At 37.5% G+C, this 72,089-nt stretch overlaps 2 protein-coding genes across 3 annotated transcripts; both read right to left on the bottom strand.

Annotated features, from left to right (window-relative positions):
- Positions 1–10,332: 10,332 nt before the first annotated feature.
- LOC145769383 (uncharacterized) lies at positions 10,333–18,690 on the bottom strand. Its single transcript, XM_082581000.1, has 13 exons — positions 18,532–18,690; positions 18,248–18,370; positions 17,582–17,722; positions 17,012–17,146; positions 16,580–16,684; positions 16,030–16,143; positions 15,507–15,626; positions 14,955–15,071; positions 14,217–14,351; positions 13,646–13,786; positions 12,347–12,460; positions 11,281–11,400; positions 10,333–10,548 (listed from the first exon to the last, which is right to left on the bottom strand). Exons 1-13 carry the CDS (start codon positions 18,605–18,607, stop codon positions 10,541–10,543), a joined length of 1,449 nt encoding a protein of 482 aa, XP_082437126.1. The 5' UTR covers positions 18,608–18,690; the 3' UTR covers positions 10,333–10,540.
- A 24,366-nt stretch (positions 18,691–43,056) lies between these two features.
- Positions 43,057–50,309, bottom strand: LOC145769568 (caspase-6-like). Of its 2 annotated transcripts, none has more exons than XM_082581223.1 (6): positions 50,076–50,309; positions 49,538–49,653; positions 48,710–48,898; positions 47,359–47,527; positions 46,973–47,059; positions 43,057–46,128 (listed from the first exon to the last, which is right to left on the bottom strand). In XM_082581223.1, the coding sequence occupies exons 1-6, from the start codon at positions 50,287–50,289 to the stop codon at positions 45,962–45,964; spliced, it is 942 nt and encodes a 313-aa protein (XP_082437349.1). In that variant the 5' UTR covers positions 50,290–50,309; the 3' UTR covers positions 43,057–45,961. The 2 variants fall into 2 exon arrangements, with proteins under 2 accessions (XP_082437349.1, XP_082437348.1); XM_082581222.1 differs by having other exon boundaries at positions 43,057–46,131.
- Positions 50,310–72,089: the final 21,780 nt, after the last annotated feature.

The raw sequence follows: 72,089 nt of genomic DNA on the forward strand, positions 1-72,089 counted from the left end.
TATAGTGAGTAGTCAGGTAGTGCTGACGCCAGGAAGATCGCTCCTTTTCAACAACAATAATATCTATCATTTTGAAGCTTCAAGATTTTGACCAATGTCTCTTTAGAATTAGAAATTCATGAAACTTCTATTTAAAAAAAAAAAGAATAATAATAATAATCTACAAGGCAATGTAGTAACTCAACAAATAGGCCTACATTGCCTGTTAGAACAAGCGGCATCTTAAAAAAAAATCGAAAAATATTCAAAAACCATTTTCTACTTTAAGCCGTATGCTGGATGGAAAGCACGCAATGACATTGCAGTGCTAAGAACGTGAAACAAAAGAGGGATTATTTTTTATTCAACCAAACTAAATTTTATACCTAGAATAGCAGCTAGAATATTTTGAATTCTAATAAACATGATATATACTGACATAGTCATACTTGTGTGTCAAAACCTTTACAATAGATTTTAATTTATCCATTTAGTGATTTAGTGTTGTACTTTCTCTTTCTTGGATTGCTATTTATCATAGTGCTTCGGATCATTGTTAAATTTAAGGAACGATATTTGATGAAAAGTCGTGATAAAGTGTCATTTTGGAATCTAACCCTGAGTATTTCTATCGTCACTAATGTCTAACAATAAGCAAAAATAAACGTACAGTCACAGTAAGCCTAATTCTGATAGTTAGAAAGAAAGCTATAGAGACCTATGAATCAGAATTCTTGTGATACAATGACAAAAACAGTGTACAAATTGAAAAAATTATGCAGACTAAAATCAAGTAGCCTACAACTCAAACTACCCAGACAGCAAATCGGTCGCTTTGATTCAACGTCTGCAGACAAAGAATCAATGTAAAGAACGACTGATTTGCTGTCTAGGCATGTTCTGTTTGCCCTTCTCTTCGCTCTAGATATTCTTCCGCCATTAGGCTATTAAACTTTTGTGGCAACCCATGAGCGATCCCAGGAAATGCAGTCACACAAAGTTGTATATTTCTGTGGCGAATTTCCGGTAGAGGCGTTGCTCGTACCAATATCAAAACAAACTGATAGCACGAACTTCAACGCACAAGTACCGTTCAACATAACAATTGCATGACAGAAAGTATGTTAGTGTATTGGCATAAAACCAAATAATTAATCATACCTTAATTAGAGGATAAAAATTGCTTTCTACCAACACACATTATGTGACTAGAAAGCGCTTTGCGCAGGCTGCAAAACAAGTTTTTCTAGATTCAGATCACGAGTTTTGACAATGGAACCTGCTTGCCAAAAGACATTGTCAAATTTCTGCAGAACATGTCAAGCGACACCGCAAGCAATAGTTTTACATTTCGTTCGTCTACCTGCAAACCTCAATGGGGTTTGCATGCCCAGTTGTGACCATTCTAACTTGAACTTCAAAAACTATATATATTTTTTTTTATCTATGGTGGGACCGACGATTACTTAAAGTGTCGACCCGATAGCGGAGTGGCAGCTGCAGGGGTGTGGGATCAAAAAAAGTTTTTTTTTTTCGTTTTTCATCCTCACGTTTTCTGCAATTTCTTTTTCCGATAAAATTTTACATTCTATCTAAAAATATTGTTTTATCAACATGTTTTGTAACTTTTGTATGCACTAGCCAGACAGAACGACTTATTAGCCTACTATATAAAGTTATAAAGTAACTTGGCATGTTTTTAAAATAAACTTTAACGGAAATACTGTAGTTTTTAATCTACAATTTATTGTAATTCTGCCACTCGTTACTGTGTTGTTTCTGGCTATCAGTATAATCTAAAAAATACTGACATGTAAACGACCATATTTTGCTCAAAAACTGTACCTTTTTTGGGTTAGTTTGAGCTCTTTTGTTACTTGTTGATTTATTTGTATTCAAAGTGCTTCTGCACATTACACAATCTCTTCTACCAGTTAGCGCTTTGGTTTTCGAAGCACAATAGCATGATGTACACATTGTGTCTTTGTTTCTAATTATGTCTTCAAAGTTTTACTAATTAGTATTTGCTCAGACTAGATTACGCAAAAGCCAAGCATTGAATTTCTATGACTGAACTGCAGTGAAAGTACAGTAATCATCGAAATGCAAACATAAAATCTTGCCGTCTTTTAGAGTTCGTCAACGGTCCGGGCAGCTGGCGCCTTGGTACAAAACAAAATGAAAAGCGTATTGCATAGTCGAGTGATGAGAGCCTCGGAACGCACTCGAAAGGGCGCCGGTATGTGTTGGTATGTGTTGACTCTTTATGGATTTAAAAAATCTACAGCATTTATTTCAATATGTCGATTTAACTAAAAAAATATTTTTATGTTTAGATCTGTTTTATAAACCCATTTCGCAATAGCTTCCGCTAGAATGGCTAGATAATTCAGAATTAAGTCTTAAGTTCTAACTTCTTACACCAGACGCGCAGACGGTACGTAATCTTTAGAAAAATACTGCTGTTAAATTTAGCCTATAGTTCGAGTCAATAACAAATGCAGATATCACAAAATTTGCAGATGGAAGATAGCCTAAAATAAAAGATGGTAGAAATTTTAACATTAAATAGAAAAAATCTGATAACGGAATTTGGAAAAAACATATTTCATTTCATCATATGCTCGAAAGACGGGATTCCTGATTTATCATTCCACAGAGAAAACGACAATCCTCTTGCAAAAAACGTGTCCTTAACTTGCTGGTTTTCGCTTGGCAACCAACAACTGGAAAAAATATGCTTTACCGCGATTAGGTGCTCCTGTCCTTCACTTGCTTAGCTTCATATATTGGCTCAACTTTTTACAAAGTGCAATCACCCCTATGCACTATTGAGTTTTACACTTGAAGTCCATTGAAAGCCTTTGTTTTTGTATCTGCAGAACCATTTCAAGGATTTATTTTCTTTTATTGAATTTTAAGTAGCCTATGTGCCAACCATAACATATGACATCGTTCACTTAGCGGTATGAGTGCATTACCAAAATAACCTAATTAAAATAGTAAATTGATTTGTAGTTGAGTAATGAATTCTTTCCCTTGGAAAATCACATTAGTTTATTTTTGAAGACACATAGGCAGCTTCCTTACTTATAAAATTCATTTTCAATATGAGACACAAGTTCCCTTATTTGTTAACGTCGCGATAGGTTAATTTAAAGTAGGCTATTTGATATTCGAAGCGAAAGCGAATTTTTAACTTTAATAGAAAAGCTGTATTTTCTTTTTCAGTCTTGCTTTAGAACAGGACCAAATGTGCCATCTATATTCGTTTCTGCTAGACGTCCAGTCCAAATCGAAACTCTAGCCTAACCATAATAGAACACAAAACATGAGACAAACAGATCAAGATTTCATACTGATCGTGTCTTCTGTAGAAACTCATTTACTTTTTCCCTCCTTAGTAATAATTTCTCTTCTACACCTCCGCCTGGTGGTTGAAAAACGTTGTTATCGTGAAGCTATGACTTGACAGAGTTTTAATCATCATGATTTCTTTGAATTGCAATTTGTATCGAAAAAACAGCAGATATTGTTTTCGGCTAATTTTTGTCAAAGGATGAACAACACAAAACACGATGGCCCACGAAATAAAATTAATCATATCATTTAAACTCAGTTTAAGTCAATTTCATGTCACGTCAACAGAGTCAATAACAATTAGTCAAACCTTGCAAATATTTTTGGCCTAATTTCGTGGATCAAAAAAAACTTTATGTCCCATCCGGAATCCAGAGCTTCAGAACTTTTTGTTTTTTGTTTTGTTTTGCACGCACAGATACACACGATTTACCTAAATGCTTATTCATATAAAAAATCTATCCAGTCTGGCGTTAATTTAATTTTGAACATTTCTATTTATAAAGTCATAAGCATTGATATTACTGTGCATGCGTTAAAGATATCCAGCAACCTTGTAAAAAGGATTCTATGTGTTTTGTTTCTGTTGTATACAAAGGCCTCGTATTTGGAAGAAGTTTTCAGTTAAAATCGCCTAAAATTAAAAATCTAAATTAACGCTAACACGTATAATGTTTTTTGTGCATACGCTGTTGGAGGTGGGCTGTTTCACTTGACGTAGACAAACCTCTGCTTTATGAAATTTAGGCCAACCGCTTTGCTATACTGTAAATATTCTCCTTACAATGATTACTTACATTGCCGGAATACATTTGCGTATTTGCATTAGAACCATATAAAGTTACGGAATGCAGGTTGGACAATTAACTTGATAGCTGAGGAGGAAGCACTACGAGCGACGTCGTTTTGACAAGAGCCAATCAGCTTTGTCCTTCAGATTTTCGCAATGGGTCTTTCTACTCTATCAGGTTAATAAATTAATTTAAGCCGTTTGGTGCAAGTACGCTTTGAATAAAAAATCCGTTTTTTTTTCTGGTTGATGTGACAATTCTAATGACTTCAGAGCTCAAATCGGACAGCATCCCGAAAATTTAAAAAGAAAATAATGTCATAACACGTTGCAGGGGCTGCTTTGTATAAGAACCCATCCGTAGTTGTGCGTTCAAATTCGTATTGAAAGCCCATGTCCAGAGAGCCAAAGATGTTTTAACATGCTTACCTTATGTGTATGAACGTTTTGGTCTTTGTAGCCTTCTTTGACTTACTTTATAACTTGAAAGAAGTAACAATGAATTCGCAGAAAAAGTTTCGTTCGATTGCGGGCTGATTAACAATGACCAACAGTCACGAAAAACACATGACCTCAAAAATCAAGCAATGTGGCAATGTCATGATAAAGAATTGCTTTTGGCTTGCACCCAACGTTAGCCGATATCAATTACTCTGTGCCAATTGTTTTCATCAACGGAATTTCCCAGTCATGAATTATGGAAAACCGGGTACTAAGAACTTGATATGAGTTAGGAAATAAAATAAGTTGATGTTTTTAATTTTTGTTCTGGTTTCCCGGTGTCAATGGGAAATAATAATAAATAGCTCAAAAGGTTTCATGAATGTAAGATGCAGTAAGGGTATATGAGATATCAAGTAAATAATTACAGCTGAGTCGAGTAACTTAGCCTGTACTTTTTATATTAATTTTAAGCTTCGGACCCATATAGGGACTTCAGAGTGTTCAAAGAAACACGATTTTTCAAGTATGAATCTGTTTTTTATTTTAGCGCTTTTACCAAGCTTGAATTCTTCAAGCTACCTGATGACATTTCTCAGCCATTTTCTTTGAGAGCCATTTCTCAGCCATTATGGTGTGCAGGGCAAAAAAAGCATTAGAAGACAATACCGGTTTGTGTTCTGAAGTAGCCTATGAGTAAAAACATAAAAACGTATAAGCAGAAACTAGTAGTCGAAATTCTAGATTGAATAACTTAGTCTAGACATCGACAGAGGTTGTGGGTTTAGTTTTAAATCTTTATCCTCCGATAGGTGACTTGTTGCAATTTCGCATACTTTTAGAGGCTTTGAACCACTAACGCAAGGCCGGTTACAGAGATTGACACAGTCAGTGAAGTTTTCGATAGTTGTTGAAGTGTTGTTCCCGTGGAATTATTCTATCTACCAGATGCTGCTGAATGGAGAACAGTCCTGAGCCCCTCAAGCGCACTCCCCCAGAGGCGAACCAGCGCTGTTGGATCTTGAGTTGGGCGCTTACCTACTGAGCTAACGGGTCTGATAAGGTATGTCGAGATTCTAGCTAGACTTCAGAAACTTATGCATTGCTAGGTTAAAACAAAGCATTTTTTTGCTGAGTGAGTCATATTCTATTCGTTTGAAGTCAGTAAGTCAGTAGCCTAATCTAAAACAAAAATTTGTTTTCACCAAATAAAAATGTAACTTTATATTTTTGCAAATCGCTTCAGGACAGACTTGCAGAACTCAATTGACTTTTTGACGTTCTGTCACTGTCAGACAATTGCATAATCTTTTTTTTTTAATGAATGAAACAACTCCGTGACAATTAAACTTGTCAAGAAGCCAAGTACAATGCATCAGTGTCCGTAGCATATCAAGTTGCTCTTAAATCAAGATGCTGATGGGATTATTATATAACACGGTACTGCAGCTATACGTCAAGGATTAAAAGACAAATAAACTTGCTAATCTGCAATCACAACCATGAGTCGCCTGCAGCCACATAAGAAAACATGCGCATTGCACAAGTTACTATTATAAGTTGTATCTAAAGTTTGTGCAATACGTCAGAACGTCAATGCGCTATGCTGATAATTTGGCATTACTGCACTTTAATAAGTAAGTTACTGGCATGGAAGTACTTGCAGCCAACATGACCCGAATTAGAAAATGTTTAAAGTTGTAGAACGTAGAGGCTGAAATTGAGCTTGACCAAGACTACTTGTCTTAACTCTTCATCATCGAAGCAAGGAATCCAAACGCCAACTGTCAGTATTCGTCAATGGAACCCATCTCTCACCCAACCCATGTCCCATCTATTAAAGAGTGAACCTCGATCGGCAATGAAAATACAAACATTACGTTGAAACCTTCCACACTAAGCTATTTGTACGTCACAACGTTCTAAGACGCCTGGCTGGAACGTCCTAGCACCTCTACTCCCGTGCTAGTGCTCTTGCATTTAACAACAACTGCTTGGTGTCGAACCGTGCACATATCTAAAGTTAGACCTACCATACGTCCCGGTTTGGTCGGGACAGTCCCCGTTTAAACGTCTGTCCCGGTGTCCCGTCCCGGTTAGCAAAATGTCCCGAAATTTTACTTTAGTGAAATTTTCAAAATTAACTCCAACCTGATGCAAAATTATGAAATAATTCCGTCCCAAAAGGCTTAACTTTGCTTTAACTCGAGGCTTATTTTAATATCTTAATTTTTTTAGCTTATTAGGTTGAGTAAAATATCGCGCATAGCTTGAGAAATCCTTTAGTAAGGGAATAATGAGTGACGTTTATTGCGTCATTATTCTATTGACTTCAATGAAACGATGAAGCCAATGGTTTCTGAATGCATCCCCCTATAAATGTTTGATTTGTGAGTTAGTGCAGTAGTTCTCAAACTGTGCGTCGCGACGCCCTGTTGCGTCGTTTCAGTTTTCCAAGGGCGTCGCAGAAGAGTTTCGTTTCGTAGCTGAATTCAGTTTATCTTATAAAGATGAGGTTAATCCTTTGATTAGCAGTTTCAGTTGTTATCAAAGTTATTAACTTTATTAAAACACGCCCATTGAAGTCAAGAGTTTTCAAAAAACTTTGTGGAGAAATGAATGCAGCGCATCGGAGTTTGCTCTTTTAATTTTCATCCAAGTAGCTTTCACTTAGAAAATTCTTTGAACGCTTCTACGAACTGGTGGATAAACTTCAAGCTTTTTTGCAGCAAGAAAATAATCCACTTGCAGATTGTTTAGCTCAGAACAATTTCTTATTGAAATTGGCTTACTTTACTTGCGTGATATCTTCGCCAAACTGAACATTTCTATGCAAGGGCCGAATAAAAATGACATTTCAGATAAAATTGCAGCATTCGTTAAAAAGCTACTATTGTGGAAGGAAGATAATTATAGCAAACCTGTCTGGAAGCTCTCGATATTTCACTTTCTTGTCCAATTTGCTTGAAAAGAAAAGTATGACGCTGCCTTCAAATTTGTGAAGCATATTTGGGCAACATTTGTCCACGCTCGAGTCGAAATTTGCAAAATACGTCCCGAAAAATTTATCAAACTACGAATGGATTCGTGATCCTTTCGTCCAACCTACTCCACTGTCTTTTACTGCACAAGAAAAAGAAGCCTACATTGACCTTTCTTGTGACAATTCCCTGAAAAGGATGTTTAATTCAGGAAATCCGGAAAATTTCTGGATTTCAATGAATGGCGATTATCCAGCTTTGGTGAAGAAAGCACTACGAATTATTATCCCATATGTCACGTCATATTTATGTGAAGCAGGATTTTCTGCCTTAGCGGTGATAAAAAGCAAATTTCGATCACCAATAAACACTGAAAGAAAAATGCGGATGGCAATTTCAAAAATTTTCCCAAGATTTAATGAACTTTGTAAAAACAAACAAGCCCACACGTCACATTGAATAATATGCATTGCTTTTTGTTGTTGTATCAACAAACAAAACTTTAATAATAAGTTTCCTCATTAAATTTTATTACTGGTGCGTCGCAAGTCCAGAAAACTTTTCCAGAGGCGTCGCAACAAAAAAAAGGTTTGAGAACCACTGAGTTAGTGTTATTTCTTTGTTCTCAGTGTTTGTTCTTTTTTTTTCTTATAAATGTCTGATTTGTGACTTAGTGTTGCTTAAATTAACATGTATTTTCCTTTAAATAAAGTAATAAAATTTTTTATTCAATCTAAGTAGAATACTTTATTATGCAATATTAAAGCTTATAAATATAAACATCGAATAAAAATTTGCCAAGCTCAGGCCTTTGGCCTTTCGTCCAGTTATTTCATTCATAGTTTTGAGTTTGTCCCGGATTATGCCCAAGAAATTATGATAAGTCTATCTAAAGTTGACATTGCCCTGAACAACACCATGAAGATAGTCACCCGTTTGCCCATGACCAACTCTCACTTACATTTTGCAAGTACTATCTAGAAGTGCTCTAGTTAGATTGCATGAGGAAAACCATGTGTGAGGTCGCATTTTACAAACTATTGTAGACCTACATGAAAGGATGACCACCTCCGTTAATTCAGTGTCAGCCCCGTTATCTCAGTGATAACGCGCCGGCTCAAGATCACACGACGCTGGTTCGACTCTCGGGGTGTGCGCTCGAGCAACGCATTTCAGGACTGCTCTTCATTCAGCGGCACCTAGTGAATGGAATAATTCCTCGGCAACAAGACTTCAACAATCGGAAAACTTCACTCTGTCAATTTTGGTAACCGGCCCTGCTTCAAGAGCCTCTACAAGTATGCGAAACTACCAGGAATAACCTACCAAGGCCCTGTCAGTCCGAGGATAAGATTCAAAAACCAACCAACTCCTCAACCAGATGGCTCTTCAAACTTGCAATTCCAAGGACCATAACGTTTAAGTCCTTTCTCCGCCATGCTGCAGCTATCTCCAACTTCAATACATTTGTTTGTTTGTTTGTTTATCTTTATCCTGCATTGCGGGAAAGCGGACTTGAGCGCTATGCATCGGTGTACGCCTTCCGACATACACCTGACCCACGCTGCAGCCGACGGCAATGTCTGTTTCCGGTTGTCTACTTTACTTGTGACTTAAATTTGGTACTACCCATAACTCAAAATCGATCACTAGGTAGAGGCAATTATCGTTAAGTTTCTTGCCCAGAGAAACAACAGCAAGTGCGGGTGGCTGGAGTCGAACATGCAGGCTCTCGACTGCGAGCCCAACGCGCTAACCACTCGGCCACGGCTGCCGGGTGGTTTGCACCCAACGTTTAAATTTTGGAACAGTAAATGGAAAGAAGTGCGAAGCCAAATCAATTCGCAGTTCTTCCTAGTCCAGAAGCTCTATCGGGAGCAAAGCTACCTCGAAAGAAATGGGTTAAGTTCACTCGCTTATAAATTTGGGTAGGGACGTTTCAATAGCAATATGTTCCAACGTAATCTCGTCTACTTACCATCCTTCAAATAAAAGCAAAACTGTGGCCAGATAACACATTTATGCTATTTTTGCTTCTCTGGCTCAAACGTTTGGCTATGGCACTGCACGTATATAGTCTACTGTAAACATTAAAGATGAGTTCCAGATTGGAGTTCAAGTATAGTAGGGTGTGAGAAGGGTACTCACTTTACTAAGTTTTTGGCTCTAAAGCTAGAGTAGGTACACCATGTTTTCTAGACCGCCTTTTCAAAAAGTAGGCCTATGCCCATGGCCCACACAATTCATTCCACCTTGGGTAAAGATTAGGGTGCATCGTTTGCACCCAACGTTCAGCAATAAACCCTACCTTTTTTATTTTGGTTGTAGCTTAACCTACACGTGACAACGGTTGTTCAAAACAATATTTTTGGTTGAAATGAAAACAAACGAAAACCTCATGTTTAATTTGAAGAAAAAATATAGTAGGCTAAATGATTACAGAAAATAACAAAAGCATTTGACCCAGGGATACCTAAACTATTCGATTTGACCGTATGCATATCAACTTTTCCACGTGTGTGATATTTAGCGAGTTGATTTATAAGCCATTCATTGAGGCGGCTTAAAAAATCCCGTCTCGTGCTTTTCCAGGGTCAGTGGAACGAATGCCAGATGGGGTTAACCTAAAAAGAGTGAGTTTGCCGGGCTGTCAAAAGATGTACGTGCACTCCCTATTAAACCTACTGTATAGGTCACAGCGACCAAACAACCGTTCTTGAAAAATTTTGTCAGTCCACTTTGCTTTATCTTTTTCTGTTTGCTTGAAATCGAAAGCAGCAATTGCGATAAGTCGATTTTAATCTTTAAGCATGCTCGGCAGTCGGCACACGATAACGACAAAAACAATACGAATAAAAAAATGTAAACAATAGCTAATCTCTTAAAAGTAAACAGCAATGATTCACGAGAAAACCATCGAATCAAAAGTTTGAAAGTTGCAAAACAAGTCCACCGGGTGACGTTTTGATGATGGCCCGTATCATTGTGCTTAGAAACCTGAAAAAGAAATAGAATCTTGAGGAATTGCTACATTACAAAATCTGTATACAACGGCAAGTTGTAGGTCTAAATTTATCCTAATTTTAACGAAGGACTTTAAACTTTTTGTAATTATGCCAACTTGCATGTTCGCCTTTAAATACCTTGATTGTCTTTCTATAATACGTTATTAATGAAACCGCTTCTTCATTGGCAGATTATATTGGAAACTTTATCATTGGTCTTACAAAGCCTCTTTGGAAGCTTAATTCTGACGGTTTGGCATACGGTACTTGTTCTGTAAAGGCTTTGATGTGCTGATGCATACCCGGTCACAAAGATTGACAAAGTGAAGTTTCCGCTTGTTAAAAGTGTAGTTGTGTTTGAATTAATCCACCAGCCAGATAGAATAATTCACACACAGAAATTCATAGGGTTGTGGTTCATCTTTTTAATTGAAGCTTTATAATAATCAAGTTGCTAAATGGACTTTAAGCATAATTACAGTAAAGCAAGACAATTTTTGGTACGAATAAGTTTTTTCAAGGCGTGGTAGCCTATTAGGCTACTGGTGTAATTCGTTTAACAACATACACAAAACTGTTTTAACTTGCACGTATCTTTCAACTGCTAGCAAACAAACTCAAATCGTAACCTTAAATTTTCTCAATCGGTTTCCTGATTGCTACACGTTTGTTTGAATAGGCCACAAGTGAATGATAAAATTGTTGGTGCGCTGTTTCAACTTACAATATCGGGAGTAGTCACGACAACAGTTTCCATCTCTCTGGCAGGTGGAGTGGCAATTGCAAGGGAAGGTTAAGGGTACCAAAAAGTAACGTCCACAACGATTCTGACAGGAATTACGTCCTGAGAAAGAAAAATGAAACACGTGATGCAGCAGTGACTTTTATGAACGATTCGCGCGTAAATTTAATGAAACAACGGTTAAAGGTCAACGATAAAACGTTGGCTTGCTTTGATCATGTTTTTATTTTGTGGTTTTTACACGCGTTATTATAATGATGCATCTTCTCCACACAAGCTTTTTAATTTACAACCAGTCAAGTTGTACTATCAGTTAGTTATCTTCATCTACATCACTTACTGCAACATTACTGTTGCATCTCTTACTGTAACATGTACTGTATCAACGTAGAATTGAGTGGTATACTGTAGGAATTTAAATCGACTTTATCTGAAAAGAATATTTTGTTTACTGTTCATATTAACTTCTTGGACTTTTCACAAAACACATTATTCGCCAAATAGCAATCGCTTGGTTGTTTCTGGGCTTTTCCCAGCCCAAACCTGTTCGAAATTACTTGACTGAAAGCGGGGATATAGTGAGCTCAAACTGAAAGTTATAAAGTGACTGCTTTAAAGAGTGGTTTATAACTTATCTCCTTTCCAATGCAAACGGAGCATTAGAATGCGTTATGGTAATGTACTACAAAACAGACTTGTACTCGTGCTCCACTTAGCGGAAACCAGGGTCATAAATTAGGTCAAATTAATTAGGTCAAATTAGGTCAAAACGAGTTAAGTTTAAATGTTTAGCTAGATTTCTGCATTTTATTTATGTTTTGAATACTTATGACATCAATGTGAAATAAAAAAGTATTCACTCTGTGAATCGATTCAACAAACTGTTTGTTGTGTTTTCATGCTTTAAAACAAACCCTTATTTTTTTCCATTGAGCAACTCCGTAAAATAAAAAGTTTAGGGCAGCTAACTCAACATACTATTGTTATGTTTGTTTTTTTTTTCAGTAAAAAAATTTGCTGTGAAAGGTTTTGAGCCTTGAAAACTTACTGTAACATCGAGAACCGTTTCTGTAGAATCCACGGTTGCACCTGCAACGTACTCCAAGCAAGGTTTTCACGCAAGAAGCATTTGGTGGACATCTACGTGCAGAGCAAACATTTTCTGTAAGAGAAATTAGCTGATGAGAATTTGCGGTTTGAATTCATTGAAACAGTATGTGACTTAAATTGTAGTTACATGGTAAAATAAATTAAAATCTCATAAAGCTCACCTCAGCAGTTAGCATGCAACAAAGTTGTCAAAAGAATTAAATACAACACAATTGCAAAAAAAACACTTTAGCTTGTAAACTGTATGACCTTAAATCAGAGGTGACGAACCTGCGGCCCGCGGGCCGCATGCGGCCCGTCAAAGAATTTTGTGCGGCCCACAAAACAATTTGACAATCGCTCATGCATTAAAGACAAAAGACATCTCAAAGCTGTTTTATGCCTTCACTGGTGCACCTTTCCTTTGATACAGGTTGTTACAGGTCGAGACTGACAGATCAAAATCTTAGTGTGCAGTTGAAAGTTGCCACATCGTCTGTTCGACCTAATATTAAACGCTTAATCAGGCAAAATACTTTCCAAAAATCCCACTAAGCAAAAAAATTCAATGCTGCAATGTTATTTTTTAATATTTTTGCTTCAATGCTACATTAGCTGTATGATTCGCATGGGCTTTGTTTGTTGTTTGAAAAAGAAATTTCATTAACTGATTTGTTGTTTCGGAGCATAATGGTCGAAACATTTCGTCAACTTGAGGAAAAAGGATAGAGCCAAAAAAAAGGAGAAATCATACTCATATGAAAGCAAACGCTTAAACTGGAAAATTAAACTTAGAAAATCAAACTGTCTTCAGTGCAAGTAGGGGCCTACTGTTGCTCTATCCTTTTTGCTCAAGTTGATTTGTTTTTATTTTTACTGTTGTATGTTTCGATTCTGCGTAAGATAATTTCAACTGTGTGGGTTTTATTACTTTCATCTGTCGTTTGTTACTTTTCATGAACAATATCTTGAGTCGCTTCAAAAAGATTTCATAGTAGGTTACGATTAAAAATTTGTGTGGCCCGATAACTCATGCGTAATTGACAAAGTGGCCCGCGACCGCAAAAAGGTTCGTCACCCCTGCCTTAAATGATGATTTATAAAATTTAGTAACTTTTCCAAAGTCTGAATATGTCTGTAGGCTACTTCCATTTTTTAGCAAAATATAAGCTTACACTTTACGTCTCTTTTTTACGACAACAAACTACTTATGCTAAGCCTTGTATGTTACTTGGTCATGCAACACTTTGCAACTTACTTGAGCAAGAGTAGAAGCCATCTCCGCGGTATCCTGAGCCGCAAGTGCACCTTACAGCATTATTGACGCTGCTGCAGGTGGCATACCGAGCACACGGAGAAGGATTGCATGGATCAGCCGGAGGAGGAGGAGGGTCGTTACCTGGAAGAACCTTTCATTTAATTATGTTTTTATTTGGGTGTGCAGATTTAATACTTTTTAGTTTGTCAAGTGTTTGTAACTGTATTGTGATAAAAAAGAAAAAAACTTGACCTAAAAAGTCGCTTTTGTGTGAGAAAATATGGTTTACTTTACGTAGGCGTCTGTCGGTGGAATTATCTGCTCGGACACAACAGTTCAACAAATGCTTCATAATTAAAATCTTCATAACCTAGTTAAAGGTTTTTTTCTATGTAACTTTCCGAAATGAGTTTATTGTGACTACTTTTTATTTAAGAAAAAATTGAAAAAATGTTAATGCATTTGCTTCTTAAGGCTAATTATTATTCTACTCGTATTATTATTTTTATTATTGAAATACTAAAATTAACACAACTTTTTTAAAATTAGGCTTACAATCAGACAAACTTACTGGTACACGGCGATCCGCTGAATCCATCTGCGCAGGTACACACTGCTCTGTAATGCCTTGCAGTACATCTTGTATTGGGACCGCATGGGTTTGGAAAGCATGGATCTGATGGCGGTTGCGGATCTCTTTGTATCTCTGTGACGTAGTGTCATTAATGACGTCTTTAAAATGATGACAGCAAACAACAGTGCAACCATGCCACCAATTGCACTAAAGAAGCCCTCTTTTGAAATTATATTTTATATTTTATAACGTATTCAAAGCAATGTTTGACATGATGTGAGTTAATGATTTCTTTCAAAAAATCTAATCTTTATGTAATGCATCAATGCATTGTAAAAGCTACATTTTAACATAAATATGAAGGCTAGGAATTTTGTTTCATTTCTGTCAAAAAATAACACAGTAATCTCGTAGCACCGCTTTCTACAGAAATGAGCTCAGTCCAAAAACCGAAAACTAACTATGAAAATAAATGACTCAGTAAATTGATGAGTGAATATACAATTACTGGTGTTAAAAAGTTTAAGTGGCTCCAAATGTCTTGCTCAAACAAAAGTAGTATATAATTCCAACAGAAATTGCATGAAATTTCCCAGCTTACCATTCATGAACCCAGGGTCACTGAAGCATTATGTTGTTGTTGTACAATGGAGATTGGGTTTTACAGTATATTGATTAAGTGATTGTAAAGCAATTTTTAGCATCAAGTTTGGACTTTCAATGCTTCCGACTTACCTGTACACGTGGTTCCATCTCCTTCATACCCAGGAAGACATGCACACGAAAACGATCCCTGGAAGGGAGTGCATCTTGCAAACTGGTGGCATGGTCTGGAGCTGCAGGGGTTGCGAGCTGAAACCAAAGTGTTTTGTTTATAAATGTAGGCTATTCAACATGAAAGTAATATAACCCTTTTTTGACAAATTTGTTGAATCAAAAACTTCAGCCAATACAGTAGTGTATTTCATATTAAAATAAAGAAAGGTCAAGCCGCTGCAAATAAACTAAATTGTGAGGATGCTTTGGTTGTGCCACACTTGACGTGTTGTAAAAAAATATTTGTAATTGAGGGATGAGATCCGTTAGATTAGAGGTAATTTTTGCACAGACATTCTTCTGTAGCCAACTGTGTAGGCTAACGTCATTATCCTTGTTATTTATTTTATGACTAGTCTATATATAAACCGTCTGCACCACAGTTTCCTGTTACGTCTAGAGTGCTTTACTATGAAAAAAAAATCACTTGGAATACTGTACTTGTAATCTACAAAACATTGCAATTTTCACCTCTGCAGTTGAAGCCATTGCCCACATAGCCTTGATTACATCTACAGCTGTAGCTTCCTACTCTTGATGAGGAGCAAGTGGCAAGTCGACTGCATCTGTTGTTGTGGCATGGATTGACGTCTGCAAGGTGCAGTAAGAAATTATTGCACCAGTTATAAAGCTTCATTTTGTAATTTTCTTCTGTCCATCCTCACAAGTTAGTTGGAAGTTAGAAAAAAGTTGGAAACGCCAGAGCGAGATTATTAAGATGCTTATCAATTTTGGTGTGGTATGAGCAGTTGTATTTTATCAACGTAGATTTGAGGTCGTTTTCTTTCGAGCGGTTGTGTCTCTCTCTCCTGATAGAAATTGGGCTGTGCATCAGCCACCACTAATCCAGGCGACAGAAAGACACCGTTGCTATTTTTCAGTGGGCTTTTGTGTTGTGTCATTGTAGGAAATGAGTTTATATCACTCGCATTTGTGCATTTAGTACAAACTCATCAAGACACAAATCGTTTGAAATATATAACATATTACTTACAGCACATTCTTCCGTCTCCAACATAGCCCTCATTGCATGAACATGCGTAGCTTGGACCAACCCTAGTGCATTGTGCATTGGTATGGCAATTGTTGTTTTGACATGGGTCATTGGCTGTAAAATATAGAGAAAAGTGATGCGATATCTTTTTTGATTTGTGATTATTTTGATCCGTATAGGCTATGTCAACAAACTCTTACTGCATGGAGTCATACTTTTTACGACGTTTATGGCTACCACTGATTGTAAAAGAATTAAATCCTGTAATCAGCTTGTCATTAAAAGTTAACTGGCGTTTTTAAACAACTGAAGATTTGTTTAATTAAACGTTATGCTAATGTGGGCTACTGTATCTTTGGTGCGTTGGCAACAAATTTGGATTCTGCCAAAAATAACTTAGTCCTAAGTAAACGACCTTATCTGAAATACCCCATAAGTTGAAACAAACATATTAAAACTAAAGAGCTTTATTTTAACTATCAGGGACATAAGTACTGTAATGTCAAACAAATTTTAAAAAAAAGTATGACAGCTGGAAATTACAACTCACGTCTGCAAGAGCCTCCTCTGAGGACGTATCCAGAGCGGCAAACACATGATCCTGCGACGCATCTAGTGTAGCGATTGCACACTACTCCAGCACAAGGGTCAATTGCTAAAAAATATTTTTGAATTAGTTGAACTGCGACTCCTTTCGGCGAAAGATATTTTCAAGTTATTTTGAAGAAACGTTTTTATGGCCGTTAAAAGGCGCTAGTGAGTTAACAATAAGGGTCCCGTGAATTGTGTGTCTGATTGGCAACATATTAATAGAAATTTGCGCATCAAATTTTGTCTTAATTTGTTGATCGATTCAGTGAGTTTTTTCCATTAATTCTTCGTCAACCACCCGTGGCAACGCATTTCAAGAGTAAGAACATAATTTCAACGCTTACTTATCTTGATGAGGAAAGTTATTCTAAGGAAGGTTTTAGGAACTTACGCGTGCACGAAGAAACCCCGTTTCCTTGCAAGCCATCATTGCAATCGCATCTGGCAACATTGTTGACGTTAGAGCAGACTGCAAGTCGGTGGCAAGGAAAAGGATCACAGGGATCTCTTGGAGGAGGATCGTCTTCTGCAGAAACATAATTTAATTTCATGAAGAAAAAAAATTTTCAATGGAATGTTTTTTAGGTTGTGACATTTGTATATTAGCTTATTTCGGAAAAAATTCTCTCAAGCATTGTAAATATGTTTTACTTTGTTTAATTAACGTTTGGATGAAAACCATGACGTAGGCTACGACTTCCGTGCTGCAAGAAGAGTTTCTACGATGAATCAAAACTGTTCAAATTATACCGCAACAAACTATTTCAAGATTTTAGATTTTTTCGATAAACATGCAGAGTTCATTTTATCAAGACAGAAGTCATACGTGAAATACTTGAGTTTAAAAAAATCAAGAACTAGGTGGCTTGAAAATACGGGGACATGTAGCCAAACAAAAGCTTTGATACCGTTTTAGTTTCAAATAAATAAATTTTGGAAATCAACAGTAAGGATCACATACGAGTGCAGCTCTTTCCATCGCCAGAATATCCATCGTTGCAAAAGCACACACCCCGGTAGTGAACAACTCTGCATGTGGCATCTTCACTACAGGTGGTATAGCTACATGGATTCGCAGGAGGAATTGGATCATCCTGCTCTTCTGCAAATTGTCACAGTGGATTAGTGCTTTTTTGTATGCTGAAGATTCGGTATTCTGTACTTTATTTCGTAGTGTTATATTTTTGTTTAGAGATGTTGTAAGCAAAAGCTAGTGTTATTTAACATAAAAATGATATGTCTTTTCTGAAAAGTTATGATGTTTCTTTTTTAGATCAAATGTTGTAGCTAGTTCGAGGCAGCAAACGAGGCAAACATAAAACCCGAGTGCGTTCATAATTACCTTACCTAAGTTTGGGGTTCTACGATTGTTACAATTCACGTGAAATAAGGTTTGGCAAAGTACAACAATAATAAGCTAAAAATCAAGAACTTGTTCTGCTACAAAATTTACGAAGGACAAACTTTATGTGACAGAAATGCAACAGTGCGTGTTGAGTCATCCGAATCTTAAGACTTGACAAAGATGTCTCGGTTCATGCCTAAAAGTTAAGAGAAGAGTGTCTCATTTTTCACAGCTAGTAGATAGGCCATTTAAACGTAACACAGCAGAAGTATTCCTTTTTACCTTGACAGTTGAACCCATTACCAACGAAACCAACTTTGCAAGTACATGTGTAATCAGTTCCATCATGAGCGCAGATAGCATCCCTATGGCAAGGAAATGGAGATCTCAGACATCTGTTGGTTTCTACAAATAAGAAAAAACTTTGTAAATGATTAGTACTGATACACGTAGGCTACCACAAGCGATTATAAAATAAAATAATACTGTGTATGTAACGATGTAAAATTTGATGAAAATTATTTTGCGGATTGAACAATCATTTATTTTGACGAAAGCTTTCTTACCAGGAGTACTAGCAAAAGAAAGATGCAAGCTGCACATGAGACCGATAGCAGCAAGACTTAGCTTCAAAGAAAGCATTGTTACTTTGCTTAATATCTTCAACGTATCGCTGTAAAATTCTAGACCTCTGGTATGGTGCCAGTTGATCAAGTGATGGCTTGTGTCTGTGTTCCGTTATTTATACCCTCCAGGACCCATGTCTTGTGTCACGTGATCTGCAAGCCGTGTGCAATTACTTCTTGCAAAATATCTTGATCGTTAACTATAATAATTATCAGAATGTGATCGAAACAGTGAAGTACCCTACTTGAAAAGCTTTGCTGTTTTGGTAAAATTATGCACGTTCGGAAACGTTTGATTTACGTAGATATGAAATGCAATTAGGTCAACTGGTGATGACTGTTTTTAGTCATGCAGGGTTTTTCTGATTCATTGTCTACGCGGAGTCGCATATTTTTTTTTACTGCCGATTGCAACCGTAAATTCTACCAAAAGCCAACCAAAAATATTTAACCACAACAACCAGGACCAAAATAGCAGACAAAGCTCATACCAATGTGAGATTCTTCACGATTATTCTGGGTACGTTAAAAATATCTTTAAAAAGATTTTTCCAATAATAGTTATCACATAACTTTCAGATCATGAGCGGAAAAGCCCGTTTGGTTATTGCGATGATGCTGGACATGTTTGCAAAGTCTTTTTTGCAGTTTGTTTTTAACGAAATTCTGCAATTGATATTGCTTGAGCATTGCAGTTCAAACAGTCCCTTTTGTTATTTCAATTTCTATCTCTTTTTAATGAATCCGGTCTGTAGAGTCTGAATCGTGGAGGATTTTGGCTTGTCCGGAGTCGGAGTCGTTGAAAAAAAGACCCACTTCGACTTGGGCTTAATACAAAACGATGAACCATAAAAGTCTGTGTATGAAATCTTTTCTTTTAAATATTGTTTCTTGTTCTCCGTATTGCGCTCTAAACCTTTTCCAGAAAATAGAAGTATTTTCTCTTGTCAATGTTTATAAAAGTCGCGGTTTAAATTGCGATTATAACTTAAGTGAAATTAAATTTTATAAAAATCAAAAAGAGCAAAAATTAAAAAGTCTGGCAACTCTCTAAAATTCGGCAAGACTGAAGCCGCAGTCGGAGTCAGCCAGTTATGAATCGAGAAGTTGGAGTAGTTGTACATCTTTTGCCCGACTCCACAGTATTGTATGCATCATAGTTTAGAAGCATAAGTTATATAATAATTCATTGTTTTTTTTTTTATTGCAATCATAGTTTTCTGAGATTCTCGTGTTACCGAGTATTAATAGACTTATGCATTGGCATTTTCACGATCGAAAATATTCTGCAAATGTTTTTGAAATATCAATTAATTATTCTAAATTAATATACAGATATAAGAGCATTAGCGTTAATGGTAGGCTAACACCATCAAAGTTTTTACTTTTAAAGTTATGATTGTGCAAGTTATGAACAAAAATTTTAAAAATGTTGGATTTAAAATAATCAATTCGATTAAAAGGCAATTCTCCAAAATGTATCCCATTAAGCTTAGTATGGTTATTTTTGGCTTGTAACTTTAGTGTTCGAATCATTATCTTAACTTGTTTTGCTTCAAAATTGTTATAAATATGATGTCATTAATCGTGAATGACTTGCAATTAATTTAGCATCTCGAAGTTTGCTGTAACGATGCTTAGTTAACATAATACTTAGTTTTAGAAACTTAAGCTATGGAATCTACTTTAATTTTTTTATTATTTTCAACTGAAAAACAAGCTGTACTTAAAATTTTTATTTAAAGGTATGCAACGAAAACTGCCTTGAGCATCAGCTTTTTTTATGAGGAACACCTTTCAGATAAACAAATGTAATTATTGTTAAAAACATAAATTTGGAAACTTTTTTTATTTTAATATTAAAACGTATACATTTATACAACCCACGTATCTATGGGAACAACAAGTTAAAATATAATTTTCCAAGTTAAAATTTGGCAACATCATCATTATAATTATGTTCCTTCCTCGTATTGAAGGATGGATACAATGCTCCATTGTTCTCGATCATGAGCATTTGTCCAGTGCATAATAATTGATCCACAAAGTTAAACTGCATAAAAATAACCTATTGATCGCTTTTTAGATTTTTTGACAATTTAAGACTAACAATGCAATCCTGCAGTATGCTTTGCAAATTTTTGGAACCGACAAAAGCTGAAAGAAAACTTGCTACGGAACATAAGCCCTTAGAAAAAGTTACATCAATCAAATCATTCATTTCATCTGATGTTAACTTACCCAGTGGGTAGATTTTTCAACTTGTGTTTGGGTTCACAGACGTTTCCATGACTATGGGTTATTTAATTTTGATTAAGTAATATTGCTAAACAATAGGATCTAGGCATAAAGCCAATGAGTCACTAAATGTAAAAAATTTGTAACAATTTTGGTAATCGATGGTTAAACTGTAAAGAAAAGGTTTTAAAATGAACGAGCTTGCTTTGTAGGACGATCGGAAGTTTTTAGCATTTTGTTCGTATCGAAGTCGCAAACAAATTCAAGTGATGAATATTAAAAGAAATACTTTTCATACCTCTAATTTATTTTAAAATGAATACAAATTATTACAAATCAACACGATGCTTGTTGCATAACGTTTGAACACTTATGACGGTAATTTGGGGGTGCTGAGTAAAGTTAGAATCTGAGCTTAGATATATTTTATTAGGTCAGATTTTTAAGATAGGCTAAGTGTTTGAGATAGGCCATCTCATTTTAACAGAAATTGTTCTTCATGTTTAAAAGTTATAGCCAGTGGCGCCGCCAGACCTTCAACAACGGGGGGGGCAAAATATTGACAGTGCAAGACAGTAGCGTAGTCAAAAAGTTTGAAAGGGGGGGTTGTTTACAGCCGGCGGGCGAAGCCCGATGGCGTGTTCGCCGAAGGCGACACTTAGCGAAGGGGGGTTTGGGGGGCCTCCCCCAGAAAACTTTGAAAAATTACTTTCAGTTTGGTGCATTCTGAGAGCATTTTCAACAAAATTGTGGGTATGAATATTTCTGTAAAATGATGCTGTCCAGTAGCATAGCAAAATGATAAGATCATGTTTTCTTGGCATTTTTCGGAAATAAAGCTAAGTCTCTGTTTTCTTGCTGCTAATTCCAGACCGAGATATTTGAATGTTTGGTATTGGCAAAACTCGCTCTTTTAATGCAGTTTGGTTTAAAATTAGGCAAACTTTGTGTTAGAGACATAGGTTAATTGCTTTTTTTTTGCGAGATTATTACAGTTTTATTATATATCAATTTTCTCCTTGGTTGATACAAAAAGCGATCTTATTCCGGTAAGTCACTAACTTTTATATCTTGATGAGTGTCAAACAAAAAGCTTTACCAAAAAATAATGTGTAAACTCACGCTACAAATTAACTCAAAAGTGACCTCAACATGTCAACGTATATGAGCAATTCTAAAATTCACATAGTTTTAATTTTCGGATATGCTCAGCGTGAATAATTTTACAAAGTGAATCCCAAATTTTGAAACCGTGCCAAAATAACAGATATCACTCTTAAAGCATAAGAAAAATCGACAGCCCCTCCCCCCTCAAACTGAGCAAGACTCCAGGAGCCCAACCTTCTAAGGGTTAAAAGACATGTCGACTTATTCTTGATGCCCCCCTTATCGAAAGTTGTTCTTTGTAGTACCGCTTTGAAGGTGAATTACGACTATGAACAAAAGAATAAGTTTTAAACTTCAATTTGTATTGAAAATACATGACGTAATGTCTTCCAACCTTATCACATTTTTTTCATTACGTAATATTTACCACCACCAAACCACTTTTGACGATCGAATTTGTTAATTTATTATTCGGTAAAATGTTTAGACGATGACACGTCATTACGCCGATTAGACATATAATTTCATTCATCACGTCGTATGGATGAAAAATTTTTACAAGTTTTATACTCCGCTGAGATAAAAGAAGAAACATAAATGATAAATATTGGAGAAATTGAGTCTCCTTTACAACTTAAGAATCGAACAACTCAAAACTGCTGAAACAAAACGTTTTGTTTAAGTGATAGAATCACTGCAAGCAACCAATGCCAAAATGCGCGCGTTTATCTACTGTACAATTTAGTCATCAAGGTTTTCCATACTTTTTTTAAAGAGAGAGCTTTTAACCCCCCCCCCCCTCCCCCCCTTGCAACTTGAGTTGGCTTACTTGAGGTTGGGATCCAAATATTAATATGTATTAATAAAAAAAAATTAAAAAGATGATGCCCAAAACATTTTGGGGGCAGCTGCCCAGCCTGCCCCCCCCCACGCCGGCGCCACTGGTTATAGCCTACAATTGGTGATGCGTTTATTGGATGGCCTAAAATTACTTTAAAGCAGAACTTAAAGTCCAAACAACATACTTTTTGTTTTGGTAACCTTTGCTATTGATTCCAACAGAACTTTCACTAACGCATCGAATGTAAATGTTAAGTAATGAAAAGCAACCTCGTACCGATAAACCTTCCCGTTATGGAAAGTACACCTATTGGTTTAATTAGATGGTTTGGCAAAAGTAACACGTTAATCGGAGTGTTGTGTTAGTTTGGCTGTATGCTAAAACTATTGTAAAATTATCTGCAAGAAAATTTGTGTTTTGACCTCAGAAGCATGTTATTGTTTAGAGTAAACTAATTTAAACAACGTTGCTGCCACTCGCTTAAGATTTCTTGCAGGATGCAGTCTAAATTAGGATTGTCGTGCAATTATATCAATATCTTTGACTTGTTTTCCATGGAAGAACTGTGGTTAGTTACTAAATTTATATTTATAAAAACTAAGACTGTTTTTTTTTTCGAGCCATTGGAGGGCATGTCGATTTAATAATTAATTGCGTGATGGTTTCTGACTAAATTTGTTTATAAGTGTGATAATTATCGTTGATTCTCGACATCTAAGCAAGATTGGTAATTCTTCTAATACGCTTTATATGCGCATATGTCCAAAATCATCGTTTCATTGAACTGGGAGCCCTGTGCAATACACAAGCAAATAGGGACCCAATCTGTTTTGAACATAGGCCTACATATCCGGGGTTCTGTGAAAGCAACACTGTAATTGGTTAAATCGTGATTTTCATTGTGTATTCTCGTCATAACTTTTCTGCTTTGAGCTGACAGCACCAATCTCACGTACGCTCGGTATATGTTAGCACTATTGATAGCGTTAATAACGTAATATTATTATTGGTTGCGCGCAACTTGTTTTCAGCGCTATAGCTGTTTCGTTTCATGCTGAATAAGGTCATAAAATGCAAGAGATCGTTTTTTCTGGTCACTTCAAAAAAGGACTTTTGTTACTGTTCATTATGAAATAACTTAGCAACAATATTTACGAAGCTCTTTTCTTTGCCATGTCATCACTGGATGGACACAATTACTGTACGGCCACTATCTTTCAGATTAAGTTGAGACCACACTAATGAGATGGGATTTTAGCAAGTAGGCTACTGCGGCTATTCGAAACAGCCTGTTTGTTTTGTGTTTTATATTTTTTTGTAAAAACAAAACGAAACCTATCACAAAAAGTATTTTGAAATGTAAACTAAATCAAGACAAAAAGCTTTTGTAAAAAAAAAAATATTTCTATCCGTTTGGATTTCGAAATATTTTGTAGTCTACCAGACATTCGTAAGACTGAATAATTTACAATTCATGTAGTTTCAAATTTACAACAAAACGAAAATTACTTTTCAGTTAAAATAAAACCCAGAAAAAGAATTCTGTGTCGAAGCGAAATATATTCGATATGTTTTGGTTTTGAACAGCCCCAGCAGAAACACCATTACATCAGGGTCTGAGCGATCATTAATGAAACCGAGTTGGATATTTACTTAAGTCCGTATTTAAATGACAAAAATGGATTCCTTCCGTATTTAAAGATTTCTTTCAGAGGTGATCTTTGGGTACAGCTAATAGTGGAATAACAACTTTTTGTACGAAATGGCTCTACAGTAGGCTATGTGGTCCGAAATTCGTTCAAAACTCTTTGTGCTTTGCTTCTATGCTTTTAAACTTACAGAATTTAAGCATCAAAATCCTGAAAGCTTTTAAAGCTTTTTTGAATTTCAATTTTTTTTTCATAAAACATTGGCAGCTAAATTTTTGACGCTTTGGTTGTGATCGTAGTTATGATTTTTTTGCATTGCTGACATAATGGACAACGTGACACTTGTTAAGGTTTGATGAAAACGTCATAGGCCTACAAAATAAATCGAAAAATTCTTGCCCAGTAATGTGTTTGCCATTTCTAGTGCATGCAATCCTTCACGTAGGCTTTGCAGCTTGCAGAAATGCAAGCAAAGTTTTACGTCATAAAAACCAAAGATAGAAGCTTTTTCACTGCATGCCTTGACATGTAATTGTGATATTGTGAGCGTTTAGCCTACAGTATTGTAATTTGCCAAACCAACTTTCAAACAATTTGTTTCTTGAGATTGTCTTGGTAAAGCAGCATGTAACAAAACGAGAAGTTGTTTGTGTGCCTACATAATGTTGAACAAAACTTAAAATCAGGTGTTTACTGATTAATTCTCCAATATCGGCACTGAGCAGAATCCAACACCGGGTTTAGATTTGTTTGTATTTGGACGTTTGCTATGTAAACAAATGTCGAGAAACGGCTGAGCGTAGAATAAAACAAACAATTACAATTATTATTTGTTCATTTCGTTTCCTAACCCATGGACTTCTAAATAGTAGAATCTGGACTGGAAACGCAGTGGACAACAGTAAGCCAAACAGTTGGTACAACAGTTGGCCAACAGTGGGTCAACAGGGTTAGTTACTTGGCTGTTGGCCCACTGTTGGCCAACTGTTGCACCAACTGTTTGGCCTACTGTTGTCCACTGAGTTTCCAGTCCAGATTCTACTATTTAGAAGTCCATGCCTAACCGTAGCACCGATTCACCTCTTATTTTTTATTGAACACACCGCTTGTAGCAGAACCCAAAACATGAAAGGCCGCTTGCATGCTGAGACAAAGCACGTATTCCAATATCCTTTCCTGTTGGTATTAGCTCGTTGATTAAATTAAATGTTGTTAAAAATAAAAAAGGTTAATTGAAGTATAATTTAATTTTACCAACTTGCGTGGTACAAACATTGCTCTAGGCTCTTGCAGAGAATGGAAAAAGCAGTTTGGTCGTAGAACCGTATTGAAAAATAGGGAAAAGTTTAAATTGTTGTAATTCGCAATTTTGTCAACAAAAAATATTCACATACTAAAACTCCGATTTCTCATAAAACTCACAACACAAGGCAAAAAAGTACGAAATGCTACAATTTTGACCAAAAGTTTTATTTTTAATCGTTGAAGTAAGATTAGTAACCATTAAACAAAAACTTATGACTCCAGTTTCCGATTATGGTCAACTTTTTTTTTTGGAAAAGTGTGATCAGTCAGTAGCGAATTCACAGAGTGAGACTTGGTTACGTTTCCCTTTCCCCAAAAACAAAAAAAGGAAAACATAGAATTTTTTCTGTGCAAAATTACTCGTTTTGGTTGCTCGCTGAAATTTTGCTAATTTGGCCAGCGGCATTTGGCATGAGTATTTGCAACAGTGGATTTAATTTTAGATTCAAGTAGATTAAAAACTGATTAATTTAAAACAATTTTGTATGTATTATGTGCACCGGTGACTTAAAACATAATGTTGAAAAAACTTAAAATCAGGTGTTTAGCCTAGCCTACTGTTTTTAACCAACTGGTGACCAATTTTCCAATGTAGGCACTGAGCAGAATCCAACACCGGTTAGATTTGTTTGTGTTTGGACGTTTGCTATGTAAACAAAAGCCAAGAAATGGCTGAGCGTAGAATAAAACACAAATAATTATACTTAGGCTGTTATTTATTCATTCTGTTTCCTACCGGTAGCACCGATTCATCTCTTACTTTGTTTTGAACACACCGATTGTAGCAGAACCCAAACATGAAAGGCCGCCTGCATGCTGAGACAAAGCACGTATTCCAATATCCTTTCCTGTTGGTATTAGCTCGTTGATCAAATTAGATGTTAAAAATAAAAAAGGTTAATTGAAGTATATATAATTTAATTTCATCAACTTGCGTGGGAGAAACATTGCTGTAGGCTCTTGCAGAGAATGGAAAAAGCAGTTTAGTCATTGAACCGTATTGTAAAATATTAAAAAGTTTAAATTGTTATAATTCTCAATTTTGTCAACAAAAAATATTCACATACTAAAACTCCGATTTCTCATAAAACTCACATCACAAGGCAAAAAAGTACGAAATGCTACAATTTTGACCAAACATTTCATTTTCAGCCGTTAAAGTAGGCTAATAACCAATAAATAAAAACTTATGACTCCAGTTTCCGATTACGGTCAACTTTTTTTGGAAAAGTATGATCAGTCAGTAGCGAGTTCACAGAGTGGGACTTGGTTACGTTTCCCTTCCGCAAAAACAAAACAAGAGAAAACATAAGTTATCATTTTTTATGAGCAAAATTTCTCGCTCGTTTTGGTTGCTCGCTGAAATTTTGCTAAATTAGCCAGCGGCATTTGGCATGAGTATTTGCAACAGTGGATTTAATTTTAGACTCAAGCAGATTAAAAACTGATTAATTTAAATTAATTTTGTATGTACACTGTACAGTGCACCCGTGACTCACAGGAATTTTATTTGTATAGGTCTTTGTGCCTCCAAAAATTAGGAAAATTATGCAGCATTTTTAAGCAAACCCATTGCTCACTCAAGTAGTTAACAATTAAATTAACTACGATAAATTAACCTATTTCAAGAGTCAGTAAAAGTATGACGTGAAATGTGTCTTGTAGACTATGTTATCAGAAAAGGTGGAAACGTTTCAATCAGATTTTGGAAAATTGACTGAGTGCCAGTGGTCATATAAAGTAGTTTACAATCCTATACAAGACGACTTTCATCAAATAAATTATATTGAAATCTTCTGCGTGGTCGTTAAAAAAATACTTCAAACTTGACAAGAACTTGAAACCAATTTCAACTACTACAGGAATTCAGTTTTAGTTTGTTAAATTTGATTAAATACAAAATGTGCGTGTCAAAAAAACTTTTTTGGCCCCAAGTGCAAGAGAAATTACCTAAACAAGGTAAATTTTATTGATTTTTTAGGGGCAATCTCACAGGCCTCATGCCAAACTAACTGCTTTTTTAAACCTTAATTTTTACATTTTTTATTTTCTCTTGAATTTTTACTTCGTTGAAACTTTGATGTTTCCGGACAACAACACTTCAACTATTGGAAAACTTCTCTCTGTCAATTTCGGTAACCGGCCCTGCATTATCGGTTCAAAGCCTCTACAAGTATTCAAAATTACCAGGAATAATCTATCAGAGGCTTTGTCAGTTCGAGGATAGATTCAAAATTAACTAGCCATGTCTCCCGAGTTGTTTTTTTTTTAGATCCACTACTGTGCGCAGTAGCCTACTTTGGTCCAAGTCCAGTTAGTTCAACTCCGTCCATGAACCATGAACTGCAACTTTCGTTTATTCATTATCAATAGATTTTCCCTTAACGTGACCAAAAAGAGTTAAGTGTGAACATATCATGCAAAATTAATAACAGATATAATTTAATAACGATTGAATTTCAATAACTGCATTGCGGTATTTTTTAGCTTTTGCCGGAAACCTATATTTAGAATTCTCGAAAGAATCATTGCATCAATATTGAAGCAAAGTGATCACATCATAAGTTTGTGCTAAAACAACTCCCGAAAGAAGTCATCAACGTGTAGAATTTCATGCCAGGTTCTATTCTAATCCCGCAGTGATAAGAAATTCCCGAGTTATTTTTGAATTTGCTAGTGCAATTCATTGCAGCTATCCACCCAAAATTAAAAACGCTTTATTTGAATTCTACTTGAAAGATGACAAGGCAGATGAAACAGCAATCGGAAAATCTTGATTTTATAAATAGGCTGTAGCAAAAAAGCGAACATGCAGCCCTCTGGACAATAAGAAACCATCATACTACTAACTAATTAGGCTACTATTAGAACTAACTAGTTACAAACAAGTTTGTTAGGGAAATAAGTCATCCTTATAAGAGTTTTAAACATCAAAAAGTGCATTGTAATAATTTGTTGTTGTTTTTTTAAGTTCGATAAATAAATTCATTTTTACCTTTATTTTTGCTAGAAATTCTAATAGCCTAACCTGCTTTGTAATGAAAAAAAAAAAAAGTTGTTGATATTTTTTTTTTAAAGGTTCGATTTGCTCTATAAATCGAGAGAGGTGTTAATTTCAAATTCAATTGTAGCCTTGATATTCGGACACAACATTGCATAAGAAGACTTCTGGCATACTTTTTTTTGCAATTCCCATTGACCTTTCTCCTACCCTGAAAAATGTTTTTCGGGAAGGGTTATATTTGCACAGCCGAAAAATTGACTCATGGACCGCTTGCGTAAACAGTTAGCAAAATTACCTTTATGTTTTTTATGTATTGTATTTTTTCTAGTCCTAATCAATGTAATCACGCAACTTTCCAAAACGTTCTACCGGAGTCCTTGGGAGTTTATAAAACCCAAGTTGGAAACACTGGTTTAAGTGTTTAATTAGACAATGTGTTTCCTCATGCCCAAAAAACTAATCACAAAATTTGAATTATTTTGTTATAATTGCACTCATTCATTGAATGAGCCAAATACAGTAAAATAATCATTAATTGCACAATCCATTCCGTGCTTGGAAATTCTATATTTTGCAGTGGCAACATTGCTTCACCGGAAGTTTGGTTAATATCGTTCAGTAACTTTCCATCTCGTTTTCATGCAATGACCAAATAGTTAATAAACGAAACCCGTTTGGAGAGGAACAAAAATAAATTTTATTTATTAGAAATTACAACTCAAGTTATGATCGTTATTGAATTGCTTTTCAAAATCTCCCCACTTCAGAATTTGCTTTGTCAGTTGTAAAGTTACAAAAAATTAAATTTCCTTAGGCCTAAGTTTCAAAAATACCGCACTTGGTTTAACGCGTGCGTTGCAACACCAAAAACGCACTTTTCCGTCAAACACGTCATTGGTATCTAAGTTATCACTGTTAACTAAAGTTGGCTATGCTAATTAATGAATGAAATTATGTAAGTTTTCTTTTTTTTAAGAATTGCTAGAGAAACGTTGAACAAAGCAATCTCTTTGTTCGAATAAAAAACTTAAACTTTTTAACTGTCGCAGTTTTTTCGATGCATTTTCCAAAATTAACTTTAGCAAGGCTTTGATCATAAGCCAGCGCCCCGTTAGCTCAGTGGTTACGCGCCGGCTAAAGTTCACGCGGCGCAAGTTCGACTCTAGGGGTGTGCGCTTTAGCCAGAGGTGGGCAAAGTTACTTTCAAAAGTAACTGAGTTACAGTTACTTGGCCAAAATAGTAACTGAGTTACCGTTACAGTTACCGATTTCAAAAATGTAACTAGTTACAGTTACTAGTTACAGTTACTAGTTACTTTCAGTTACTCATAAATCTCAACATAAACGCTGTAATCCAAATTTAAACAAACAATTATTTGCGGGAGGCGCATCCATTCTCCTCAACATTTATTAGATGTATCACGCACCCTGTGGTGCAAATTCTTTTCTAGTTACGCAGTTGCCTTTTCCTACCTTTTCCTAATGTAGTTTGTTTTCCGTCTGTCTGTTTTCCACACTATTGCTTATAATCGTTGCGTGTTTCTTGATGCTTATAGTCAGTTAGTTATAGTTGCTTTCAAAAAGTTTAAATATATTGGTACAAAAAAGAAAACTCTCTCGCGAAACTATATTCTCTTTAAATGCTCGAAACAAAGGAAATAATTTGTTTTCTCTGCTATGACTCGAAGTTACTTAGACATCGACTTCCAATTTTGAATCGAGAAAACAATGATGTAATAAGGTTGCGAACAGTGAACGTAACACCGAGACTCCGGGTCCTAAATACTCCAAAAATACGACTCCTGTACACCACTGGCAGCTATACGACAAGCATGAACTGAGCTATCAAGTGTCGCCAAACACTTTTGCTAAACATTGCATAGAAAGTTACATACTGATCAATCACCAAAAGCAATTAATTTAACCAAATCAGTTCTCAAAAAGCGCTAAAAAAAAGCCAAATCGCCAAACCATAAATATGAAGCCAAACGTCTTAAAAAATCGCCAGATTTCTGGATTTTGGCGATGAATTTGCCAATATGGCAATTCTGCTCCATAAGATCACAAAACAAGAGCGCCGCGCATGAACAGTGCTGCTCCGATACAGCTGCGAGAAGAATGCATTATTGAGCAACGCGCAGCAAACACGCATAAAGCATGACACAAACATGTGCAGAGTAATGGACGGCAATTAGAAACATAAATTTCAATATAAAAGTAACTTGTAACTGTAACTGTTGAAAAAGTGCTAAAATAGGAACTAGTTACCGCGTTTCGTTACTTTTGGAAAATAGTAACGAAGTTACCGTTACAGTTACTCAAAAAGTAACTAGTTACAGTAACTAGTTACTTTTGTAACTAGTTACTGCCCACCTCTGGCTTTAGCAACGCATTTCTAAGGACTGCTCTCCATTCAGAGGCAACTAGTGGATGGAATAATTTCCTGGCAGTGGCAACGACACTTGAACAATCGAAAGACTTCACTCTGCCAATCCCGGTAATCGATCCTGTGTCAAGAGCCTCTACAAGTATGCAAAACTACCAAGAATAACCAATCAAGGCTTTGTCAGTCCGAGGATAAAGACTCAAAACCCACCAAGCCGCTCTATTTTGAGAACGACAACAGCAAATCAGAAAAAAATCGAAACACGAAAGTTGCTGTACTTTTAAAGGTTTTTTCAAATATATTTACAAATTTAGCGTAGGCTATTTTTTCTAGTAAATATTCAAATGACTAAAAATTCTACAAAAATTTTGCCTGTTTTATCCTTGTTGTTTACATTTCAATCGATTTCGACATCTAAAAAAATCGAGTTAGTTGAACTTAACCGCCAGGTGTCTGGCTTTTCACCAGTGGTGCCGAAGTAGGGGGGATGGGGGGGATATATCCCCCCCCAATATTTTGGCAGCATCCCCCCCAATAACTTAGAAAAAAAATGCTTTGAAGTTGTATGCTACTTCGATTTAGTTGTTTGCAAGCATCTCGAATTGCTGTTGTTTTTCTTTTATTGATGTTTGATCACAGTTCTAAATTGTCTTGGATTTGACGTTAGACAATGAAGGACTTTCATTGAAGGTATTAAGGACGAGTTGGATCAGGCCACTGGCTACGGCACTGCAGTAATGAAGAAATTGCAGAAACATATTTGAGACTTATGCTGATTTTGAAGCCTTTAGCACTTATAGAGCAATTTAGTATCATGTTGCAAGGAGAAAAGCTTGACATTGACTCTTATGAAGAGCTGTTTCAGACCCTGAAAATCACTCGAAAGAACTATCATAATTTGGAGTTTGAGAACAATTACAAAAATGCAGTTTCACTTCCGGAAAAATTTGCTGCTAATTTTATCACGCTTTTGCAAGCACCACGGCAAAGAAGAGTCCCTGAAAGATTGGGTGGAGGCTCGATGGCAGCTACTGTAGGCTAGACACTCAACTGCATTATAAAATACTTTACAATCAGTTCATGGACAGAGTTATCTCTCAACTGACCGAACGGTTTCAATGTAGTCTGAATTCCGATTCGACAAAGTATAGAGAACTTGCACGAATTTTCAAGACCGGCTTACCGTAGTTTCTGAAATGGTCAAAAATTATCCAGAGCTGAATAGACAATCGATGAGTTATCAAATTGATTCATTCAGCAAGACAACAGGAGCAAAATCTCTGTACGATGCTAAAAGAGCGTAGCCTACCAGGCATTGTCCGAGTTGGAAAATTCTCACATACCCCAGCTGATTAAGATCCTTTTAACTTGATCGGTAAGCTCTGCTGCTTGTGAGAGGTCGTTTTCCAATCTTCGTAGATGGAAAACCTGGCTGAGAAATACTTTGGGACAGGAAAGGTTGAATGCTAGCTGGTCACAGCGGTAAACCATAATCTCTTCGTGGGAAAATTGTAACATAAGATTCCCAAATCCGTTCGTCTGCATGCAATGACCGAACAAGAAACACGCCTTTGAAACGTCTATTCAAATTGTATTTCTGTAAAATTAGCCCGCGGCTACCGAAAACGAGGGGGTGCAACGCCGTACACCACTAAAAACTGTCGCTACAGAACAGATTAATTGGATAAAAGACGGAACTTTTGTCCAGCTAGCAAGCACTAAGCCAACAGTTAAATGTGCGGCCAACTTTCAAGCAACCATTTCAGGAATGAATCAGAAAAATTTGTGATAACTCAAAGGCACGTCAGCAGTTAGTGTGACGCAATAAAAAGACATTGTCACGCAATTCAAAACAGGTGTTCAAAGCTGGTAATCCTATGTTTCCTGTTTAAACAGGTTTCAAACTGAAACAGACCTAAACAGGTTTAAACAGGTTTGACACAAGTCTTATGAACGATGTGCAATTTTGGCACATTTTCTAGCAACTTCCATGACGTAATATTCAGTAGAGCTAACGGTTTTTATATGACGTTTGATTTGGTGAAAAATTGTCTGGAACATAGCGGCCCCTAGTTATGACAGTCTGACATGGCATAACTAAAAAAGAATTGACGACAATTGTGAGCCAATGAATAAAAACACATGATACACAAATTGTTTGAATCACTCACGATTAAGTTAATACGCAAATACAAAGGGCATGCAACGAATGAACAGCAATAAGAATAATACGACGATACATGAAATTAGTACCATAGGTACACGCTAAATGACGCTCTATACAATGGTTGCGATAATAACCGACTGTTCTGGGCTCAGACAAAGGTCGACCACCGCAGACAGAACCAGACTCAAACCATAACACTAGGTGTTCTTTACGGGAGCGAGGCACGAAATATCTCTCAACACGTAGTCTACTTTCACTTTCCCCGTACTCTCATCATAGTTGCAGACGGCAACTTTGGCTCTACGAACCACAGGCTTCCCTTTCCTAATTTGTGGAACTACCTCATGCACCCTCCCAAGTTGATACTTCCCACGTTTACCAATGTCTTGGAGAGAACCTACCACTACAAGTTGACCAGGCTCCAAATTCTCGGCCACTTTTAGCCATTTTTTCCGGCCCTGAAGACCTGGCAAGTAAAAATCGATCCATTTACTCCAAAACTGCTGAGAAAGTGACAAATTGAACCGATAATCCCTTCTTAGTTGGTCACGATCATGTGGTTGCCCAACAGCACAGTATGGGTCTAAGTATGGGGTCAAAAGTGAGGCAGGGGTGATGACAGTAAAATCCCTAGGGTCGTCACTCAAAGGTACCAAAGGGCGTTCGTTCACGATCCGAACGGCACTGCCTGTGTACGTAAGCAGTTCAATAAAATTGGGCTTACGAATTGAAGCGTCCAAAATGTGAAAAAAGTATTTGGTCACATCAGCCATGAAACCAAATCTTTCAAGCCGAAATCTAGCCAAGACATCTGCCAGAGGGTTTAACAAGTCAGGACAAGAAGACATTACATCATTTACACAAGTTTCTCGGAATTCAGACTTGCCATCGTAAACAATACGCTTTTTTAATTGTGACGTAAGAAAGTATGGTAAATACCATTCAAATCCCTTGACATTTCCTGCTTCACCAGCACGCTCAATATAGCCATTAGATTTAAGATCTTTCATGGTGTCAGTAAGGAAATCACGAAGTTCAGGTTGTTTTAAAGCTTTCTTTCTTAAAGCAGCAGCTCTATCTGACGCCAACACAAAATTGTTAGGTAGATCAATATCTCCCTTCAACGGAACAGGTATCTCAAATCGACCATCTTTCAACTCAATATTCGGTTCGACAAGTTCTCTAGCCAAAATATCATTGCGAGACAATTCACAGGTTTCATTTTGCAAAGTCAAATCCTGAATGACTTTATTCAGGTCTGCTATTTCCATATCACGAGACTCAATTTTACGCTGAAAGCCAGAGATGACATCCGACTCTGAAGACGTCTGCACTCTGCACACTTTAGCAACGCTTTCATCTAAGGGTGACTTACCACCACAAGCCAACCAGCCGAGAGGAGTGAGTAAAGCATGCGGTTCACTACGATTTTCACCAACACGCTCTTCTTTTGCACACATCAAATAAGCGTTGTCGTTGCCAATCAGTACATCTACAGTACTACAATCATTCAAATGAAACATATTCACGTCATGAAAATGACGGAAACCATTTAAATCTTGTTTATGCGGTAAAGTACCCTTTTAGGACCGTTGGTACATATGTGTACCATGAACTTTTTCCAAGATTTCTAATCATTCTCTTGTAGTTATCAAAAAGTATTTGTCTCTAAACGTTTCTTAAATAGATAATCTATTTATAAATAAAAAAAAAATTGGAAATTGTATTTAGTTTTAGCTTTGCTTTAACTGGTTTTGTTTGGTGAATTGGTCAGGGTTTGAAGCGGTAAACTTTGAAAGATCAATAAGACAAGTAAAAAATAAAAAAAATATATAATTTTTATTCTACCTCAATGTTTAGTGATCAATCTGACTTATCCCATCAGTAATACCATAAAAAAATTAAAAAAAACATGTTGCTAGACAATGCTAAACTTTTGTGGTACACATGTGTACCAAAGGTCCTAAAGGGTAAACGCTATTAGTCTAATGGAGGGATATAGTGATGTGGGAAAAACTTAAAAATTAAGACTGTTGTTGTGAAATTTTAATATAAATACCGGTAACACGTAACATTTTAGGATTGTATTTTAGATCTACATGCAAAGGTAAATTTAACTGATAGCATTACCGGTTGAAAAATTTCTATAATTTGCGCAAATTATGTCAATAGGCCTACTGTACAAGCAATTATGATTTGCGTCGTCGTCGCCTTGTGAGCCTCTGAAAACAGCCCCACCTAACCGAATAACTTTACAGACTTTTTGAAGCTAGTTTTTATTTCGCAGAGTAGCGATGAGCCATGAATGTAGAAGTGTTAGCTGTAGAGTTAGGGTATTCAACAGGTTATAGGAAGTGCTAGTCCAGCCTAGGGCATCTCAAAATCACTTGAACCTTGCATGCAACGGCTAGGCTTGTCAAGACTAAGCTCAATACTAGTAAAGTTTGTCTCCAAAGCAATACTATTAGGTTTTTTATAATACAGCTTAGGAATATCAACTTTTCAATAAAATTTGAATGCATTTTTTCAAAATTTAAGGTAAAAACCTGCTCAGAACGCACCAAATTTAATGTGATTTTTTAAATTTTTTTGGAAGGAGACCCCCCAGACCCTCCGCGAAGTCGTTCGCCTTCGGCGAACTGAGTGGCAGGCTTCGCCCCCACCCAACTATTCATTGCAGCCCCACTGCTCACAAACAGCACCAGCCGCCACTGTGTAAAACCATACCAGCAATGATACTAAACTCATTACCCTTAAGGACCAATGGTACACATATGTACCACAGCGTAACTTCTATTTGAAATAAAAAAAAAAAAATTTTTTTTCAGATACCTCTTTAAAGTGATAAACTTGTAGTAAAAATCATCAATATTTCAATAAAACATGTCTCAAAAGTTTATGGTCCTCAAAGGGTTAACATCGTCAGCCCAAGCTGGGTTAACCACCGAAGTTAGGCTATATCACAAAACAGTTCATCAGTCTCTAACGACTGGATGTTGAGTTTTACAAGGTTAGCACAAGTAGCTTTCTGACCAGCCAGGGTATCCATTTTAAACGACGCTTTATCGTACGGTTTAAGATCAAGTTCACACACCAAATCACTCGAAACAAACGTCAACTGCGAACCAGAATCATGCTGACAATACACCAACTTCGATTTGCCAGTCATTGGATTCAAAACACGAGCAGCAGTAACGCGGTTAAAGGCTGCTTTAACATTTCCAATCTTAACATTACGCACAGGAACTCTGGCACCAGCATCATCTTTGCTGATCGAATCCAGAGAATCACGTGACGTCACATAAAAATCATGCAGAAGAAAATAGTGTTTCCTATCGTTGTTAGGTCCACACTGACGACAGTTGTTTGCATGATTACAGTCCCTAACCATATGCTGGCGCAAACAATTCAAGCATTTGCCAGCTTTCACAATAACATCTCTCCGATCTTTAGGTGTCAAGCGCAAAAATTCTTTACAATTAGACAAAAAATGATATTCAACTTGACCACGTGACGAACAATAAATGCATGCCGGTAGGTTCTTACGTCTAGCCTCACCACCGCGCGGTGCGCCAACAACAGTCGAGTACTGCGAACTCCCTGACATCACATCATCATGGGGTTTTACGGACGTCTGCCTAACCGGACATGAAGGCAATTTTCCTTTGCCAAACTTTTTAAAATGCTGCGACTCACCAGAATCGCCCATTAGCATAATGCTAAAATCAGTCGACTTGCGCGTTTCCTCCCGTACTACAAATTCAAACTAACTCTGAAAAGTAGGCTCATCAGTGCCACCATACTGATCACCTAAAAAGTCAAGATAACGCTGCTTAGCGTCAAACGGGAGTCGCTTAGCCAAATCCAAAACAAAACGTCCTTCTAATTTATCACGCTGACCATAAGCTTGTGCGTAAAGCAAACACTGCGACAATTCATCTTTAAACTCTTTCAAATCACTGGAAGAGATAGAAGTCAATTTGCTACCATAGCGATACTTTCTAATTTCTGGTTCTGCGAAAAGACCTCCACGAACTCCAAAACGCTGGGACAAGCGAGCTAACGACATTTCTATCCTGTCTTCCTCTGACAAGCCAGGAGTGTCAGAAATCAAATTAGCAATCGTTTGCGCAGCTGTTCTAACACAAGCTGCTTGTAACAAAGTCAAACGAGTTCCTTTGAAGGGCGAAGCTGCCATTAAGGCCGTAACACGATTTTTAAAGAAGATAAATGGCATATTATTACCATCGTAACCAATCAAGGCCGCCTTATCGAAGAACGTCCTACTATTTTGGTATTCAAAAAAGCAATCCTGCTGTTGAGAACTCGATTTAGCGGGAGAAGACAAGCTATATCCCTTAAGGGGCTGAGTGGGCTCAGTCACATGCACAGCCCGATCACGATCCTCACACACGTTAAAATCAGGAGACGCGATACGCCTCTCACAACCACCCAAATTACGTGTAGCTGGGCGATCAAAAACTAGCGGCGCAGAAAACTGTGAAGGGGGCAAAGCATTACTGCTAATGGCGGCCCCGTGACCTGTACGCTCTGGGGGAGGAGTTCGGTTGTAATTTGCAGACCTTGGCTCTACAGCATTCGGAAGACCCTTAGCCGCGGCCCCGAGACCTCCTGAAACAGCTGGAAAACATGTGGATTGTACTGGACCACTTACGGATTGGACAGGTGTCTGGAAAAGGTTATCTAAATTTAACCGCGATTGATGTTCACTTCTGGAATGCCTAGAAGATCCCTTCTTAGGGCTACGCCGGGAGCCCACATCTGATCGATATTCAGCCAAAGCTACCTCTTTACGTTGTTCAGCCCTCAACTGTGCGTCTTTGAGTGCAAACTCAGCAGCTCTTACTTCGGCTTTCGCGGCAGCCTCAGCTCTCGCGGCGGCTTCAGCAGCTCTCGCTTCAGCCTCAACTCGTATGGTCTCAGCTCTCGCGGCGGCCTCAGCAGCTCTCGCTTCGGCCTCAACTCGTATGGTCTCAGCTCTCGCTTCGGCGTCAGCTTGTATCTGAAGCTCCTCTCGTCTTAGCTGCAGGTTAATTTGTGCAACTATCCTTGACGAGCTCACAGACATCCTAGTGCTTACATTTGAGGCGCTATCCTCAGGATGTATGTCAGCGTCCAACATATCTGAGAACTCTCTTACTTTTTCTTCGAAGTTATTTTTTAACGAGTTAAATTCGGGATCTACCCTATCACGAAGTTCTGCCAAGATTGCAGAGTTAAAAATTTTAGTCAAAAGAGCATGGAAATGCCGTAAATCCTCTTCCAAAGTAGAGAACTTAGATCTAAAAATTAACAGTTCCTGCTTATCACTCAAAGAACCTAGGGCTACAGAAAGGTCCCCAATTTGAGTCAAAATATCCCTTCTAAGATGCCGGGCCTCTCGAACTGACTTAGCCTCATCGTTACTGGGTCCCTCCCCAGAATGGCCTGCTCGATCGCAAAGAACATCATCAGGCTTAAACTCAGTCGAGTCGACGGCCGAGTCCTTGTCGCCACCGAGTGTAGACATATTAAATGTTGGGGCTACATTTAACAATTAAAAAATTAATTTATACAAACACACAATATTATAACAATAGTTATAAAAAAAAAATTAACTGCAAAGACCGTAAAAAATACAAAAAAGAATTTAATGCACGATACCGTAGCTGTACGAGTATGAAGTCCAAAAGTCTACAAAACTTGCTTGGATTCTTCCACTTGAATCTTCAAGCACAGATGGATTGCCTTTAATCTTCTTTCTTGCCAATGATTGTCAAAGTTATTTTTCTTCAGTACCAAACTGAGAAGAAATGTCTTTACTTTTCTTTGCTTCTGTAAGAGTGTAGACTACCAACCAACAAATCTTCTTTTATTATTTCTTGTACTTCTAAGTAGTTCTTCTGCACTAGCTGACAACAAACACGTCTTTTATTTTTTATGCTTCTAAGTGCTTCTTGGCCTACCAACTAACAAACTTCGTCTTTTATTTTTTATGCCTTCAAGTGCTTCTTGGCCTACCAGCTAACAAAAACGTTTTTTATTTTTTATGGTCACAGCGGTAAACCATAATCTCTTCGTGGGAAAATTGTAACATAAGATTCCCAAATCCGTTCGTCTGCATGCAATGACCGAACAAGAAACACGCCTTTGAAACGTCTATTCAAATTGTATTTCTGTAAAATTAGCCCGCGGCTACCGAAAACGAGGGGGTGCAACGCCGTACACCACTAAAAACTGTCACTACAGAACAGATTAATTGGATAAAAGACGGAACTTTTGTCCAGCTAGCAAGCACTAAGCCAACAGTTAAATGTGCGGCCAACTTTCAAGCAACCATTTCAGGAATGAATCAGAAAAATTTGTGATAACTCAAAGGCACGTCAGCAGTTAGTGTGACGCAATAAAAAGACATTGTCACGCAATTCAAAACAGGTGTTCAAAGCTGGTAATCCTATGTTTCCTGTTTAAACAGGTTTAAACAGGTTCAACACAAGTCTTATGAACGATGTGCAATTTTGGCACATTTTCTAGCAACTTCCATGACGTAATATTCAGTAGAGCTGAACGGTTTTTATATGATGTTTGATTTGGTGAAAAATTGTCTGAAACACTAGCATTGTTTGAAACCAGCGCTTCCACTTTTGTGGTAATTACCACAATTGTGGAATTTTCATCATGCTTGTGGTAAAAATGTGGTAATGAAAAATTTGTGGTAAAAATGTGGTAATATGGAAATTTTGTGTGGAAATGTTGCCAAAATGTGGAAATTATAAATTTTGAAAATTTGACATAAAATACTATCAATAAATAACAGCATTTAAACTGTTGTCCTCCAAAATTGAACAGATAGCTTACCGGTATGCAAAAAACTACTTATAATAACATGTGACTATAGTATGTTCCGCTGTTTTCGGTTTGATTTTGAAATGCGTCCTGACTTTTGACTTTGAAGGTAGGGTGACCATGTGATCATATTCATAGTCAAGATGTCTTTCAGATTCTAGCTGCGGTGTCAAGTACAGTACTTTGCAGTGGCGTAGCCAGGAGGGGGGTTTGGGGGTTACAACCCCACCTTTGGCATGCATGTGACGTCACGATATTGAGAATGATGCTTTCAGTCTCTATGTCTCTAAAACAAAGTTTGCCTAATTTTAAACGAAACTGCATTAAAGAGCGAGTTTTGCGAATACTAGACATTCAAATATCTCAGCCAGGAATTAGCAACAAGAAAACATAGAGACTTAGCTTTATTACCGAAAAATGCCCAAGAAACCATGATCTTATTCTTTTGCTATGCCACCAGACAGCACCATTTTACAGGATTATTTATACCCACATTTTTGTTGAAAATGCTCTCAGAATGCACCAAATTTAAAGTAATTTTTCAAAATTTTCTGGGGAGGCCCCCCAGACCCCTCGCCACTGGGTGTCGCCTTTGGCGAAGAGGCCGGCGGGCGAAGCCCGGCGGCCGTCAAAAACCCCCTTTCAAAATTCCTGGCTAAGCTACTGGTACTTTGCTTTCTTATTTTGGACGTTCTGTTAATAAACTGAGTAGTTGTTTTAGGCCTTATTTTACACTATATAGTGTAAATATAACCAAATAATAGCGTTGCCGGATAAGGAATTCTGTCGTAATTTGAGAATAGTTTAAAGCTGTTGAAAACAAAAACTTGCATTTTAGAATTTTTTTTAGTTCTGAGTAAAGATCAAAACCCTAACCTTATTCCTAAGTCTTACCTTAAACCCCTTACTAACTTTAATCCTAACTCTGACAACACCTGATAGTAACTATGGCAACAAGTGGTGGTGAAGGTGTTGCGACCGTGCCAAATTTCTTTCAACTCAATAACTTACTTCGGTCTCAAGCACGTTTTAACGTTCGCGTTTTGTCGCTTCTACCTTTTTCTCGACCTTTGCTATGCTGACGTGTATTGTTTTGATATGATGGTCAGAAATAAAAACAACTGAACTGAACTGAAGTGGGTAAAAATAGCCAGCACTGTGTTAATGTAAAAGTAAGTCGAAATACGATTAAGATCGGGTAAAAAATCACAGTAAAAAATGTGGTAATCTGAGGACAAATGTGGTAATACAAGTGGTAATCTAGCTTTGTAAAAGTGGAAGCACTGTTTGAAACATTCACCAAAATATTTTTAATGACATCAGCATAACTGACAGTGCTAATGAATTTTCAATGCGCACTGCCGTAAGACGCAGCATGTTCGGTTGTAACAAGTTCTTGTGATGTGTTTGAAAGTTATTATTTTTGTCATAAATTTGCAGATGTTCTTCGATTGTTTTCAGTCTCCTGACTAGTGACTTTATCCTATAGTGCACTAAGTGTAGGTATTCTAGTGAAGGAAAGGGCAAGAAGAAAAGTATAACTTCTGTTGTTTTTTTTTGAAAAAACTAAGTATTCATTGGAAGATCATATAGGTTCGAATCCCGCTGGAAGTACCAATTTTTCTTTGCTTGTTTTTTAATCTTGCAGCAGTCATTCACAAGAGCACTGGTAGCACTTTTATCTCCATGATTTCTTATCTGTAGCCTATATTATGCTGTTAGCAGCTAATTCACCGAAATCTGGTGATTGTTTAATAAACTTAATATGTATAAAAGTAGGCTATGCATCCCCCCCCAATGTTCAAAATCGTCTAAAATTTGATAAAATTTTGATTTATCCCCCCCAATCCTCAACTAACTTCGGCACCACTGCTTTTCACACATACGTTGGGTCAGTGGTGTTTATGTGTTACTGGAAGAAAAAAACAATAAAGTTCACTTTGCAAAGAAAAATTAATAATTCTTTATAAATGATTGAAAATTGCAGAAAAAATTAATAAATAAAAACATAACTTAGTAATTTTTTTCAGCTTTTAAAAAGTAGATTACAAGTCTTAAAAAGTAGCCTACAAGTCTTCTTCTCTAAAAAGTAAGACTCGCGGGTTTTGTCGAAGTCCAAAGTTGTAGTGATTGCACACAGTGTGTTATTTTTAGGGTTCGGGCTCAGAGCCCATGGCCGTTAAAGCTTCAGCACAAGGCTGGAAAACATGCGGCCCGGAAATCATTTCAAGTGAGCAAGTCTACATTTTTATTACGAATTGTAACGTTAAAAATAAACCATCCTGATGTTAAGCCTAAGACCATCAAGGACCACTTGCTCATTCAACTTCATATTGTTGTCGATAAAATCTCTTTTCTCAAATTTTTTATTTGTTCAGTAAATAGCCTACGTTGCTGAACCGGAACTGTGCTAACAGTGAAGAGTTTTGCTTTTGTTTCGTTGAAAAAATTTCCGATTTTACTTGAAATCAGGAACCAAAAGTTTGCCAGTGCTGCATTTTAAAAGAAGCGTGACTGCCGACACCAAGCTATTTCTCTGCATTGATGTTGTTTGGTTTATGAACTAGCTGCAGCTGACGGATGGAAAAATATGTTTTAGATTCTGCATGGGGCGCTATGGAGCTCGAATAATGCTGGCAATTTGACAAAATGCGCAGCGGTTGAAGAGCGCTGGTTCAACAAATATGTCTTCACTGATAAGTCTACGTGTTACTATTAGGTATATCTACATGTGCTTTATATATGCATATCCGTCATCTAACATGTCAGTCTGAGTAAGATGGCTTTCGAACAATTTAGATTAGAACATAATAACTTCTCCACACAAGGACTCTGTATAAAACAACGAAATGTTGGTTTTATGCTGAACCTTCTTTGCAAAGTCACTTGCTTGCGGCTCTTATCGCTGAGCAAATCTACGACATGAACAATTTCGTTGCATTTCGTTCAAAACACCACAAGCCGCATCTACAAGCAAAATGTATTGTCTCCGCCCCAAACGGCAAATCAGTCGTTTTTTAAAATGTAAGAAACGACTGATTTGCTATCTAGGGCCTTGCGAGCAGTGCTTGGCACAGCGGAATTAAATACAGTTTGCAAACATAGATTTTTGGAACAGCAACTTTGTCTGCGATTGACGAAATCGATTCTTTTCTACTAAACTGACACAAAGCAATACAAAGCGATGATCGACAAAGGAATCCAGTAGGGTTGAACAAGATTATCAAAACAATAATGGAATCAAAAAAAAGAACAAGTCCGAACGTTTACAACGCAGCAGTGGAAGCACTGCGCCATGGTCAGAAAGATAATTAACATCTAAAAAAAAAGATAAATCGAAAAATTTAGGAGGACATCACAAAAAACCCAACCTTTAGCCCATAAGCTGGGCAAAACTATTCCAACATGCTCAACTCCTGTCAGGATTAATCTGTTGCAAGAATGTAGCAGCAAGACTAGGATAGCCATGGAAAAGATAAGAGCAAGTACTTGTCTTGCCACTACAATCATTGAACACAATAATCCTGGCAGGTTTTGACAGTTTTTCCCAACTAAAGGTTTGACTAAAAAGTTTTATTTTAAAACTTATTACAGTAGTACAAATGTTTTTTTTAAACACAGTTGATTGCAATGTGGGGAAGACGCAATGCTGCGCCAAAAGCGTTCGAGATTATTGCGTCTCGCTGATTTCGATATATTCTGTAATCTGTATAAGTGATTCACTCAAATTGTGAAAGGTCTGCTCATAGTAGGCAACAGAAGAAAACATTTCTCTGCCTAAGTTATAAAATAATATGATTTTTTTCCCCAATCCATGGAATGATAGATTCATTGTGATGTAGACATTACATAACGCAAATTAAACGCTTCAAAATAAAAAAAGTGCTTCGAAACTACTGCAACAACACACACAACGTAGAAGCTAACACGAAGTGAGAACATCTACCTTCTACATGGACAACCGCAAACACATGCATTGCTTTGTGCATTGCTTTGTGCATTGCTCTGCGTTACTATGTGCTCGAACAACATTGCTAAAATAGCATTGTCCTTAGTTCTGAATAAGAAACAAGCAAAAATGAACACTTGGGAAGAATACTTCTAAACTGCATCATAGGTTATGCACTGTAAATCAAGAAACTGTACAATTTTTTTGTAAGCATGAGTTTAAGCCGCGAATATCCATGCTGATATACCTGTATAATACCAAGAGGTTTTCGAGTCTGACAACCAAAGCATTTCTACTTTGACACGCTGTGCGTTATCATGTGACATGAATGCTCTTTTGGAGATTGGGAATAAACAATGATAGTTCACTATTAGATAAAGTTTGGTTGTAACAGTTGCACCACAGCATCGGATTGCTATTGAATAACAATAATCGATGAAGAAAATTGAGAAAAGTAACAAAAAAGCCAGTTCAAATGGCTTTGTGCAAAAAAATGTTATGCAAAAAATTCACTACTAAATTAGCTTAGGAAAATGCGGAAATAACATTGCTAAAACTGCGTGCTAGGAAATAAGACCAGAGCTCTTAAAATGCAACAATTACTGAACATACACCCGGTCAAGAAACATAACCCAGTAACATAACATATCACCTCTGGATTGAATAACGCTGCCCTTTAAAATAATTGCATTAGCAGATATGATTCCAATCTGTCAATTAACAAATGTATTTTTTATCAAAAGGTGTCGTGAAATGCTAGGGAAATGTTCAATGGTTGATATTCCAACCATCTTTGTTGGCTGTGACAGCGGTTAGATGAGTTTAATAGCCAAAAAATTCCCTATTGTAAATCATTAACTTTGAACAAAAAGCTACCTAAGTTCGCATTTGATATACAATTCAAAAACTAAGCTTCATATGCAGTCACAAGAAATTTCTGGGCATAAACAAAGGTGCTATTGTATCTGATAAAAAAAAATTAAAAAATGCAAATTAAGGTTACCATTTCATTAGCCTACATTAAAATTACATAGGGCTCACCACAAACACAGCAACTCTGTTTGATTACAACCCAGTAAATCAAAAAGAATACTGTGATGTGAACTTGAGTCTGAAACCGGGCAACTGATAAGCATAACAACAACAAAATCGAAATTCGAATAGCTGCAACTTTCTTACATTTATGCTAAAAACGCCCCAACACGATACAAAATGCAATAATATTACAAAAAAATCTGCTTAAAAATGCACGGCACCGTTTCTTAAGGTTCACCTAACAAGCAAAGATGCAATTCGTAATTTTACATTCGTCGGTCATTAAAATTTTCAACAAAGTTGCCTTTCCGTGATCTCGTGCTTTCACCCAAATAAAAAGCCACATCTAATTTCGTTGGATGCAACGTGGAATGATGTTTAAGACGCAAAACAATATTTCCTACTGAATTTGTACGAAGGTTATTCTGAATTAATTTCATATAAAAAATTCACTTTGCGCAGATGTAACAATTACGTTATCTTGATATGAAAAGTGATGCGTCAAGCGAAGCAAACAATGGAAAACTTTGCAAGAATACCACTTTAAAGAATGCTTAAAGATTTTGTTCATGCATGAAAGGCAACAAACCATATCGCCATGCTAATGACAACAAATCTAATTACAGATGTCGACAAAATACAATCGTGATAAATTTTTATAATATAACATGAAGAAAAAAATCATAATTTGCAACTTTCTGAGATAAAACTTCACACAAAAATCGACAGTAACTTGGCCACCTTATAAAAGTATGTGCAGTACTGCATACACGTTAAACCACAAAATGATAAAGTTAATACAAAAGTTATGCAAAGCTAATAGTGTCTAAGAAAGCAATGTTTTCATTTCTTGGTTAAAAACAGCTTCTTGGTCAGCATCGAGAGAAAACAAGGCATTTGCTTTTTACCCAAGTAAGAAGCAACGTAAGTTTTCTCAACACGTCGAACTGACACCTTTTGGTTGACAAGAGTCAAGATGTCAAGGAAGTCGATTGGATTTCCTTTGTCACCTGCTGATAGAAACAAGGTCAAAAATCTTGACACTAAATAGCAGACCGTTTTAAGCCATAGTCAAACTGTTCATTGTATAGTCCTATTGCGGCAACGGAAACCAAACGAACACATAAAAAAGTGACCTCAAATGAAGTTGCCTCCAGACTTCAACCAACATCAAACTCAACTAACCTTTGACTGTGTTTCTCGGCAGTCGAGTGTAGTATGAATTCAGCGATAGACAGTAGACACGTGTTTCGCCCATGAGGCTGGGCTTATCAGTATCGCACCACTAATTCACGCCACTTAGTTCTCAATCGCTGCTTTTGTCACACAATGCTCGCTGTTCTATAGTGCGTAGTCAGGTAGTGCTGACGCCAGGAAGATCGCTCTTTCTCAACTAGCCTTTGACTCATGAATATTTGATTATAAAGCAAGTTATCGAAGTTTCTTCTCCCGGTCGCATTTTCGACGTCACAACTTATGCTGTTGTTCTTTGCCAATGCCAAGAAATGATACGTTTGAAAATGTGTATATTCCGAACCGGTTCGATGGCTTAGTGGTAAGTGTGTCCGCCTCCAAACCAGTAGGTATACTATGTATTCCACGACTTGTTGTCTTATCAAAACCTTGTTTAAAAGTTGTTCCGAATGTTATTCCTGCTTGGCACTCAAAAAAAAAAAAACTATTTAGGAGAATGATGTGCTTGGCTGCGCCTCTAGGCGGCTGCACTGTCTGATTTGTGAAGCACCAAGGAGCATCGCATTTCTGTAATGGTTGCAGCGCTATATAAAAACACACACATTATTATTATTATTATATTTAATTTTAGTAAAATTTTGAATCTTTTTTAGCTTTTACCTTGATTCAAGATTAGATCTTCGACAACTGCAGTTAAGTCCTGGACGTACCAGGACCCGTACAAAGTATCCCGATGGGAATAGAAACCTGCACAAGCAATCGGGATAAAATTCTCAACTTAGACCAATATGATGTTGTATAAACTCAGTGGATTGTTTAACGCCATTCTATGTTTTTTTTCAGTTACACCATTTAATCAACTGTGATCTAAAGTCAAAAACGCATTACTTGCAATTGACTGTGAAATGATACTTTTAAAGAGCAGGTACATACAGGATGTTTAAAAGATATTGACGGTTGCAAAACTTCCGACTTTATTACTGAGCGGAGGTGAGCCTTTGAACAATTATCATAAAAACGTTGAAAATAACGAAATGTTCACGCACCTTCAACAACGGAGTAACAAAATAGGAAGTCGGATCCGGATGGGAGGGTAGGAGCAGGTCCTGCATCCACAACTACGATTTGCTGCTCTTCATCTTCCGTTTCTGCAATACCGTCCACGACATCAGCAGCTGGAAGAACGGGAGTTTCATGTTCCATCCCACGACATGCCTGGAAGAAAGAAGAGCACTCAGTTGGAACAAAATGTTAACGAACCTTTCAAGGTTTTGCCACCTTTTTCCGTTCGTTAACGTGCTGGTAGGTTTATATCGATTTTTGTAGTTAGTATCTTTTTCGTCCCGGACGCGTTAATGACGAAAATAAAATGATTGATTGATTGAAGTATGTTCAATCAACGTTTAATGATTCCATCAACATTTAACGCTACCAAAAAGTAGAAAATACTAATAATGAGATAAAATAGTAAATTATAAACCTTCTCAGTAAATGAATTTAGCACTTCCATTCCAAATCCACCATTCAAGAGTAGCTAGCAACACTTTATCTATTACGCATACATAAATGCAGACAGAACGTCACTTTTTTCGACGCACTCAAGGTCTCCTCAGTGCAGTAAACGCACAGTGGACGATCTGTTTTTAGTGATGATATACAAATGCAACTTAATAAGCAGTATCTTACGTCATGTTGTGCAATACGTCTTTGAAAGCCGTTGTTAAAACTTTTGACAAATCATACAGCACAATTTATCAGAAAATTTGTATTGACAAATATTTGTGCAATGCAAACAGCCATCACGAGTGTTAAGTAATTAATCTTGAAAATAATCATATGCAAAGGTAGGCCTACTTAAATAATCAAATGGTAAGGAAATTAGTTTATATTGATACAGTAAAAGCAATATTTACTCAATGACAAGGCTGCATAGAGAGTATCCATTACACCACAGTGTTTCAACAATGGACTGCTTATTATAAAAACAATCCAAGGTTTCTACACTAGACGTTTTCAGCAAATTTGCTAATGCTATGTGATACAGGTGGTTCTTGCAATTTCATATCCTCTTGCAATTGTTGCTGACAAGTTCAGCCATGGGCTGTATCCAAGGGGGGGGGTGAGAGGGGTGATCACCCCCCCCCGAATTCTGAAAGTGGATAGAGCCCCTGAACAGCCAAAATCTAACAGCATAATACTTCATTTTTTTTATTGCCGTCATGAAAAAAAACGAGTGAAACACAAAACAAACGAGGAAATGTAACGGCATATGAGTAATTTAAAGTTGAAGTCAAAAAAAATGCCGAAAATCTTGCAAAGAAACTATTTCAAAACAAATGTAACTTGAAAGATTGCGTAAGAAAAAGTAGCTGATGATTCAAGCTTAAATGAACTTACCTGAAAAATAAAGATTTTTGGTTTACCAGCCAATGAAGGACAGATATCTCCACGGAATTGATCAACTATAGACTTAATTTTGACTGTTCCATCTGTACCGTAAACACACCCATCATCACCATGACTTAAAATCGCAAACATAAAGCAATCTTTGCCTGTGTGGTCATCCTGTGCAACCGATCTGACAATCTGTAGCAGAAAAGAAAAGACTTGAACATTTTTTCATGAACTTAAGTCGTAATCAGTTTATTTTTTCAAAAAAAAGTATACCGGTGGCGGTACTGTATTAGTGTATATAAAACCATACATACCATTAATACCACGAAAAGAGCTCAATGCCAATCATAGTGAATTATATCAAATACAGTTATAATCAACTTAAAAACTTTAACAGGCTGTTTTACTGTTTTACCCTTTTTGGGATCAGGGTCATCAGAAAGTTCTTATTCAAATAGAAATTTTAAATACAATTCTATAAATTAGTAATTAAACAGAATTATATTTAGAATTTCTGTTTAAATAAGAACATTTTGATGATCCAAATCAGAGTACAACAGTCTGTTAAAGTTTATAGGTAAATAGTAACCATATTTGATAGGTTCTAATCTATAGGATAGAGTTTATGAATACATATATATATATATGTTAAAACATTTACGAATTCATCTTCCAATGTTGCAAAAGCCGTTAAAACAAAATGGCTATCACAAAATAATAAAAATGTAAATAACACTAAAACTGTTTCACTACTCAGTAGGTATATACAAATTTCATCAATCATTGTTGAATAATTAATTACAAATAAAAAGTCTGTCTATAAAACTGCACCTCCAACAGCTGCACACAGCTCTTATCTTTGTATGTAGAAACTTTAAATCCAAGTTTTGCAAATGTTTTTTTCAAATTGTTAGCATCAACATCGGTTCCAGTTCGTTTATTCATTTCTGAAAGATCAAAATTCAATGCATCAACAAACACTACCAGTTATTAACAAAGCTCAATATCTGACATCAAAAATTGTAAAAACTGATGAACCCCAGAAATACGAAAGTGCTAGAACATGTTGAAAGGCTACACAGTACACAATATTTCATAAACTACTTTTACCGTAAAAGTAAAAGCAAAAGCCACATGAAATTGCCTAAAGAAAATGACACCGTACAATCGTACATCAAACACTTATGATAGGAATATTATTGTGCTGTTGAAATTTGTAACTTACGATGACATGTGATATTTTTATTATATGAGCATAATACGCAAAAAAAACACTGACGTGTAGAAGTATTATACACAACATTTTTTCTGTTTTTATAAAATATGAGTAGTTTGTACAGCAGGTGTCATGGGTTTATGTATTACTTACTAGTTGTCCAGTGAAAGTTTTCGTTGTTGATGATCACTGCTCGACTACGAGATTTTGAGTTCATCTGATAATGTTCAATCTTTGAGGGGGGCTTCATTGAAGTTCCTTTCAATGAGTAGATCACATCATCTCCAGTACCCCAGGCATCTGTTGTTGTGCTTCCAGCATTCAATACCTTTGAAGGTGATGCTGTCAATTGACCACTGTCAGCCATGATTTCCTTTTATTAGTCTATTGCTATAATCTGTTGACACAAAAGCAATTTTTCTCAAAATTTTGCTAAACATTTTCAAAAGCCAAAAAAATACTTAGAATACAGTTTTAGCCATTTTATTATATACAGTAAAAGGCAGGCCATACTGAACAATTAAGTACAAACATTTTTTGATAATAAGAGGCATGTGAAGATTAACAGCTAAACACGAAAATACATCCCACCTGTTAACTTAAACATATTCCGCACAATGCACATGCACTACAGCCAAAATAAACAGATTATCTCATACCCTCTGCAGCAACAACAAAATGACCGTCTAGTCTGGACCACAAAAAAACTTTTACAACACCACACAATAATCTAACAAATTTCTATATATACAGTAAAAGAAATTGTACATCATGACCAAACAAGTACCGGTACCTCAAGCTAATAAATGACAACACTAAAATGCTTTAATTAAACTATTAAAAGCGTGATTGACATATTTAATTGTAAACACAAAAATGCCAAAAGTAAGATCTGCAGAACCATGTCATAATTATAGCCACTTTTACAACACAATCACCACTGCATCAACACAAAATAATCATAGCTGACTAGTAGAGATCACTGATATGTGACTAGTACCGTATAATATCACAAAAACAAACGTTACAAGTTATTTAAAGATATCACTGATCTCTATGAACAAAACATTTATTTAATGAAAGGAAGAACTATGGCACTGAACTAATCCTAGTCCATAAACAGCCTACTTCCTAGAAACTGTCAAAAAACTGTATAAAAACTAATAGGGGCCCTTCATAAACTAAATAAAAACTAGATTATCCACCCTCAGTTGTAGTTCTGGAATTTTTCAAACAATTAAGATTTCAAAATAGCCTACATCATAAAAAATTAATGCAACAGAGACAAATCACCATAGAAAAAAAAAGGACTAGTTCTTTGTCGCTTATGCGTGCTCGTATACACTGGAATACAATACTCAAAAAACATTGCACAACAAACTTCAATAATTAACTATCGATGTTTACTTTGTCACTGGTGCAATGCATGAATACACTACACACATCATATTTAGTGCAGTGGATTTATCTTTTTGTTGAAGAGAATGTAAGATATGACATCAGGTTACACATAGGCATCAATCAAGTTTATTTCGGCATAGCTCCACAATAGACCTCCCCAATCCCCGGACTTTCTTTTGTTTTCATTTATATTGTGACTTTTCTGCATGGGTTTTCAATGCTGATTTCAAAAATATGCATAAAAATTTTTTTTGATCAACGTCTGGGAAGTTATTCGCTGTTGCTTAGCAACAACTTTTCAAAAAAATTGCAAAAATCCCCTTTAAAACCCCTTTACTTTTAACCTAGTATGCTGATATCTAGATTATCTGAAAGCATTTCTTCTGCTGAAGAATTTAAAAAAAAAATTATTAAAATTGGACAATCGGTACCAGAGTTATGACCGTTTAAGTACCCAGATTATGCAGTCACGCATGACTGATTTTTGTTAATTTATTGCCAAATGATACTAGAAAAATGGTGAAAGTTGCTGTCAAGGGGTTTTTGGGGGTAAGGAGTTCAAAAAATATATTAAAAAGTGTCTCAGAGCAACAGAAAAAAAGTTATTAAAAAATTGATACGAACAGTCATGCATGAATGATTTTGTTGCTGTCGCTTCATTCCTGCAACGAGATGTATTCCTTAGGCACCACAAACGTTAAATGCCTGGAGTCATATACAGTATAACATGGAACCGATCATCTCAATGTAGCTAACATCTGGGTACCCATTGCACTTGATGTTAAAATACACGCTTCATTAGGGTGGAGTGAAAAAAGTTTTTTGTTTAAATCGAAAAAAACGGGGTTCTTAAATCCCGACAAATGACCTAAAACTTCATTAAAAATTGACTTTAGGGGGTTGCCCCCATTTTCCAGCCGGCAACCCCCCAATTTATGCGGGCGAGGGGGTAAAATTGTCTATCTCGGTAACCACTGGTCGTAGAGTCATGATATATAGCTCAAAAGCTGCCAAAACATCATGTTTCTATCTGTCCTAAGAAGAAAGTTTGCTCTATTTACAATACAAAACGAGTTATAGCCAAAAAACCAAAATATACACACAGTTTTGTTAAAATTCAGCATTTTTTCTGACAAATTGTGATCTGTCATCAGTTTTTTGAAAAAAAAATCTGATATGTTGCACAAGATATAATAACACACTGATAATACCGAAGATTGGGCCCATAATCTAAAAATATTCACAACACAGTCCTTTTAACATCAGTTCAAAACATCATAATGAAGCACTCACGTTAAGCATAATGTTAATTGCAGCAGTGCAAAAATATCACAGGTGTTTGGTGATGAACTTGAAAGAACTCAACAAGATGCTTTGCCTGGTGTGACATGTTAGCGACATGGCCGAGCGGAACTGCTCGTGGTTTTCAATACTGCAGCGGCAAAGCACGAGTTTGATTACGGCTGAAGGCAGATCGTGTTTGACATATATTTGGGGGGCTGGAGACTCGAAGAGTGGTAAACTCATATCCCAGTCGCCCCCAAACTTAACGTTTTTTCATAATTTTATTGATTTGTAATTCCTCAGTTGAAATATTTCAAGTGTGAGCTTTGCTAATCCTAAAAGGCTCTGTTTTTAAAATGACAATTCAGGCTTTCTGATGGCACAATAATCACAAAAAAAAATTGAATAGGTATATATGTCAATTGGATTAAAACGGCTTATTTAAAATGCATTTTTGTTTCAAATTTTTTCATCAGTTTACGAGACTTAACTTTTTGGCGAATGAGTCCATCTCGTCTTTCAAATCCTGAAACTTGTGCTGATGCTTCTGTTACGAGCTTCACATGTCGTTCCACTGTTTGATTGTGGCATGGATAAAACAAAATCAGAGGCTTCTCGCGGCATTCTTCCAACTCTGCATCGGTTAAGTGCTCAATTGCTGGAGAAAGTTGTTAATAAGGTTCAATATCAACTAACTCGTGGAATGCCTTTGCTTCCAAGTTCAACTTTGGAACATAGAACAAACGAATTGGACTGCAGTTCAATGGGTTGGAACTGCAACTGCTATGACTTTCAATGTCCATAAGTGAATTTGTTTCAGCGGCATGTTTGCGAATTGCAAGCACCTTGGTCACACCCTTATTTCGTATGTCTTCATTATCATCCCCCAGCATTGCAACCAGAATATTTTCGGGCTGTGCGAAATAACCGTTTCTTGTCACCACATTCAAAGCAATTTCCCGAACGTTTTGGTTAGAAAAATTCAAAACTCGTTGAATCAAGTTGAAAAAATTTATGGATCCATTTGTTATATGATTGTTTAGCTTGATTTCAAACCAAGTCGGAAAATATACTTCAAGGCAAAAACGAACCAAAATCTCCAGGTTCAAAGGCAGTTCATCCACTGTCACATAATAACGTAAAATTCTGCATCCCAAAGTTAGCCATCTTGCATGCACAACTGGTCCAACCTCCAAATAAGCCAGATCATCATCAACGTTTCCTTCAATAATTGCCCAGCAAATTTTATAAGCATAGAACTGGTCCGTACTTAAGTCATTCACAACTTCGGATGGGAGCTTTGGAAAGGCCAAAAGTGGTGGCGAGAGCTCTTTGAATTGAGTAATTGGCCAACAGGATACAGTTCCGTGTAGTTTTTTCCAATTGGACCTGCAAATGTGTCTGGGCCACTTGTAGCACCATCGAGACCTGCAAACACATGTCCCAAAGGCAATTCATTAGCTGTAGCCAATGTAGCAGACATACTATCCATTGAAGTGGTTTATTCAGCAACTCTTCCAGGCCTCGAATGCATCCGTTGTGTTTTCCTGTCATTGATACAGTGCCATCAGTACCAGTTTATTTTGCAATTCTGTACCTTGTAATGAATTGAATAGATGTAGAGCTATGGTTCTGCCCTTGCCATCTTCAGGTGAAAAGTGGGTGAGGTAATAACTCCCCGGCTCGCCAACTACAGTATAGTGTTCTTCCAATTGAACAGATCTGTAGTGCTTTTCGTTTGGACCTTGCACAACCGTTTGTGTTGTATCTTTACGTCCATCAAAGTATAGATCATTCACTATACTGAAATTTTGTTGCTCTTCTTGCCGTAGTTCCTCCTTGCATCTTTCACATTCGGTATTATCAGTGTGTTACTATATCTTGTGCAGCATATCAGGTTATTTTTTTCAAAAAACTGATGACAGATCACAATTTGTCAGAAAAAATGCTGAATTTTAACAAAAATGTGTGTATATTTTGGTTTTTTGGCTATAACTCGTTTTGTATCGTAAATAGAGCAAACTTTCTTCTTAGGACAGATAGAAACATGATGTTTTGGCAGCTTTTGAGCTATATATCATGACTCTACGACCAGTGGTTACCGAGATAGGCAATTTTACCCCCTCACGCGCATAAATTGGGGGGTTGCCGGCTGGAAAATGGGGGCAACTCTCTAAAGTCAATTTTTAATGAAGTTTTAGGTCATTTGTCGGGATTTAAGAACCCCGTTTTTTTCGATTTAAACAAAAAACTTTTTTCACTCCACCCTAACGCTTCATTGCTCGGAAAGAGCTCTGATCAAGTGCAAGATGGTCACGGTCCGCCACAATTTCAATAGCATCTCTCACCCAGCATAATGTAGTCTATGTATGTAAATCATGTGGCAAAAAATGGATTAAGTCAGCTGAACTTAACGATAACCTTCTGTAATGCATTTCAGGTTTCACTATTGATCAGTTAGCATTTTCTACTTGTATCTTGTATGATTATATAACGTATTGTATACACTTCTACTGTCTAATATTCCGTGTGTATTCATGTATCCATCATGGAGCTGAGGAAGAGTAAAATGAACAATGGTGGTTTGCTTGGTAATTTGCAGCCTTTAAAACATTTTAAGGAAGGACAATTTAGACCAGTGATTCCCAACCTGGGGTCTGCGGACCCCTTGGGGGTCCGTGAGAAAGCATTTGGGGGTGCTTAATTACCTTGATGAATTTTGGGAAAAAAACAAAAAGCCATCTTTATACTTTCATTTCTCTCATTAAATTTGCTTACGTTGAAAAAGTTTCGGCATGGCACTTTGGGTCACCTTAATATTCAAATACTGCTGACATTCCTTGAACAATTCATTCATTTTCTTATTTGAGCAACTGTTTAACCTAATATTTTCCGCAGGAGTCATAACGGCAATGCAATATGACACAGTACAGTAGTTGAGTAGCATAATTATTACAATAGTCAATAGTATGTAATTGAGTTTCAGGAAAAATTTAGGTAGGGGTCCGCAGGATTAATAATTTGTCTAAAGGGGTCCGTGACAACAAAAAAGTTGGGAACCACTGATTTAGATCAACTACTGGAGATGTTCTTCAGAAATACATATATCATCTTCAATTAAATCCTCGTAACCACCAGAGTGGGAAGCTCGCAGCTTGGGATACAGCAGTATGTCTAGCAAAAGTATGGCAGCCTGCTTGCATTCCACTGATGACAAAACAAAATATCCAAAACAAAATTATTCGTTTGGTTGATGAATACAAGAAATACAAACATGCCAAAAAGGAATCTGCTGCCTTAATTAAATTTCGAGAAACACTGACAACACGATTTATGATATCTGCTAAGAATGCCAAAAATTTTATTAACAAAAACAAAACATTGCTACCAGAAGGTAAGGCAGAAGGTATACAGTTTCTTAATTACTTGAAACAAACCAACCAGCATCTCTTGGACCCCTTGATAGAAAGAGGTTGAAATGCTTCAAGAATTATGCATTGAAGAATCGAATAAAGGTAATAAAGTATGATGTATGTTTGTTCCCAGTATGCTTAACAGCCCAATGATTTTTAAAGTAACATTCCGATTAATTTTTGATACGGATGCATAAACAAGACGTTTTTTACAGATAAATGCAGATTCTCAGTGCAGATTCGACTTAATTTATTGGGAAGATGATATCAGAAGATGACGAGGAGAGTAAATTAAGTCCTGAGGTAGATGGCTGAGAATCTGCATTTATCTGTAAAAAATGTCTTGTTTATGCATCCGTATCAAAAATTAATAGGTATGTTACTTTAAAAATCATTGGGCTGTTAAACATACTGGGAACAAACATACATCATACTTTATTCGATTCTTCAATGCATAATTCTTGAAGCGTTTCAACCTCTTTCTATCAAAAGGTCCAAGAGATGCTGGTTGGTTTGTTTCAAGTAATTTAAGAAACTGTATACCTTCTTCCTTACCTTCTGGTAGCAATGTTTTGTTAATTGTTAATAAGATTTTTGGCATTCTTAGCAGATATCATAAATCGTGTTGTCAGTGTTTCTCGAAATTTAATTAAGGCAGCAGATTCCTTTTTGGCATGTTTGTATTTCTTGTATTCATCAACCAAACGAATAATTTTGTTTTGGATATTTTGTTTTGTCATCAGTGGAATGCAAGCAGGCTGCCATACTTTTGCTAGACATACTACTGTATCCCAAGCTGCGAGCTTCCCACTCTGGTGGTTACGAGGATTTAATTGAAGATGATATATGTATTTCTGAAGAACATCTCCAGTAGTTGGTCTAAATTGTCCTTCCTTAAAATGTTTTAAAGGCTGCAAATTACCAAGCAAACCACCATTGTTCATTTTACTCTTCCTCGGCTCCATGATGGATACATGAATACACACGGAATATTAGACAGTAGAAGTGTATACAATACGTTATATAATCATACAAGATACAAGTAGAAAATGCTAACTGATCAATAGTGAAACCTGAAATGCATTACAGAAGGTTATCGTTAAGTTCAGCTGACTTAATCCATTTTTTGCCACATGATTTACATACATAGACTACATTATGCTGGGTGAGAGATGCTATTGAAATTGTGGCGGACCGTGACCATCTTGCACTTGATCAGAGCTCTTTCCGAGCAATGAAGCGTGTATTTTAACATCAAGTGCAATGGGTACCCAGATGTTAGCTACATTGAGATGATCGGTTCCATGTTATACTGTATATGACTCCAGGCATTTAACGTTTGTGGTGCCTAAGGAATACATCTCGTTGCAGGAATGAAGCGACAGCAACAAAATCATTCATGCATGACTGTTCGTATCAATTTTTTAATAACTTTTTTTCTGTTGCTCTGAGACACTTTTTAATATATTTTTTGAACTCCTTACCCCCAAAAACCCCTTGACAGCAACTTTCACCATTTTTCTAGTATCATTTGGCAATAAATTAACAAAAAACAGTCATGCGTGACTGCATAATCTGGGTACTTAAACGGTCATAACTCTGGTACCGATTGTCCAATTTTAATAATTTTTTTTTTAATTCTTCAGCAGAAGAAATGCTTTCAGATAATCTAGATATCAGCATACTAGGTTAAAAGTAAAGGGGTTTTAAAGGGGATTTTTGTAATTTTTTTGAAAAGTTGTTGCTAAGCAACAGCGAATAACTTCCCAGACGTTGATCGAAAAAAAATTTTATGCATATTTTTGAAATCAGCATTGAAAACCCATGCAGAAAAGTCACAATATAGATGAAAACAAAAGAAAGTCCGGGGATTGGGGAGGTCTACTCCACAATCCACATTCATATGTATATACATCAACTAGGCTATTGTAAACTAACCAGGTAACAAGGTGAAAAAAAAAGCAGAAATAAAATAGACACACATAGAATTAAAGGTAGCCTACAGTATATAAGTAGTACCGGTACGGTATGATACAAGTATAACCTAACCAGATTATTAATTATTATGGTAGTCTACTGAAGCTTTCAATACCGTACTTTGACTGATTGGCATTCAATTTATTGTCACCTACTGGTATTCTTTTTTAATTGATTTCAACAACTTATGTTTTTATTGTAGTCACGAACGTACAGTTCTGGTGTAACTGTCATGTTTATCTTTGAACATTGTTTGCCAAATCCCAATATTTTTGTTGTCATAGGCTCTTTCAAAAAATATTAAACATCACACTCCCCCAAAATTTCTAACAGCCAGCCTAATCAAAATTTTGCAAAATTGCCAGCCCTTTTATGCATAGCTTTTTTTTAATACATTCATGGATCGCGCTGAAGAGATCTACGTCCATGGAATGGATCATGTGGATGTCAGGTTGATAACCACCATCCATAAAAAAAAAACAAGCCTATCTTAATAATGACACAACTATCGTTTTGCTACTACCTAGGCTATCTGCACTGTCAGCCATTATTTTCAACTAGCTCGACGTAGAATGCGGATACCGCACAGTACAACACCTAGGTCGAGATTTATAATAATAATAATAATAATAATGGTGGTGCAAGCACAGTAGTGCTTTTTCACCTTCGTGATAACTTACATAGCAATTTGAGAAGTTCTTATTTTGTTTGTGTCTTTGTGTTTTGGCAGGAGTGCTCAAACTTGTCAGAGTTTCCGCTAAGTTTTTTATCAATTTCTATGAAAAAAAACACATTGGATGTAACCTAGTTGGAGAGCCCAGCAGTGATGTACGCGCATACAAAAAATATTGACGCCGTCAGCGCAAACGCAAACGTTCGAAAAACTATACGCCGCATGCGTCAACGCAACTTGTAAAAAAAGTTGGCGGCGTCAGCATTAGCGGCTTAGCGCATACTCTAGCGCAAACTCATTTTGTTTGCTAGGTGCCAAACATTCACACGGTATATACCACTCGAAACAACACACTTTTCAAGCCACTTCGCGATTTCTCGTCACAAGAAATTATCTTTTTGGCCGGAAGGCACATCTGGCAGTGAAAATATAAGTTTTTGCCTTTCGAAGAAGAGAGCTTAAAATACTTTTCCATGTAGGGGCTAGGGCCCATGGATTTGTATTATCATGCTCCATTTCACTTGGAGATTAGTATTACCGTAAGTTATTCCCTGAATACAATAGTGTAGTGTAAGAAACTGTACCATATGCCTATCAAGAAAATTCTAGTATTATACTAACTGTCGCTCCTAGTAATATACTAACTGTCGCTTCCTAAAAATCCATTATACAAAACACTATTTTTAAAATGATTCCGTTTGAATAAGACTAATGTTGCTTTTAATGACATAATTCTCTCAGTAAGCTCTATACCGTACTTTTTTCTGATAAGATTTTTAAAAAGTGGGTTAATGGAAGACAAAACTGCCAGACACAAGCAAGTTTAGATTCTGAACTGCACAACTCTTTGTTATTAGCATTCAGGGATAGTTAGCATTACTAGTGTTATTAGCAGTAGGCTACTCAAAAGCCTCTCACAATTGGCCCCTGGATGCATGTTTTGCTAAACTGCTCATCAAGTTACAAAACATATATAATTACATACTTACGCAACAAAATGTATAAATTGTCAAGTAAAAATTACCTTAGCTTGATACAGTAGCGTAGCCAGAAAAAAAATTGGGGGGGGGCCAAAAATTTGATGAATTGAAATGAACAACAAAGTGTTGGATTTAAGCCATCGCCACTTTGATGTGCAGTGACATATCCTGGTGGGTTGAGCAAGGGAAGCAATGAAAGTGGTGGGGGGTTAGAGCGTGCCGAAGGCACGCGTATTCTAGGGGGGTCCGGGGGCATGCTCCCCCGAAAGATTTTTGAAAAATTACACTCAAATAATAGATTATAGCGCTTTCTGGAAACACTTTTAGGGTAATATTTGTATGAAGTTTATTAGCAGATAAACAGCTATTAACTTATTAAAGGTACTAGCTCTTACACACGAACGGGCAAAAACTGCGGCTAAAATTAGAGAACACCAAAAACTCAGCTACACAAAAACTCATCAATAACTACACAAAAACCCAACAGAGTAAGCCATTCTGAAATTGCTTCCACAAATTAGTTCAAAGAAACATAAATCGCGTAAACTTTGCGCGATTTACGAGTTGCAAAATTTATTGGTGTCTTTCTGCGTGTCTAAAACAAGTCCTGGGGAGTGTTAATAGCCAGATGTCTTGGAAAACGTTATAAATTTCTACAAATTTTATTACATTTTTAACAAAGGGCTCAACTTCGGAATCCAAACTTGGAAAATTTTTGGGAGGGGGAGCTATGGCCCCTTTCGCCCCCCCCCCCCCCTGGCTACGCCTATGGCTTGATAGCCTACTGTATGTAGGCCTACACATTACTACGCTACATAGCCTACAACAAGAATAACCGGCAAAGGTAAAGTAATGTACTACATATAACATACAGATACAGAGTACAACACTACAACATCATGCAAGCAATTACGGTCGGAGACCAAATATTTGAGTTTGTTTAGATACATAGGCTGCACTGCTCATTGCCTGAGAAGTTTCTGATTTGCCCCAAAATGCAAGACTTAACTAATATAAATTAAAGTGCTCACAATTGCTTACAAACGCCTTCAACACTGCTTGACTAAAAAAAACTTCACACTACGAAGCCAAGTCATTGTTTACATTTTACATGGAGCGACATTACCAACCTACCTACTTGCTTGCTTACATTACATTCCTGTTCTGACCCGTAATTTACTAAGTAATTTCTCAGTAGGCCTAAGTTGTTTTAACTAATTCTTTCTTTTTTTCTGCAAGACTTCAGTCTCCACGTGGGACTCTAGCGTCAAAGGCAGTAGTGCGATATACAAACAAACTCCAGCTGACTGAACAATAGATGACACTGTGACACAACACTAGAACAATGGGCAATTGCAAGACGTCAACATATCGCAGTTTGACAAAAAAAGTTGCAAACAACAACTAAGACATTAAAAAGTATGCGTTGACGCTATGCGCTAAAAAACCGTGAAAACTTTACGGCGCATCCTCAAGCGCAAACTATCCAAAAAAATGTGGCCGCAAGCGTTAGCGCAAACAAAAAGTCTACGCCGCAAGTATGCGGCGTAGAATTTGCGGCGCATACGTACATCTCTGGAGCCCAGTAGTAGGCTAGATACTTGGAATGAGTACATTGTGCTGTTCTAATTAAGAAAAGGCTATCTTTAAATTTTTCCAAGGGTTCGTTTTGCAGCTACAGGTCCTATAAAAGCCCTAAAAATCATTTGTAAATAGTAGCCTAATACCGTGACTACCGTCCACATTTGAGTACACGTCTTATCAGGGAGTCGAACCGTTTGATTTTTCCGGTTCGGGTCCGGTTCTGGTTCAAAGATTGTTTCAAAATTTGGTTCAGTTCCGGTTTGGGTTCGAAGAAACTTAAAACCGGTTTTATAAGTTCCGGTTCGGGTCCGATAAAATTAGGCCTAAGCCTACTATTGCCCAACTACTAACTAGCCCAATTGGGCGTGAAAACCGCAAGGTTGGCAACACTGCAGTGTTAAGATTCTTAACACTGCTTTGCTCAATTAACTTGCCTTTGTTGTTTGTTGCACAACTATATTGTCTATGATGTCACAGAACAGAAGTTGCTTACCTCAAAAAAATTCCTCTCCAAAGCATCGATGATAGTGGATCGTGTGTTACGGAATAGGCTATAATTCATCCGTACAATGAGGCCTCCAAGATAACAACATGCTACGTACAACTTCACTTACCACAATGCGAACAATGACGTCATGCTGGAGTGAACCGCTTTTTTCAACCGGTTCGGGTTCGGTTCAGTGCTTCCACTCTGGTGGTAATTACCACAATTGTGGAATTTTTATCATGCTTGTGGTAAAAATGTGGTAATGAAAAATTTGTGGTAATTTAGTGGTAATATGGAAATTTTGTGTGGAAATGTTGTCAAAATGTGGAAATTATAAATTTTGAAAATTTGACATAAAATACTCTCAATAAAAGAGCATAGCCTACTGTTGTCTTCCGAAATCGAACAAATATGCAAAAAGCTACTTATAATAGCATGCGACTAGCATGTTCCGCTGTTTTCGGTTTGATTTTGGAATGCGTCCTGACTTTTGACCTGTAAATATAACCAAATAATAGCGTTGCCAGATAAGGAATTCTATCCTAATCTGAGAAAAGTTTAAAGCTGTTGAAAACAAGAACTTGAATTTTGGAATTATTTTTCAGTTCTGGGTAAAGATCAAAACCCTAACCTTATTCTTAAGTCTAACCAGAGATATACGTATACGCCGCAAATTTTACGCTGCAGACTTGCGGCGTAGACTTTTTGTTTACGCTTGCGGCAACATTTTTTTGGGTAGTTTGCGCTTGAGGATACGCCGTAAAGTTTTCGCGTTTTTTTTAGCGCATAGCGTCAACGCATACTTTTGGATGCAACCTAGTTCGTACCCTGAACAGTTCGTACCCTGAAAAGATCGAGAGAAAAAATTAAAAAAAGCCACAGTCGCTGATCGCAGCTTTCGCAAACATTTCAAAATTTTCCCTCTGAAAAGATCGAGAGAAAGATAGCACAAAGCCGAAGTCGTTGATCGCAGTTTCCGCAAACAATTTTCCGCAATTTCCGCTAATCCTAACCATAGACTAATCTATGCTCTAACCCTAACCTTCGCTGATGGCAGTTTCCGCAAACATTTTTCCGTAGTTAACCAACTCTAACCTCCGTTAACCTCCGCTAACCTTTACCCTAACTCTAACCATAAAGTAATCTATGCTCTAACCCTAACCCTCGCTGATCGCAGTTTTCGCAAACATTTTTCCGCAGTTTCCGCTAACCTTTACCCTAACTCTAACCATAAAGTAATCTATGCTCTAACCCTCTTTGATCGCAGTTTCCGCAAATATTTTTCCGCAGTTTCCGCTAACCTTAACTCTAACAATCGAGTAATCTATGCTCTCTAACCCTAACCCTCGCTGATCACAGTTTCCGCTAACCTTTACCCTAACCATAGAGTAATCTATGCTCTAACCCTAACCCTATTTTTTGCAGCAGACAAAATAAAAGGTTTCTCTCTCTCTCCTCGCTGATCGCAGTTTCCGCAAATATTTTTCCGCAGTTTCATTTTTTCACAGTTTCCGCTAACCCTAACCTTCGAGTTTGTTTGCGGAAACTCCGATCAGCGAGTTCGGCTTTGTGCTATTAAATTGCGATCAGCGACTTCGGCTTTTTTTAATTTTTTCTCTTGATCTTTTCAGGGTACGAACTGAGGGTACGAACTAGGTTGCACCCCATACTTTTTAATGTATTTTTTTCTCTACAACACGCCAATACCTTTCATCGCTGCAGTTGAAAGAATGTTTTCAATGGGCAAAGACATATTGGAACCAAAACACAGCAAAATATCAGATGAACACTTTCAGATGCTTGTGTTTTATCATGGAAATTCAAAATAAAACTGGTTTGTTTCGAGTGGTTTCTACCGTGTGAATGTTTGGCACCTTGCAAACAAAATTAGTTTACGCTAGTGTATGCGCTGACGCTGACGCCGCCAACTTTTTTTACAAGTTACGTTGACGCATACGGCATATGTTTTTTCGAACGTTTGCGTTTACGCTGACGGCGTCAATATTTTTTGTATGCGCGTACATCACTGAGTCTAACCCTTCTTATCTTTATCCTAACTCTGGCAACACCTGATTGTAACCATGGCAACAATAGGTAAAAATAGCCACTTTGTTAATGTAAAAGTAAGTCGAAATACGATTAAAATCGGGAAGAAAATCACAGCAAAAAAAATGTGGTAATCTGAGGACAAATGTGGTAATCTAGCTTTGCAAAAGTGGAAGCACTGGTTCGGTTAGGGTTTAAGCTAACTCAAATTTTCGGTTCAGTTCCGGTTAAGGTTCAGACAAAATCGCACCAAAACCGGTTTACAAAAATCCGGTTCGGGTTCGGTTCGACTCCCTGCGTCTTATATACTTCAGGAAAACTATTTTTCGTCCAGTGATTTCAAAAAACCAACTCAATAAGCTATTTTTTTTAAAGAAGCAAATTATAGGTGTTACAGACGGTTGTTCGCCTGGTCAAACGTCATGTAGAAACCGTTCGGGTCTACTGAATATTACGTCATGGAAATTCCTAAAACATGAGCCAAAATTGCACCATCGTCCGTAAGACTCGTGTCAGACCGGTTTAAACCTGTTTCAGTTTGAGACCTGTTTGGACATGAAATATTGCGTCACGAACTGCTCTCGTGCCTTTGAGTTATCACAAATTTTTCTGATTCATTCTCGAAGTTGTTTGTTGGAAGTCGGTCGCACATTTAACTGGTTTATTTGGTGCTTGCTAGCTGGACAAATTCTCCGTCTTTTATCCAAGTAATCTGTATCGTAGTGACAGTTTTTAGAGGTGCAAGGCGTTGCATTTCGATTTCGATAGCCGCGGGCTAATTTTACAGGAATACACTTTTGAAAAGACGTTTCGAAAGAGTGTTTATTTTTCGGTCACCTACATGCAGACGAACGGATTTGGGAATCTTATGTTACAATTTTCCCACGAAGAGATTATGGTTTACCGCTGTGACCATAAAAAATAAAAGACGATTTTGTTAGCTGGTAGGCCAAGAAGCACTTGAAGGCATAAAAATAAACGACGTGTTTGTTGTCAGCTAGTGCAGAAGAACTACTTAGAAGTACAAGAAATAATAAAAGAAGATTTGTTGGTTGGTAGTCTACACTCTTACAAAAGCAAAGAAAAGTAAAGACAATTCTTCTCAGTTTGGTACAGAAGAAAAAATAACTTTGACATTCATTGGCAAGAAAGAAGATTAAAAGACAATCCATCTGTGCTTGTAGATTCAAGTGGAAGAATCCAAGCAAGTTTTGTGGACTTTAGGACTTCATACCCGTACAGCTACGGTATCGTGCATTTAAATTCTTTTTTGTATTTTTACGGTCTTTGCAGTTAAGGTTTTTATAACTACTGTAGCCTAATAATTTTGTGTGTTTGTGTAACTTAATTTTTTTAATTGTTAATTTAGCCCCAACATTTAATATGTCTACACTCGGTGGCGACAAGGACTCGACCGCCGTAGACTCGACTGAGTTTAAGCCTGATGATGTTCTTTGCGGTCGGGCAGGCCATTCTGGGGAGGGACCCAATAACGATGAGGCTAAGTCAGTTCGAGAGGCCCGGCATCTTAGACGGGATATTTTGACTCAAATTGGGGAACTTTCTGTAGCCCTAGGTTCTTTGAGTGATAAGCAGGAACTGTTAATTTTTCGATCTAACTTATCTACTTTAGAAGAGGAATTACGGCATTTCCATGCTCTTTTGACTAAAATCTTTAACTCTGCAATCTTGGCAGAACTTCGTGATAGGGTAGATCCCGAATTTAACTCGTTAAGAAATAACTTTGAACAAAAAGACAGTGAGTTCTCAGATATGTTGGATGCTGACATACATCCTGAGGATAGCGCCTCAAATGTAAGCACTGGGATGTCTAGGACTTCGTCTCGGATAGTGACACAAATTAACCTGCAGCTAAGACGAGAGGAGCTCCAGATACAAGCTGAGGCCATTCGAGCTGAGGCTGCCGCGAGAGCTGAGGCCGAAGCGAGAGCTGCTGAGGCTGCCGCGAGAGCTGAGGCCATACGAACTGAGGCTGCCGCGAGAGCTGAGGCCATTCGAGCTGAGGCAGCCGCGAGAGCTGCTGAGTTCGCACTCAAAGACGCTCAGTTGAGGGCTGAACAACGTAAAGAGGTAATTTTAGCTGAATATCGATCAGAGGTGGGCTCTTGGCGTAGCTCTAAGAAGGGCTCTTCTAGGCATTCCAGAAATGAACATCAATCGCAGTTTAATTTACATAACCTTTTCCAAACGCCCGTTCAACCTGTGAGTGGACCAGGGCAATCCACACGTTTTCCAGCTGTTTCAGGAGGTCTCGGGGCCGCGGCTAAGGGTCTTCCGAATGCTGTAGAGCCAAGGCCTGCGAATTACAACCGAACTCCTCCCCCAGAGCGTACAGGTCACGGGGCCGCCATTAGTAGTAATGGTTTGCCCCCTTCACAGTTTTCTGCGCCGCTAGGTTTTGATCGCCCAGCTACACGTAATTTGGGTGGTTGTGAGAGGCGTATCGCGTCTCCTGATTTTAACGTGTGTGAGGATCGTGATCGGGCTGTGCACGTGACTGAGCCCACTCAGCCCCTTAAGGGATATAGCTTGTCTTCTCCCGCTAAATCGAGTTCTCAACAGCAGGATTGCTTTTTTGAATACCAAAATTCTTAATACTACGTATTTTTCTTTATCAGTTGGCAATTGATTGATTAGTCTAACACCATCTACCCAGCTGTTCAGGAAATAATAAATAATCCCTTTTTGCAATCAAAATCAATTGACCGAGTTGATGCGGTCACGAAATCGAGTAGTTATGTTGAAGTGCGATGATGGAGAGTTACTTTGTTTTCGTGGCCGGTGTAGCCGACTTACCAACTGAACTTGCTGTTACTTTCGATTGTCTTATTTATCAATGAATGATAAATAGGTAGATAAATATCTTCACTGGAAAATATCCCCTTGAGAAATACCACCCAAAAATTAGATATTAGATTTTCTAGGATGGATTGTTTCTGGGGGATATTTACCTGGAGATTTTTACAAATTACTCTTAGCAATATAGCAGGCAAAATTGTAGACTATTTTTTAAATGTTCTTTCAGTGCCAGGGCCGGATTTAGCCTAAGTGCTGCCCTAGGCAGATGAGAAAAGTGCCGCCCCAAATAAAAATTTTCGATGGTGATGTTCGATGTTTCGATAAAACACAGGCACTTGTTCTCATTTGTCCTCAATGCCGCCATTTTTATAAAACTTCATGAAACTAAAGTTCTTTCGTACCTGTTTACATACTTTAAGCATCAAGGCAAGTACACAAAATAGCCTGCAACTTTTCCATCAGCCTAACATTGACTAAAAACATTTTTTCTAGGCTCTTTCAAATTTACTAACAGTGAAACAAACCGAACAAAGATTAATAAAAATTGCACAGACAAAGCCTAGTCCTCCATACTAAGCGAGACAGATAACTAAAAGAAGCGCTAAACAGCACATATTGTTGAAAACCAATCAAGCGTGAAGTACTCTAGGGGCGATGACTTGCCATACATGACTTGCCGCACTGTTTATAAATGTGTGTGATGTGATAACATATTTATTAATTGCTATATATCTGAATATATCTGTTGTGAATTATTATATTCACGTACAGTAGGCTATTATCAATGTAATATATTCCATAATACTGAAAATTGAATGAGGCTGTTCATCAGGCATTAAATTAAATAATATGCGATGTTCTACTGGTGCAAATTAAACTAAACTCACTAGATGTATACAGTGACAATCTGCTTTTATTCCGACGTTTCGTCAATCAGACACGACTGACTTCTTCAGGGGGCTAGACCAGGTAGTGACTACCTGTCTAGCATGGCAAACAGGACATATTGCTGAAAACAACTAAACATGTAAAATGAAAATTCAACTTCTGAACAAAAACTTATCGCGCGCAAAGTTTAAAATAAGTTCAAAAAAAGGGGAGACTTAATTGTTAACGATCAACAAGAAGAACAACCCTGAAGAAGTCAGTTGTAGTTGTATTTTGTATGTATGTTTGTATGTATGTATTTGTATGTTGTATTTCCAGACGTTTAATATAAAATAAACAATACTAATTGTAGCGATAGCCAACCAAGTGAGAAAACCATTTACCTCTTGTTACTTACTGATTCAGTGTATAAAATCAACGCAATATATAGTAAGAAAGAAACGCAAAACAATCAACTGAGGAAACGTGGTACAGAACGCTCAATTGATTACACGCGCAGTGCGGTGGTAATCAATTCCAACGTCTGTACCAGAAAACGCTGAACGGTGATTATGTAGTGACGCTGGTCACGAGTTACATATATTCAACGTAAATAAAATGACGACTATAACACCTCCCCCGATAATTTTTATACACAAAGAAAAATATGAACAAGACACCGAATTAAACAATAAAACTTAAGTCGGAAAACGAGCCGGTGGTCTGCGGCGACGGCTCGACCTTCGTGGGTTGTGTGGCCCGAATTCCGGTACAGTCGGTGTGTCGTCCGAATTCGTTCGGGCTGAGGTGGAGACAGCGGAGGAGTCGACTGTTGGTGCTGGAGTTTCTCCCGGCTCCTGGTCCTCCGATGATGCATAGCGAGGTTGCATTTGGTCCATATGGCGCCTCCACGTCGGACCATGTGATAGCAGACGGACCAGGAAGATTCGGCTACCCTGTCGCTTAATCACCTCTGCTGGAACCCAGCGAGGATCCTGGCTCCGTCGTGGAGTAAATGATAGCGCGTAACAGGGATCTCCCGGTTTGAAATGCCGTTTTGTACCTTCGGAGGCGTCCGTGTTGTGAGGTTTTTGTCGGGGTACCACTTGAGACGATGTGGGGAGAAGCGTGTCGATCTTGGTTCGAATCTGACGATTGTTGAGTAATTGGCTTGGAGAGTAGCCACTCGGAGTTGGCGTGCGTCGATACTGCTGTAGGAATTCCAAGACTGCTTGTTTCGGGGGCAGTGAAGATTTGCGAAGTGCTTGCTTGAACGTACGTACGAGGCGCTCCGCCGCTCCATTGGTTTCCGGATGGTAAGGGGCACCCGTGATGTGTACCATACCCCTCTCCTTACAGAAAGTTTGAAATTCTGTGGATTTAAAAGTAGTAGCATTATCGGTAACTACAGTATGAGGATAGCCGAAATGAGCAAAATCTTCTTCTAGCAGGTTGATAGTAGCTGTTGAAGATAAGGAAGTAGTAGCATAAATACAAGGGTATTTAGAAAAAGCATCAATGCTGAGTAACCAATGGTAACCCATGAATTCTACCGCATGATCTATGTGCAAGCGACTCCACGGTGCTTCTGGAACCGTCCATGATTGGACCTGAGTTTTAGATTGCGGTTGATATTCGCCACAGGTACTGCACTTGTGACAAAGTTCCGCTATGTCTCGATCGATGTTTGGCCAGTAGACGGACGTTCTTGCCAACTGCTTCATTCTCTCAATGCCGAAATGTCCTTCATGAAGCAACTGAAGGACGGAAGGACGAAGTTTGGACGGGATGACCACTCTGGAACCGTAAAGTAGACATCCGTAACAAGTAGAAAGAGAGCCTGCGTACTTACGAAACGGTTCGACCGGGTCTTGTGGAGAAGACGTGGCCGGCCATCCTTCATGAATGAAACGCATTACCGTGGAAATGATAGGATCTTTAGAAGATTCTTTACGTAGTGAGGCAGCATTTGGGGTCTGGACCTGCAAATCCAAAGCATCGATAGCATAGACGATATCAATGTCATCCGCACTTTCCTCTTCATCGAAGACTTTATCCCCTCCTGCTGGTAAGCGACTCAAAGCATCAGCGTTTTGATGATCCTTCGTCTTCCTGTACTCAATAGTGTATGTAAATTGCGACAAAAAGAGTGCCCAACGAGCCAAACGATTTGCTGCCAAAGAAGGTGTCGATTTGGTCGAGCCAAAAAGACTAAGCAATGGTTTATGATCTGTGACCAAAATGAATGATCTACCAAAAAGATATTGATAGAACTTTTTTAGCGCAAAAATTATCGACAAAGCCTCTTTCTGAATTTGACTATAGTTTCTCTGCGAAGCTGTTAATATCTTTGAAACGTTTGCTATAGGCCGTTCTGTGCCATCTGGGTAACGGTGAAACAAAGTAGCACCGATGCCCACACTAGAAGCATCACATGCGATACCTACCGGAAGTGACGCATTGAAATGTGTAAGAACTTCATCAGTAGAAAGATAATGCTTCAGCTGAACAAAAAAGTTTTCTTCTTGTTTTCCCCATCTCCAAGGAATGTCCTTTTTCGTGAAATGGTATAGTGGTTCTGCTACAGTAGAAGCGTTCAACGGTAGAAACTTCGAGTAAAATTGTAAGGAATCTAAAAATGAACGAAGAGAAGATACGTCAGTGGGGGCAGACATCTCCAGTACGGCGTTTACCTTGGGACCTTTGGAGATGCCCTGCCTGGACAAAATGTGTCCGAGATACTCTACCTGAGGTTGTGCAAACTTACACTTGTCTTTCCTACACCTCAGGCCTTTTGAGTGAAGTCGATGGAGGAGCCGTCTAAGATTCTGGAGATGCTCCTCAGCAGTAGTGCCACTGACAAGAATGTCGTCTAGGTAGACTGCGACCCCTGGAAGGTCGGCTGTAAGGTCGTCCATGATCTTCTGAAAATAACCTGGAGCAGAAGATATGCCAAAAGGTAAAACATTTTGTAAAAGTACGCCACAGTGAGTGCTTAATGCGAGTCGTTTTCGACTGTCAGGACCAAGTCGAATCTGATTGTAGGCATCAGCCAAGTCTATCTTTGTGAAACCATACCCACCACCCAACTTTTGCATTAAGTCTTCTGGTAAGGGTAACGGGTGACGATGGGTCTCCAGGGAAGGGTTCACCGTGACTGAATAATCGCCACAAATGCGTAACTTGGCCTTCGCTTCTGAAGAATTTGAACGCTTACGGACTGGAACAACCGGTGTGCCCCAATCGCAAAACTGAACTGGTGTCCATACACCACGTGCAATGCCCGAATCATAGGCTTGTGCTAAGTCCTCCTTTAGCGCGAAAGGTACAGGCCTAGGTTTTAGAAAAACAGGTTTAGCATCAGACTTAAAATCTATGTCTATTTCATAATCTCGCAAGCACCCGAGTTTAGGCTTAAAAACATCTTTGAACTCGTCACATAAGAGGGAGCATGCTTTCTCCAGACTCTTATCAGGCTTGTCGCATGACTGGATGCTCTGTAAAGTAGAACGGTTAGACAGAAGGAATTTATCGATAGAAATTCCTAAAGACGAGATTGCATCACGACCTAGCAAGTTTAGTCCTTTGACTGTCGTGACTACAAAAGAAATATTATCTGACCTTCCCGTGGAAGGACAAGTTACCTGGGCCGTGAAAGAACCCGTGATTGGTACTAGATGCTTGGTAGCAGATTGGAACTGCGACACTGGTGCTTGCAATTGAGGTGCGCCTACCCGAGTCCAGACGTCGCTGGAAAGGAAATTTCCATTTGTAGCAGTGTCCAGTTCTAAGTGTGTGGTTATCGAATTAATGGAGATCGGTACTTCCAACTTTAAATTTCGAGGTTTTCTGCAAGAACTAAAAAGCATGTTAATTTCCTCGATACAATTTACCTTAGAAGGTTTAAACTGTCTAGCTTTCTTTCGACAAACACTCTGTAAGTGTCCCGTAATATTGCAGAAATGGCAAGTGGCTTTCTTAAACCTACAGTCATTGGCGTTGTGGTTGGAATTACCACAACGATAGCATTCTTTATTTTTAGAAGTAAAGAAAGTACCTGTAAGCTGCCTAGTTTTTGGAGGTTTGTTAATGGTCCTTACTTTCGCAACCGGTGCTGGTGGAGTGCCATAAACAGTTTCTTTGGCCACCTTGGCTGCCTCTTCGGTTTCTGATGCAACCTCCACCGCACGTTTGAAAGTAAGTTCATCAGCTCTGATTTTAAATAAAGCCTTAAGTACCGCCTCGTTACCTATTGAACAAATAAAAAGAGTACGTAAAGCTTCGTCCAATGGATTTGAGATGGACGAGAAGTCACAGGTGGCAGCTGCTTGGCGTATGCGGACGGCTAGTTCTTGAGCTGTTTCACCGGGCTTGCGCTTCATTTCGCTCCAGAAACGGAATCGCTCCCTCACGATGAAGCGTTTTGGGTCGAATTGTTGAGCCATGTAATTTGTAATTTCCGTCATGGTGAGATCGTTGACTTCTTTTGGGTTTGTTTCCTGCGCAGCCAAATTTGTTAACATTTTGTAGATTGTAGGTGATTGATTGGTGAGAAAAACCTGCGGCATTTTGTCTTGTGCGACTGAATGTGCTGCTACAAAGGTGTTAAACCTCTTCCAATAGTCTGCCCACAGT

Source organism: Aplidium turbinatum, chromosome 4 (genome assembly GCF_918807975.1).
Source record: "Aplidium turbinatum chromosome 4, kaAplTurb1.1, whole genome shotgun sequence".
NCBI lineage: Eukaryota > Metazoa > Chordata > Ascidiacea > Aplousobranchia > Polyclinidae > Aplidium > Aplidium turbinatum.

Bases quoted from the DNA above. Each gene is read 5' to 3' on its own strand.
- LOC145769383 (XM_082581000.1), bottom strand. From the start codon at position 18,607: ATGCTTTCTTTGAAGCTAAGTCTTGCTGCTATCGGTCTCATGTGCAGC. The intron at 17,723-18,247 runs GTAAAAAGGAAT...GACAATTTGCAG, and splicing joins TAATGGGTTCAACTGTCAAG to AAGAGCAGGATGATCCAATT. The intron at 12,461-13,645 runs GTAAGTTGCAAA...TTTCTCTTACAG, and splicing joins TGGCTTCTACTCTTGCTCAA to AAAATGTTTGCTCTGCACGT.
- LOC145769568 (XM_082581222.1), bottom strand. From the start codon at position 50,289: ATGGCTGACAGTGGTCAATTGACAGCATCACCTTCAAAGGTATTGAAT. The intron at 48,899-49,537 runs GTGCAGTTTTAT...TTTCTGCTACAG, and splicing joins GCTGTGTGCAGCTGTTGGAG to ATTGTCAGATCGGTTGCACA. The intron at 46,132-46,972 runs GTAAAAGCTAAA...TGTTTCTATCAG, and splicing joins AGATCTAATCTTGAATCAAG to CAGGTGACAAAGGAAATCCA.